Genomic DNA, 71,230 nt, shown 5'->3' with positions numbered 1-71,230 from the left:
ACAGGAGAAAGGGACAGTGCCACATAAATGGAGGATAGCACATGTGAAGGTATATAGTCAAAGATGTAAAGTTTTTTTTTAAAAAAAAGTGTCTTTCTTTTATTATGATCCAGAGTTACCTATTCCACAGCTCTCATGGTGACCTGAAAACATCAGGAATCCAGATTCTTTCCTGTCCCATGCTGTTACATTTGAGGCCCAGCCTATGTCCACTGGCATCGTCCAAAACCATGGTGTCCATGCATGCATATTCCAGCCAGTAGAAGTAAAGAAAGGCAGGTTGAAATTTAGCGGCTGCACACTTCAGTTCTTCTCATGCTTCTCAGACCAGACACAGTTGCAAGGGAGGCTGGGAAATGTAATTTTTAAATGTGGCTTTCTGTTCTAGGAGAATATGAGAAGTCAAGATTTCTGCCTTTAAGCCCAGAGGTGAGGCTCGCTTTAGAAACCAGGCGCTAGGCACAAGTTCAGAAGTTGTGGGACCAGAAAGGTAACATCCTGGAAAAGGTCTACTGCTCCACAAATGCCCAAGTGTTGGACTTTAATCTGGAAGTCAGTTGCTTCTCAAATAGACACCTCTTCAGTGTGTCCTGGAGAGCCTGTTAACTACAGATGGCATTGGGCACCATGCCACATGCACACCTGCAATCCTAGCTACTCAGAAAGTTGAGATATGAGAATCATCATTCCAAGCCATGCTGAGCAGAAAAAAATCCCCAAGACTCTTATATCCAATAAATTGACAAAAAGCTGGAAGTAGAGCTGTTTCTCAAGTGTAAAGCACCAGCCTAGCACCCTGACCCTGGTTCTGAGTTCAAGCTGTAGTGCACACGTACGCAAACACACACACACACACACACACACACACACACACTAGGGGTGCTGAGCCTACCCCCAGAGTGCCTGAATCTAACCAGTTCCCAGGTGCTGCTGGCGTCAGGTCCAGGAACCTGGAGAAAGTAGTGCTCACAACAGACAGGTCTTGACAGCACTGGAGAATGTGCCAAACTGAAGTTCTCAGAGCCCTCCCGCTTCACATCCTCTGGAGCTTCATGTTCCTGAGAATCCCCATTCAAGAAAAACAGGGATGATTTAAAAAAAAAAAGCCTGCAAATTGAAGTCATAGGATTTCAGTGCCTGTGGGTCTCTCCTCACTTCCCAGCAAGGACTGGCAGTGCCAGTCATCTCTTTGCTCCGTGTGTGAAAGCTTAAATCTGGGTTTTTCCACGAGAATGATAACATCACAGTGGCTTGTTCAAGCTGCCAGGGCTTGGGTGGGAGACACCAATCAAAAAGGATGATACTTTGAGGCTAGGGGTCTTAAGCATTCATCTATACTTTCAGTTGGAGAATAACTTGGCATAACCCCCAAAAGGGATTAAACCAGAATTTAAATGCCCACATCCTCTGATTTAATAGTTCCAGGTTCAGGAATGGAATCCATGGAGACTTTATGCTTATGTCTATACAAAATACAAGGTGAGTCTATGTCTATGTCAGGAGATAATTAAACTTATGAAGAGAAATGGGTTGTTTGGGCTCACTGTTCGAGAGATTCCAATCTAAAATTGAAGGGCCCATTGTTTGAGACCACAACCAGGCAGCATATCATGGTTGAAGGGTGTAGGAGAGCAAACTGCTCAGCTCCCTAAAGTTCCACAACCTCCCAACAGCCTGACCCTGAAGATCAAGACTGAGCCTGAGGGAGGCGTTCAAGATTGAGATTATCATAAGGTCCAGGAAACAATAGAAATGTCATCTGCATAGGCATGGTTAGATAAATCATGGTGTATCCAAAAAAATGAAGTTGCCAGTGGTCCTTAAAAATAACTTGGGACTACTCTAAGCATGGAGGTTCCTCAAAAAAAACTTAACATAGAACTTCCCTTTGATCCAGCATTTATTGAAAAGAATACAGTGCAGCTACCAGCACAACCATGTTCTTTGTAGCACTATTCACCACAGCCAAGGTCTGTAATCAACCCAGATACTCCTCAATGGATGAATTGATCAAGAAAACGTGTATTATACACACAATACAATGTTATTCCTTCATTAGAAAGAATGATGCATTATTTATAAAGAAATGAAAGGATCTGGAAAACTATTCAGTGAATTAAGTCAGGCCTAGAGATATAAAAGATAAAATGTTTTCTCTTATATGTGGAAGCTAGAATCTGCTTATAAACATAAAATACTTGAGAGTGATGCTGTGGTTTAAGTGGTAGAGCGCTAGCCTTGAACTGAAGAGCTGAGGGACAGTGCCCAGGCCCAGAGTTCAGGCCCCAGGACTGAAAAAAACAAAAAACAAAAAAAAAAACCAACATATAATACTTTAAGTCAAATGTAAGTGTATATAAATGTATTAACTGAAATAGATTCAGAAGAGAACTCAAACAGTATAATTCAACAAATTAAACACTAAGAAATGAATACTTGAAAGGGTTGGGGGTAAGGGAGGGTAGACAAATGAAGAAAAGGGGGGAAATGGAATAATGCAATGCGTATCCTACAAAATTAAGAAAAGTGAAGGAACAGGTGGGTTGGGAGGGATGGATGAGAAGGTTGAAAGGGTTAAAATTGATCAAGATGTACTGTATTCATATACTGCTTTGTTGAATGGCAACTTCTTGTTCAACTACACATATATATATATATATACACATATATATATATATATATATATGCATGTATGCATTTTAAAACTTAGGTCTATATGCACCCATTTAAAATAATTTGAGGCTGGGTACCAGTGGCTCAAGCCTGTAATCCTAGCTACTCAGGAGGCTAAGATCTGAGGATGATGATTCAAAGCCAGCCTGGGCAGGAATATCCGTGAGACTGTCATCTCCAATTAACCACTAGAAAACCAGAAGTGGCACTGTGGCTTAAGCCATAGATCACTTGCCTTGAGCTGAAGAGCTCAGGGACAGCACCCAAGCCCAGAGTTCAAGCCCCATGACTAACAAAATAAAATAAAATAATTTGAAATTACGAATCTCCATGGTGTAAATATGATAGGATTACAGGTATGAGCCATTGGTATCCAGTTTCCAGAATTTAAAAAAAAAAAAATACTAGAGTGTTTGTTTACTTGTAGTTTTTCAGTGGATTTGAAACAAAAACCAAGAAATTAAAATTAAGCGTCTGTGTCTTATATTTGCAAATTGCTTTGCCATTTTCTTTATGAAATACTGCACCCAGCTACACAGCCATAAGGCAATAAAAGAATAGTAAATTAATCAGCATTAGTATTCTGTCAACACAGCCCAGCATACTTAAGGAGATTCAGCCATTTCAATTAGGGAGAGATGACTTAGAACTTTTTCAGTGCATGAATGGGAGCTGGGGGGGAGGGGCAAGCAAGAGAAGCTGACAGCCTCTGATCCAAGTTATCCCCCAGCCCTACCACTTGCTAGGCACCCTGAGTAGCTCACTTACTTTTTGTGTTTCATCTGGTTTATGTGTTAAGTGGGTATAGTGCTCACCATATACAAGTGTCCAGGCAGGTTCGCCGTGGTTAGTACATGAAGTTAACAGGTGAATCTTAACCTGTCTCTCGCCAGACACCTTTCCTAGTCCCTACACTCTCTCAATGACCTCATTCTCAATAACAAAGTGTTTTTATTTTTTTGAGAAAACCAATGTATGGAAGTCACATGGAAAAGTGGTTAAAAAATTAAAAGTGCCAGGCACCGGTGGCTCACGCCTGTAATCCTAGCTACTCAGGAGGCTGAGATCTGAGAATCACAGTTCAAAGCCAGCCTAGGCAGGAAAGTTCTTGAAACTCTTATCTCCAATAAACCACCAGAAAACCGGAAGTGGCTCTGTAGCTCAACTGGTAGAGCGCTAGCCTTGAGCTGAAGAGCTGAGGGACAGCACTTAGGCCCAGAGTTCAAGCCCCACGACTGACACAAAAAAAAAAAAAATTTAAAAGCAACCGATGTGTGTGTGTGTGTGTGTGTGTGTGTGTGTGTGTGCACCCTAGTATTGGGGCTTGAACTCAGGATCTTGGTGCTTCCCATTAGGTTTTCCTTTCCTCAGAGCTGGTGCTCTGCCACTTGAGCCACATCCCCACTTCCAGTTTTTTGGTGGTTATTTGGAGATAAGAGTCTCAGAGAGGTTGTTTTGGTTTTTTGCTCAGGCTGGCTTTAAACCACAATCCTTAGATCTCAGCCTTCTAAGTAGCTAAAATTACAGATGAGAGCCACCAGCAACCAGCTAGTTTTAATAATATATTATTATTTTGGCTAGGGGTGTATAGCACACTGGTAGAATATATGCTTAGTATGCAAGAGGACCTAGATTCAATCCCTAGTGTACATACATAAAAATTATTAAATTGACACATAGAAATTGTACATACTTATGGGTTGCAGCATGACATTGTAGAATATGCATATAATATATGATAATAAATGATCAACATTAGCATTTATCTGTGTTGACAAAATTCAAAATCCTCTTTACTAGTGATTTTGAAATATTCAATTAACTGGCATTAACCACAGTTATCCTTCTGTGCTATGGAACAATAAAAGCAATACCAAAGGAAAGTTTGAACTATTTCTAAGCACATCTGTTCTTCCTTTATGAGCAGGGAACCTGTCTTAGTCCTTCCAGGACCCCTAAATCACACCTCGGGCCTTAGGGTCTAATCCTAGGAGTGTTGTTGGATACTTTTTCTTACGTGTGTGTGTGTGTGTGTGTGTGTGTGTGTGTGTATGGTGTGCCAGTACTGGGGCTTGAACTTAGGACCTCACACTGTTACTTTAGCTGTTTTGCTCAAGGATGGCACTCTACCATTTGCACCACACCTCCACTTCCAGCTTTTTACTGGTTAATTGAAGAAAAGAGTCTCTTGAAGGATTAGGAAATGTGTCTTAGTGGTAGAGTGCTTTAGTGGTAGAGTGCTTGACTAGCATGCATGAAACCCTGGGTTTGATTCTTCAGTACCACATGAACAGAAAAGGCCGGAAGTTGTGCTGAAGCTCAAGTGGTAGAGCACTAGCCTTGAGCATAGAGAGGCTCAGGGACAGTGCCAAGGCCCTGAGTTCAAGCCCCAGGACTGGAAAATTTTTTTTTTAATCTCATAAACTTTTCTGCCTAGGCTGGCTTTGAATCAGGACCTTCAGATCGCAGCCTCCTGAGTAGCTAGGATTACAGGGGTGAGCCACTAACCAGTTCCTGGCTACAATACCCATCTCTAGAGAAAGAAAGCTAGTATAGGACATTCAGGACCCATCAGCGCCCCCTAAGTCCATTAGTTGGAAGCAACAACACACTGAGTGTTGACACCTTGAGGCCCTACCTCATTTCTCACTGGCGAATCGAAATCTGAAGTCAAACCAGAGTAAGCATGAGTTCTTCCAAGATAGGAAAGGGTTTCCATCACTTCAATCTCCAAGATAGCAAACAATAGGAACTAAATAAGTACTTGCAGAGCGTCTGAGGGATGGAACATGCGATATAACTGTACATTATTTGTTTGTAACTGAATTTTATTGCCTTTCATATCTACGAAAAGCACTTAAAAATTCAAACATACCATAAAAAGATTAAATCATTCAACATTATGGTGAATGAAAAGAATCACCTAAAAAGCTGGATGCTGGTGGCTCATACCTATAATCCTAGCTACTCAGGTGGCTGAGATCTGAGGATGTCATTGAGAAGGCAGGAAAAGTCCATAGACTTTTATCTTCAACAAACCACCAAAGGGCCAGAAGTGGAAGTGTGGCTCAAGTGGTAGAGCACCAGCCTTCAGAGAAAAAGTTCAGGGACAGCATCTACGCCCTGAGTTTTAGTCCTAGCCCAGAACCTAGAAAGAATTCTCCATGGCTTCTAGAATATTATTTTTCCAAATAGAAAAACTAACTAAGTAAAGGCTATAAATTATGTAATAGTTCAAGATCTACATATTATATAATGTTCAAGATCATGAGCTTTGAAATTAGACATGCCTGAATTTGAATTCAGTCATATCAATTTTTTTAGGGGTATGGCCTTGAGAAAAATCACTCTACCTTTATTTCTGTGGAGAACAGAGATAATAATAAAACTTACCCTAAAACTTATTGTGGTAATAAATTAGTTGCTACACAGGAGACCTTAGGATAGCCTCGAATACAGAGACATAACTCAGAAGGTTAACAATTCCATATACATATTTAAATAAAATATGAGGTCCTATTGTACACCCTTGTTTCTATCTGCTTCTCTCTATAAAAAATTTGTGAATATCTGTTCTGTGGTAGTACACACAGAGGCAATCTCTTCTGTTTGATGGCTATGGTGCATAAATGTATAGCTATCTGTTACCAGCCCTCTACTGTTGATGCTTGAGTGTTCCTAATATTTTATTACTGTAAAGAGCCACAATAAAACAAAAATAAAAAAAACCCTTGTCACACATATACTTTTCCACACTTGGGTAAGTATTCCTATAGGATAAATTCCTAGAAATGGAATTGTTAGAGCCAAGTATATAAAAATTTTAAATATTTGAATAAATAATTTGTTGAATTGTCTCCCTAAAAAGCTTGAATTGCTTTATACTTTGATCAATGAGCATTTTTTCTTGCTTTATATTTGTGTACATTTGTTCAACCAGACTCCCCAGTAATTTATTTCCAATGTCCCAGTAGTTACAGAATTAAGTACTTTACCCTGCTGGTTCTGAACTGCAGTTATTTTTCCCCCAGATTGTAAACAATTCCCAAGAACTTAGCAACCAATTTTGTGCAGCAAATATCCAGATATATAGCTTGACCAGGAATTTTTATGACATTCCCATATGGGAGAGGAAGAAATACTGGAATTTCTCCTCCCTGCCTCCACCCTCCCCCACCTCCCACCCACCGTGGCCAATAGAGAGGAACATTTGAAATTAGAATTATTGGGGCTGGGAAGGTGGCTCAACAGTAGAGTGCTTGTCTTGCATGCACAAGGCCCTGGGTTCGATTCCTCAGTACCACATAGGCAGAAAAAGCTGGAAGTGGTGCTGTGGTTCAAGTGGTAGAGTGCTAGCTAGCCTTGAGCTGAATAGCAGAGAGATGAAAGCAAGAAAGAAATTAGAATCATCTACTAAATTTTGGAAACAGGGTGCGTGTATCTACATCCATCTCTGTCTTCTGTGACCCAGACGTTCATTTAAGGAACAAGAAGCCCTCTCTCATCCAGTGTTACCACCCTTTAGTGATACAGTAGGCCTAGCTACTCTCTAGACTCAGGTAGGAACATAGGACCAATGGTTGTTCCCCAGAAGCTGAACAGTGCCACCAAGCTGCCAGGCTGCTTCATTGATGGTTAAAGTCTGTGTACGTGTGTGTGTGTGTATGTGTGTGTGTGTGTGTGTGTGTATGTGTGTGTGTGCACTTAACTCAAGGGTAAGGACACTCTTCCTTAGTTTTTTCACACAAGGCTGGTGCTCTACTACTTGACACACAACTCTACTTTTTGGTGGTTAATTGAAGAAAGGCTCACAGACTTTTCTGCCCTGACTGACTTTGAAGTAGGGTCCTCAGATCTCAGCCTCCCAAGAGGCTAGGATTACAAACATAAGTCACCAGTGTCTGGGTTTATTTATTTATTTTTGCCATTCTTGGGCAAAGCCAGACCTAGGGCTTGAACTTAGGCCTGGGCACTGTCTCTGAGCTTCTTTTGCTCAAGGCTAGCATTTTATCACTTGAGCCACAGTGCCACTTCTGGCTTACTCTGTTTATGTGGTACTGAGGAATCAAACCTAGAACTTCATGCATGCTAGTCAAGCACTTTACCATTAAGCCAAATTCTCAGACCACCAATGTCTAATTTGTACTTTAGTTTCTGATCTCAAATTTAATCCAAATAGCAAACAAATGTTTAAGAGTTAGACAGTACTTCAAAGTTTGTAACAAAACCCCACTGGGTCCTGTCAATCCCATCTCAGAGGCAGTGACTTTAATTCTAACATAGCCTTTTTTCTTTTATTTTCTTTGAGACAAGGTCAGGCTGATCTTGAACATACAATCCTCCTACTGAGATTACGTGAGCACCTGACTGGCTAGTATCACTTCTTATTTTTCCTTTGTGTGTCCATAGGAAGACTTGTACTCAAGGCCTTGAGCTCACACTTGGCTTTTTCTGCTCCAGGCTAGCACTCTACCACTTGAGCCACACTTCTTTCAGCTCCTCCTCCCAACCCCCTCAAGTGGAGATAAGAGATTCATGGATTTTCCTGCTGAGGCTGGCTTCAAAAATTGAGATCCTCAGATTTCAGCCGAGTAACTAGAATTACAGGTGTGAGCCATAGGCACCCAGCCAGTATCACTTCTTAATCTTTAATTTTTATAAATAAACTCTCTCCAGTGTAAAAATAAAGATATAAGCTCTCTACTCAGCTTCATTTTCCCCTCTCCATTTTTCCTCCAAATAATTATAATTTTCTATTAAATTGATGTACTGTCCTATTATTTGCAATGGAATTGAAGCTGATGATGATTACAATGTTTTTCTTATAAATTGTCATTTCTTGGCTTTAATGATCACCTCATGTCTTATTTGCTTAGTTTCCTATGTAATGGCTGATTCTTCCCATAGTTCTTTGCTTGAACTCCAACCCAACATAATCCACTCAGTCTAGGAAAGGGCTAGTGTAAGGGGTGTGTGTGTGTGTGTGTGTGTGTGTGTGTGTGTGTGTGTGTGTGTGTGTGTGTGTGTGTGTGTGTGTGTGTGTGTGTGTGTGTGTGTGTGTGTGTGTGTGTGGCAGGAGGGGGGGTGGTGGACAGCAAGCTACATCAGTATTTCCCAGGCCTTGCTAGGAATACAAATTGTCAACTTCAACCCCAGATTAGGGAATGAACTGCTCTGGGGATGGGGCCCAGCAATCTGTGTTTAAGCAGCTCTCCAGGTAATGCTGATGACACTCAAACTCAAGGCCCTCAGGTGCCAGGGTCAGAAGAGCTTCCATATCAAACCTAAGGGTGGCTGGGTTCAATTCCAGGTGTCCCACTCCAGCATCAAGTAGCAATTTAGTCTTCCGGTTCATCAAATGGAGATCCTCCCCTCCCCTCCTCGCCGCTCCCCCCCCCCCCCCCCCAGTTGTTGTGGGCTGCTTGGCCTGAAGTGCTGGCCAGGCCGCTTGCCAGGCCCCGCCTTAATCCCCTCCTCATCCAACTTCAGCTACAGCCACAAGCTTGGCTCAAAGCTTGGTGCTTGACTTCGAACCCCTTCTCCCTCGACTTCTTCCTCTCTTCTAGTTTCTGAATCAGCACTTCAGTCTCCCCTGCTCTCCACAGTCTCCACTGCTTCCACATCTCCCTCCCCCCACAACCTTTCCCTCTCAGGCCAGAGCCTACCCTCTCCCCTCCCTTCCCTGGAAACCCTGCCCAGGACTGGCTGCTCCTGGGTGTTCTCAGCCCTGAGGTGAGGGGAGGAGGCTGGATTACCAACCCAAATCTCACCCTTTGGCTCTCTCTGAGCAATTCATAATATAATGGTAATTAGAGCTCTCTCATCTGTAAAGGGAGTGGCAATAGTGTCCTCCACCATTTACCTCAACACTTGGTAAGTGCTGGTAAGTGGAAACTACCGGGGCCCCCACTCTCTGTTCTCATTCCTTATTCTTCCCTTCCCCCACTAACTGAATTCTAGCCCCATTAGCTTCTTTGTATGTTAGGGCCTGTGCGTATGTTCTTCCAGTAGGTGAGCATTTGGCCACTTTTTTTTTGCTGGTCTTGGGTCTTGCACTCTGGGCTTGGGTGCTGTTCCTAAGCTCTTTTTGCTCAAGGCTAGCACTCCACCATTTGAGCTACAGGACCACTTCTAGCTTTTTCTGTGATTAATTGGAGATAAGGGTCTCACGGATTTACCTGCTGAGCTGGCTTCAGATCATGATCCTCAGATCTCAGCCTCCAGAGCAGGTAGGGATACAGGTGTAAGGCAGCATTTGGATATTGTTTTACTGAAATCCAGCCTCTAGCTGTGATCGTATAGTGGTTAGTACTCTGCGTTGTGAAATCCAGCCTCTTTCCAAGCCTTATGATCTGACATTCATGGGCTAATGTTATTGTGATCATAAATTTGATTGTTAGTTCAGACTCAAAGATGGTCATTTTATCAGCTCTAAAATTGCCTAGCACAATCAGGTGTTTGTGGCTCATACATGTAATCCCAGCTACTCAGGAGCTGAGATCCTGAAGATCACATTTTGAAGCCAACCTGGGCAGAAAAGTCCTGTATACTATCTCCGAAATAACCAACAAAAAGCAGGACTGATGGCATGGCTCACGTGGGAGAGTGCCAGTGTAACAAATGTAAGGCCCTAAGTTCAAACTCCAATACTGGAAGAAAGAAAAAAAATCAAGTGAGAAAAGGGGAGAGAGATACTCCTGGTCTCCTATACCCTAAGGAGCCAGGTAGAAAAAGTAGGGCTAAGCTGGTCAGCTTCTGAACAAAGACACATGTTTGTGGTGTTTGGGGTTGCTTTTTCACTTTTAATTGAACTGTATTATGGTATAACTTACATACAATGAAATTCCTTCACCTAGAATTTCCTTGTGGTTCAAGACAGTCAATTTCCTCCCTGAACATGATGCTGGTATGATCAGCCACCAAATGCTGTTTTCTCTAGATGTTATATTCATGGGAACATAGAGTGTGGATCTTTCCCCCATTTTGAGGTAAAGCTGTACATAAACTAAACCTATTAAAGGATACAATTTGAGGTGTTTTAACAATCCCCCTTAAAACTGTCCATTTTCCATGGCTGTCTTCCTACCCCTTAACTGATTTGCTTCTGTCACTACAAATGAGCCTGCCTGTACAACCCAAGAACTGTATCTAGAATCACGGGGAATGTGTTCTATTATGTTTGGCTTCGTTCACTCAGCATAATTCTTTTGATTCACTCATGCTGTTAAATATCAATAGTTCATTCCCTTTTTTTTTCATTGCATGCAAATATCACAATTTGTCCACTCACTTTTGATGAACACGGCAGTGTCCTACAGTCTGGAGCTCTTATAAGAAGAAGCCACTGTGGCTGGTTGCTGGTGGCTCACCCCTGTAATCCTAGCTATGCCGGAGGGGCAAAGCCAGCCAGGGCAGGAAAGTCCTGGAGACTCTTATCTCCCAGTTAACTATTACTCCCCTGCTCTCCAAAACAAAAAAGAGGAAGTGGAGCTGTGGGTCAAGTAGTAGAGTGCTAGCCTTGAGCTAAGGGATAGTGCCCAGGATCTGAGTCCAAGCACGGAGTATTGGCACAAAAAAAAAAAAAAAAAAAGGCAAGAAAAAAAGAGAGGAAGGAAGGAAGGAAGGAAGGAAGAGAGAGAGAAAGCAAGCAGCTGTTTGTAATTCATGGAAAGAGGCTTCAGGAAAAACTAAATCTTCCTATACCCAGGACTTGGATTTCTCAGCTACAGATTCATAGGAAGAACATTTTGTTTTGGTCTTAGCACTAATGTGATTTTCCAAACACCATTTCCCAATTGTCATAAAACTTTTTAAAGCAGGACTCATTAGTAAGTGCTCATCAGTAAGGACTCATCAGTAAGTGGGGAGAGAATCTAGTAAAAAACAGGGAATTAACTTCAAAATATCTTTCTGCAAGATAGTAGTTTAAAAAAAGGGGGATAGTGCAGGGGGAGCCATACCTTCAGTCTAGAGCTCTGGGAAACATCACCTTAGCCAATTAACATTACCAGTACTGGGGCAAGTCTATGTCATATGCTCCCTGATGTGAGGCACCAAGGACCTAACTTGTTCTAGTAGCATTTTGACCAGAAAGGCATGCTCTGAATATAGTCAGGAGAAAATATCAGACAAATCTAATGTTAGTGACACTTTACAGAACAACTTTCAAGTATACTCCAAAAAGGTCAAGGTCATGAAAGACAAAGGAAGGCTGAAGGACTAGCTGCCTTCCCTGATGAAAGGAAACTATAAAGACCTAGGAGGACTAAATACAAATGATCCGAATAAAATCCCAAAATAGTTATATAGGACATTATTGGGACAATTAGCAAACCTCAAATGTGTCATAATAAAATACCATTATTAAAAATTTGATTTTGATCATTGTACTGAGATTGCACAAGAAAATGTCCTTGTCAGTTGGGTGCTGGTGGCTCACACCTCTAATACTAGCTACTCAGGAGGCTGAGATTTGAGGATTTGAGGACTGTGGTTCAAAGCCAGCCCGGGGAAGAAAGTCCATGAGACTCTTGTCTCCAATAAACCAATAGAAAACTGGAAGTGGCACTGTGGCTCAGGTGGTAGAGTGCTAGCCTTGAGCTGAAGAGCTCAGGGACAGCACCCAGGCCCAGGTTAAAGCCCTATGACCAACCAAAAAAAAGAAAATATCCTTGTTCTTAGGAAATACATATCAAAATAATATAACGGGATAAATGGGTATGTCTGAAACTCTAAAATGACTTATAAAAAAGGATGTAGACATAGAAACACAATATATGTATGCACAGGACATGCACATATAGAGACTATACAAATTTAGCATAATCTATTAATTTGTTATTCTGGTTGAAAAGTATAGAGTCTATGCTAGTGGCTCAAGTCTGTAATCCTTGCTACGCAGGAGGATGAGATCTGGGGATCACCATTCGAAAACCAGTCAAGACAGGAAAGTCCATGAGATGCTGATCTGTAATTAACCACCTAAAAGAAGTAGAGTTGTGGCTCAAGTGGTAGAGTGCTAGTGTTGAGTGGAAAAGGCGAAAAGCTTCTAGGGCTTAAGTTCCAGCCCCAGTACCAGCACACACACACACACAATCAAAAGTTTGACCAAGCAGGCAAGATGAAACACAGCTGTCATCCCAGCTGTAGGCCTGTAATCCTAGCTACTCAGGAAGCTGAGATCTGAGGATCATGGTTTAAAGCCAGCCCAGGCAGACTCTTATCTTCAATAAACCACTAGAAAATCCTAAGTAGCGCTGTGGCTCAAGTGGTAGAGCATTAGCCTTGAGCTGAATAGCTGAGGGACAGAGCCCAGGCCCAGAGTTCAAGCCCCCATGACTGACAAAAAAAATTAACACAAAAAAACCACACCCAAAACTTAAAAAGGCTTCCTGACAATACTTTCAGAAATTGTTTCCTAACTCTCAAAACTGTGTTGGTGCATACACTCACACACACCAGTCCTGGGGCTTGAACCAGGGCCTGGGCCCTGTCCTGAGGTCTTTTGCTCAAAACTAGCACTCTACCACTTAAGCCATAACTCCACTTCCTACTTTTTTAGAGGTAGTTTATTGGAGTTAAGAGTGTCATGGACTTTTCTGCCTGAGTTGGCTTCAAACCATGATCCTCAGATCTCAGCCTCCAGAGTAGGTAGCTGTGAGCCTACCTGAGCCTATCCTTAAACTACGTTCTTTTTCTCGACTGTACTTAACCAAGGGCTAAAACCATTCTGAGCGTTTATTTGACAATAATCTCTAATGTTTATTGTGTGCAAAACCGACCCTGTTCCAAGTGCATTAACTGTGTAACTAACCTCTAAGGGAAGAAAGGCTTGGAGGGGGAGAGGGGGTTGATTTAATTTGCCTAAGACCACTCATTTGGTCTTGTCTCTCCCGGTGGCCAAGAACCTCAATCAAGGCAGAGACTGCCAGATCCACTGCGGCGATTTCTTCTTAAAACAGCTGAGGCGTTCAATCTGTATCTGTAGATTCAAGTCCTAAAGATTGGGCACCTACTAAACACTGTGAGGAACAGCAAAAAAAAAAAAAAAAAAAGGTCTTTTTTTTAATCCAGGCCTAAAAGGACACTGAGCACTCATCTCACACCTAATTTAGCTCATTTATTTGGTCCAATGAACCCCCTCAGTTCCGCCAGGGGAGGAAACTGAAGATTAAGGGCGGATCACTGGGTGGGATGTCAGGGAGTGAGGCTCCCAGGCACCAACAAGGAATCAATCAAACTGACCAATCCGGTCCCCCCCCTCCCGCCGGTGTTTATTAGGCGCCAGCTGGGGTGGGGGTGGGGGTGTTAGTTCACCCGCCGGTCAGGAGGAGAGGGGCCTGCGGCGGCGGACCGGGGACTCCCGGGATTTTGGCGCCTAATTTTTGTGAGTTGCGAATTCTCGCCGGTGATTGGATCCCCCGGGCGGGCGGCGGCGGCGTCCGGGCGGCGGCGCGGTGTGGCGCGGTGAGGGGCGGCGCGGCGGCGGCGGCGCGGTGCGGCCCTGCGCGGCGCCCCCCGGGTCGCGGCGGTTCCGTCGACCCCGGCCGGCCGCGGGGCTGCGCCCGTCGCCCGGTGGCGGCCTCCTGTCGGGGGATGGGCCACCAGGAGTCCCCGCTGACCCGAGCGGCGGCCCGAGGGGCCGCTTATATAAAGACGTTATGTAAAGGGCTCAGCTGGCGCGAACACGTGGAGGGCCACGGGAACCCGGACGCTCGGGCCTCCCCTGCCGGCGCCACGGCCGCAGCGGTTGCCCGCCGTACCCGGGCCGCCGCCGCCGCCGCCGCCGCCGCCGCCGCCGCCCCCGTTACCCGGTCGCTGAGAAGACCCCGACCCGCCGCGCATCAGCCCCCGGCGCGCCCTCCGGGAGGCCGACGACGCGCCGTCGCCAAGTGGAACCGCACCCGCCAGGTACGTTTGGAGGCCGGAGCCGGCGTGGCGCTCGGGGACGGCCGAGGGGGAACCGGCGGCCCCCGTCCTCCACCCGCTGCCCGCGGGGACTCGGGCTGGTCCGTTGGGCTCCGCTAGGACTCAGTGCGGTGGACTGTTTACACCCGGGAGGACGCACGGCGCGACGCGGGGTGGGGGGGCGGCCGGGCGCGCCCCGTCCGGGGCCGGCGGCCGGGCGGCCGGAACCTCTCGCGAGGGCCGCTTGGGTGTGAGCTCCGAAGGCGTCCGGTTCTCGTTGGCGTTGGTGTCGGAGCTATACCTGCCCGGAGCGCCGACGACCAAACGCCACCCGGCCTTGACTTCTCCTTCCGGTTCCCCCTCCGAGCCGCGGCCCGATGGTGCCGGCCGCCCCGCTCTCCCCGCCCCTCCGGCGTTCAACCCGCGGCGGTGGCTTCCGTCTTAAAGGGGCCGCGGCGGCGGCGGGAGGAGGAGGGGGCGGGGTGGGACGCTCCGTGGCCTGCTCTCCCGGCCTCCCCGCCTCGGCCTTGTGGTTTAACCGACTCTTTCACCCTCAGGTCACAATCCAAGGTCCCTTTCCTTCACGTTCCGAGGCCGGACGGAGGGATGAGGCAGGGGAGGCCCGGGCAGCGCCGTTGCTGCTCCCCTCGCCGTCCGAAGCCATGGAAACGGGGAAGGAGGACGGCGCCCGCAGAGGTACACAAAGCCCCGAGCGGAAAAGGCGAAGCCCAGTGCCGCGGGCGCCCAGCTCGAAGCTGAGGCCGGCGGCTGCGGCCCAGGCCATGGATCCCGTGGCGGGCGAGGCCCCGGGCGAGGCCTTCCTGGAACAACGACGGCCGGAGGGCGGCGGCGGGTCGGCGCGGCCTCGCTATAGCCTGTTGGCCGAAATCGGGCGCGGCAGCTACGGCGTGGTTTACGAGGCTGTGGCCGGACGCAGCGGGGCCCGGGTGGCGGTCAAGAAGATCCGCTGCGATGCCCCGGAGAACGTGGAACTGGCCCTGGCTGAATTCTGGGCCCTGACCAGCCTCAAGAGACGCCACCAGAACGTCGTGCAGTTTGAGGAGTGCGTCCTGCAACGCAATGGGCTAGCCCAGCGCATGAGTCACGGCAACAAGAGCTCCCAGCTGTACCTGCGTCTGGTGGAGACCTCCCTCAAAGGTAGGAGTCCCACCCGCCCGGCCCGGACCGTCCCCAGGTTCCCCTCCACCAGGGTCCCCGTCCTGTCACCGTCACCCCGGGCGGTGACACACCCTCCTCAGTCCGGCTTTTTGGCGCCCTCCGGGTCTATTCAAAAGGACTCCTGTTCAGTTCCGTCCCCAAGTGTCGGCTGGCATTTTCATAACAAGAGCTTTACTTAAATGAAGCTCGCCATTATTTTAGTGAGTCGCGGTGTCCCGGTGAGCCTTTATTAAATGCCGAAGGTGGTGAGGAAGCCGCCCAAGTGGACTCTTAAAGTTGGCTGAAATAGGTCTCTTCTCTTTCCCTCAAATAAACAAAAAGAAACTTTACCCACCCACTCTCTTCTGCGGTTTGTTTTCTGAGTTTTCCAGGCATATCCTCCATCTCCACCCGCCAAAACTGGTGCATTCTAATCTGTGATATCCTCTGAGGATATCATCTATAGGGCAGTCAAGTAAACCGGTTGGTTTTCTGGCTTAGACCTCTGGGGTGAATCCTCTACAGGTGGGTCTAAAGTTGTCCTGGAACAAAAAAACTAACTTCTTTTCCCACCTTTTCGCATTCTAATCCTTTTTTTTTTTCTTAATCCTCTGAGGCTGGCAGAGAAGTGGTTTTACTTATGAAGAATTGGTGCTCCTTGAGGCAAAGGGGTTTGAAGTCCTAAGATAACAAGTAGCTAAGAATCTCTTCAGAGAGGAGAGGGGACTAAAATAAGTCATAGGTTAGAGAATCCAAAAGGAAAATGATTCTGTGTCCCAGCTTTGGTGTGAGTGCTGGATTACTTTTTGGTAAAAAGTAAGTTTTGTGTTCTTTCTATAACTAGAGAAACTTAAGGCTTAGAGGTGAACAAATATATCTTGAAGGTTAATCAGCTTAAAGGGAAGTCAGACTCCTAATTCCTGAAGTACATCTCCTAGCTTAAGTGATGAGAACCCAGATCAGTCTTTCTTGAAGCCTGGATCCTCTCACAGTAATGCTTCTCTCCCTATCTCATGATGGACTTTTGAGAATGGATAAGAGTAGGATTGGATAGGGTTGTATGAATCTGGGACCATTTCCCAACTTTGTTGTAAGAGTCCCACACACCTATCGCAAGTTTCAATTGTTTGACAGTTGGATAGTTCATCTGTATCGCCTTGGGCCCTTTTCCAGAGTCGACATCTTCATGCCCATAGGTGAAAACTGAGCATCCTTCCTGAGTGAATGTTTTTTGTTTTGAAAACAACCCGAAGAGATCATCAAACCTTGCCTATTTTAGACATTTATTACTTATTTCCTAGTCCATTTGTTCTTGCCTATCTTCTGTTAATAAATGGTCTGATGGCCTTGGGAAGTATGAATTTGCTTAGCCAAACACTTGGAGTTTTAGTTCATCTATGCCAGTCTTGAAGTTTTGGTGCAGTTTACAGTCCTTGCTTACTACCCCAGTGTAGAAATTTACATATACATTTTACTTAGGGAAATTTCCCAGTAAATAGTGATAGCATAGTATAGTGGGTAAGACCATGGACTTGGCAATTTGCCCTCAGTCTTGGCATGTCCTGAACTGAATGATGGAGGATGGGGGGTAAGTTTAAAGCCTGTAAGGAGCATGCCTTTCTTGGAAGATAGGAGTACCTGAGTCATAGGGTTGCTGTGCACATGAGGAATGTCAATAATGCTCTAGATAAGGAGGAAATCACTGCCTCTCAATTCAGAATCTTTTTCTACCTTTTGAAATTCCACTTCAGGTTAAATTTCAGTTTCAAACTTCATTGGAAGGTGGAAAAACCATGTCCTGTTTCCTGTGTTGTCAGCAGTAACATGTTGATGACAACACTGTGTTTATTCTCAGCCTCCCTTTGAGAAGTAAAACCAGAGAAATGAACATTTTTCCTATAGACCACATTCTAAATAGTGTTCTTTCAAAATACTGAAGTCTTCCAAATATTTAAGCATCTGTATTACCTGAGATAATGCAATGGAGAAATGTGTATGCTCTGTGCTTATGAAAGTGATTGTCATCAGTCAGGCTTAATATCAATTTAGCAAGTAGCAAGAGGTAATTGTCTTTTGCTTGCTAATATTAAAGTGAAGACTAGATTTAAATTAAATTTTTCTGATTGCTGCTTCCACAGTTTAAGTCTTGATCCTGTCCATCCAGGGCCTTGATTTGGTACAAACTTTATAGCATGCAGATAGTGTCAGTTCTAAGATGGAAGAAATTTTAGGATAATCTGGCTTTGCTCTTCTAAAATAGAAAAGTTTTTGCAGCCACCCTTTTTTCTCATATCTTGAATTTAGAATGATTTTGAAATACGCCAAATCTGCCTTGAAGTGTCAGGCATACACTTTGTACTGTTTCTGTGGTAGTACTTGGAGATGAAGGAAAGAAATAAAACGATGCACTTTTTGAACTTTTCAACACTCTAGCAAACCTAAATGGTCATCAAAGTCACTGGAGGAAATGGCAGGTTAGCTCACTATCTCTGTTGTCTTTGTACAGAATTAAGAGGAATCTCAGATTGTGGCAGATAAAATGGATGTGCAAGAGGAGTGCCTGGGTGGAAATTGGCAGAGAAGATGACAAAGTGACATCTGTTTCACTGTTAGATCAACAGGGTTATTTTCTCTTTGTTAACATTTCAACTTGCTGGTGAATACACAGAATGTATTTCTATAATCTCAAGAAATGACTTTTGGGCTGGGAAGGTGGCTCAGTGGTAGAGCGCTTGCCTTGCATGCATGAGGCCCTGGGTTCGATTCCTTAGCACCACATAAGCAAAAAGAAAAAAGCACGGAAGTGGCGCTGTGGCTCAAGTGGTAGAGCGCTAGCCTTGAGCTGAAGAGCTGAGGGACAGCGCCCAGACCCAGAGTTCAGGCCCCACGACCGGACCCCCCCCCAAAAAAAAAAAAAAAAAAAGAAATCACTTGATGGGCTGGGAAGGTGGCTCAGTAGTAGAGTGCTTGCCTTGCATACATGAGGCCCTGGGTTCACTTCCTTAGCACCACATAAGCAGAGAAGCGGCACTGTGTCAAGTGGTAGAATGCTAGCCTTGAGCTGAAGAGCTAAGGGACAGCACCCAGGCCCAGAGTTCAGGCCCCATGACTGACAAGAAAAACCCCAACAACAACAAAAAAAAGAAAGAAAAGAAATCACTTGATGTATATATAAAAAAAAAAAATCTTAAGACATTGTTCTTGGTTTTAGGCTACTTTTATAAATTTCTATGCATCACATCTTGTATAAGCATAGCTCAAATAAATATTGTGTTTCTACCCAGAGCACAGTACAGACCAAAGAGATCTTAGATATCTGAGCTGGGCTGCTTTTCCAAGGAGGAAACAAGAGTCCAGAAAACAGAGAGGTCTTATCCCAAATAAGTTAGAAGAACCCAAACAATCTCCAGGGCTATGCAAAGACATGAATGATTCTGTAAATTATTTGGTTGAGTGGTTAGTGCCTGTGTCTATAACTTGGAAGTACCTTTCACATAATGCTTAACACATTTGAGGTGAATAAAGGCCATTAGCCTTTGCTTTTCTTTGCTTATTTTCCATTGTTAAAAAGACCCTGTTCTGAATATACACCTAAAACAAAGTGCTAGGTCATATAGAAGACACCAGGTAAGTTTGACTCGATTTCAGAAATTCTCTTCCTCTAAATCCTTCAGATAAAGAAGGACCCCCCTCCCATTTCTCCTCCCCTCCCTAAAAAAAAGAAAAAGAGAAATCTGGCTACTCAAGGTTCATAAAACCAGATAATGGAAAACCTTGTCCTCTACTTGGTAAGATTCTGCTTCTGCCTTTCAACTTTGTATACTGTGCTCAGAATGCCTCCAGTGGCTTGGGATGGGTTAGAACTTAGGTCCTTGCCTGTGCACCATTACTAAGTGACCACTGTGAGCCACATTACTGTAGTAGAAGGGACTTCTGCTTTGGGAGAGCTATGCATATGCCCAGGTGAACAATAATACAGGATCAGGAGTTGGGGCATCCTAGAAAATAGGTTTCAACTAAAATTTAGTTGGGGGCAAGGAGAAACAGAACAAAAGTAGTTGAAGTCTGAACTAGATGGGGGTAGATTAGAGTCCTGGCATTGGATTGGTTATCAGCTTGCAGCCCCTTCCAGGCTGCTCAGGGCTCAGTACAGGCCCGCCACCCCTTACCCAAGCTCTTAGAACACGTCTGAATTCTAGTACAGTGGGGGCCCACAGTCTATAGACCCCATCAGGTGGGTGGTTATATTTTGGCATCAGAGATAGAAGAGGGGCTGGGTTGCGGGGGGGGGGGGGGGGGTGGGGGGGGGGAGGAGGGAGCAGAGGGGGTATGTGTGGGGGAACCTCCAAGCTATTGGGATATAATACAACACAGGATTTGGAGTTGAAAGGTATTAGTATCAGTTTCACCCAGTCAAGAACTAAAACTAGCTGAGTGTTATGTGTAAGGTGCTATTTGAAAGACTTTGTACCTGTAACTTAGCCCTCGCAACCATCTTTTGAAGTCAGTCCTACAATTACAAATGAGGCTGCTGAGGTTAATGAAATTGCTTAGGTTAAAATCTGTGAGCAGATAACCAGGATTCAAGCATAGTCATTCTAACTTAAATCTTCCAGCGTAACCACTATGGGCATATTTGGGAGAGGTGGTTTTGGCTCTGGGTTGTTTTTTCTTAGTTCTTTACTCAGAAACTAATGACTACTGTTAGTGTTTAATTATGTATTAATCTGTATTGTGGCACCGATTAATTTCTGTTGGTGCTGTCTTTGAATCCCAGCTGCATGGTCTCCGTACCTGCTTTTTAGTCTACTCTCGAATGTCTTGGGGCAACTGTTCGGATTTCTCTTCTGCTGACTGCTTTCCTTCTTTGTGCATTGGGGCTTTTAAGGTACCAGCCCCAGGAGATACAAACAAACCTTACTTAATTGAGTATTGGCTAATTGGGGTTGCATTGGGTGAGGCCTTTTATAGTGTAAACTCCAAGGGAGTGCTTAGCTTTCTAGTAGAACTTAAGTTCACCTTGAATTTGGCCTTTGATAGTATCTTTATGGCTAGAACCCCTCCCCTCTCCAAAAAAAAGGACACACATTCTAGATCCTGACCTCCTTGTCTTTAATTTACATATTATGCATGCCCTTTTGTTAGTATACACAGGCTTCTTCTGCAACACAAAACAGAAGCCAATTAGTTAAGAGGCAAGGCAGCTGTAGAGAAAATTTTTATTACCAAAACTGTATTAGTGATCAGAAGGTGGAAGACCATCCTCCTAATCATCTCCCCAGGAAGCTGACTTAGGTGCCCTGTGTAGAGATGTAATAGTCACAGACTGGTGGGACCTCTCAGGTGGAAGTTTGTGGCCAGATGATGCTTATCTGGGCTTGATCTAGTTCTGAGGCAATTTTCAGTTCTGCAAAGCCCTAGAATTAAGATCATTATTTCCTCTGAGTATTCTTGTCACTAATTAATTTGCCCAAGTGCAGGTCATATTGCCTCATAGACAGGCAAAAGGGGTAGATGGCCCTGAGCCCCTATTGCAGATCACTAGACTCTAGGTAATGAAAGAAATCTTAATAATTAATTATTGTGGAACACCAGTGTCAGGTGAGGTTAACCAGGAGTCAGGCAGAGATCTGGTCTTGGTGTTTAAACTTTGATTCTTAGCTTATTTTGTCTATTACTGAATACCTGTCCTCATGTTTGTACTGTGGGGAACCCTAAGACTGGATTCTATTTTACCACAAGTGCCTAGGCTAATGGAGAGGATGGTTATGGTAAAGAGATGTGACCTTGATACAGCCGGTGAGAGATGTGGACTCATGGAAAGGAAGGATGGATTGATGAGTCAGGAATGATTGTGGCCTAAGCTGAGGCTTAGGTGTTGAATGAGGCCCATTGCACATGAACAAATGCTTGACCCAGGCTGCCATGGGTCTCTTTGCTTTCTACCTGGCTAGTAAAACCCATGTTTTAACTAGACTGTTGGGAATGTTCCAAGTAGAAGTAGTAGCAGTTAGGATCTTAGTGTTTTTTATGTTCATTCTCTCATTTAATCTTTTGTTCTGAGAAGCCAGTGGATTTGTAATTATATGTTACAAAAGAAAAATCCAGGTCAAGCATATTGACTAGTTAACACTAGTGAAGGATGGAGCTCTAGATTTAGTTAGATGCTCTTTCCAGCTTCTGTATTGTTGCACTCAGTCTTGGGACCATTGGCCGTAATGGATGGCTTCTAGTGGTGCGCAGAGACATGAGCATGACTAATACTCAGTGTTGTCTGCTCTGGTGTCCAGGCACTACACGTAAGTGTTCTAGCTGACACAGTCAAACTTAGTGATATCTATGTTTCATCCCTGTTTATGGAGAATGAAATAGGATCTTGGATCATAGCTGTGTAAGGGATGGGGGTAGAGGGACAATGTTGAGCCAAGCCCTGTCCTTTATTCTGGGCTTCTGCTTATTATTTATTGGCCTCTGGAGGACACAGTATTTTACTGGCAGCCATTGTAACAGATCTATTTGACTAATCTTAAGAATCACTTTGGACACATCTTGTAGTATGGACATGTTAACCAGACCTTTAATGTAAAGACACACCTTAAATCTTTGAGACTAGGATCATGAGTTAGTTTATATACTCCTTTTTTTTTGGAAGGCATACAGCCATGTGGGTCCTTGTCTTCCATCTATCAGGACTGATCTTCTAGACAGTTCTTTAAGTGCAAAACAAAAATAGAAGTAGTCTTATTCACACTTCATTTTTATAGGTTTTCTCTAATCCTTTCTTAAGCATAATTTAATGAGATTTTTCCATTGTTTTTCCTTTTTCACATTAAACTTTGCTTATGATGGGTTGCATGAACTTCTCTGTTGGCTTTTTTTTTTTTGGTCAGTCATGGGGCTTGAACTCTGGGCTTAGGCACTATCCCTGCACTCTTAAAGTGTAACACGGCTCTTTAAAACATTTCACCAAGTAGAAATACTACAACAGAATGTTAACATCCATAGGTAATTACATTCTTTCCAGGCTTTTCCTTTTATCTGTGCTGTATGAAGAAATATTTTGAGGTGGTTTGGGTGTTTAGTGTGTCTTTCATTAGTAGTGGTTTTTTGTTTTGTCTTTTGGGGACATTTAGAATAGGTTCCTGGAGTGGGACTAGTTTTTTTTCTTTTTTTCCTTTCTTTTCTTGGTGCCAGTCTTACAGCTTGAACTCAGGGCCTGGGCAGTTGTCCCTGAGCTTTTGCACTCAAAGTTGGTGCTCTACTAACTAAGCCGTAGGTCCATTTCTGGGCTTTTGGTGGTTAATTGGAAATATGAATCTCTCAGACTTCTGCCCCTGCTGGTTTAGAACCGAGATTCTCAGATGTCAGCCTCCTGAGTAGCTAGGATTATAGGCATGAGCCAGCTTGAACTAATTTTTTTTTTTTTTTGGTCGATCGTGGGCTTGAACTCTGGGCCTGGACACTGTCCCTGAGCTCTTCAGCTCAAGGCAAGCATTCAAGTCACAGCACCACTTTTCAGTTTTCTGGTTGTTAATTGGAGATAAGAGTCTCATGGACTTTCCTGCCGGGGCTGGCTTTGAACTGCAATCTTCACATCTCAGCCTCCTGAGTAGCTAGGATTACAGCATGAGCCACTAGCGCCCCAGTGAACTAAGCATTCTTAAGACTTGTGATATATACTGTTGAATTGCTGTCATCTTAGCAATTGAAGTCAAAATCTACTTCTGAGAAAAGTGTTGTGTAGCCGGACGGTGGACCCCAGGGACTTTGAACATTGAACTCCTTGGAGTGTACATAAATAACAGTCTGCTTGTAAGAAGCTTTTGCCAGAGAAGGAAATAGAACATCCAGGGAGAAATTGCTGCCGGTACCAAGATGATCCTGGTGAGCACCCAGGTTCTGCTCCCAGCTACTTGTGTCATTCTTTGGAGCCTCTGCCTTCTCCCCTGAAAGGATAGGAGTTTGGAGTGGAGAAGATTGGGTCAGATACTCTGAATTATTCCTTTACAGCATATTCTGGTATATAAACTGACTAAGTTCTATTGATCCTAAGCCATCAAGCCTTTCTCTTGATTGCTGTTTGCCTCCTCTTTGATCATTCCTGGTTGCAGAACTCCTATTAAGTTCTCAGCTCCTCATCTGTCTTTTGGCTCATCAACCTCCAGAGGGAACTCAACTAACCCATACTCATGGTTTTACATGGTAATATCATAGTGTCATCCATAGTCTGTCAGACTATGTAAAGGGTAAGTTTAAGATCAGTGCCTCCATAGATAATGTATAGTAAGTGGACGGGGGACTTTTGAGTGTTTCTGTTGCTCACTGCCTGCTTACAGGCATACTCCTCTGTGATTCCTCTGGGCTACCTGGTCCCAGGTTGCTTGGTTTCTGAGCCCATGAGGCTTGATTGGAATTGGAGTTAACTGGAAGCTGGATAGCTCACTTCTAAAAGAGATGTAGGAATAGCCTTCTATAAATCCAGAGTATTTTGTGTGTCTTGTCAGAAGGTACTTGCTTTTCCAGGGCTCATACTGCTCGTACAGTTTACTGTTACAGTCAGGTGGAGCTTGCTGGCTTTCTTTCTCCATAAAGTGGCTGCTTTTTTGTTTGTTTTTAAAGCATCAGGGATTAAGCCCCAGCTCTTCTACATGTTGGGCAAGTGCTTTACCACTGAGCTACATCTCCAGTCATTTTTATTTTGATGCAGGTCTCTCTGTGTTGCCTAGGGTGGAATTGAGCTTGTAATCCTCCTGTTTCAGCCTACCCAATAAAGACTTACAGGCATGCACCACCATACCTTTCAGCAGGCCACGTTTTAATGGAAGACATCACTATGTATTTCCATGAGTAATGGTAATGCTCATAGAGTCTGGTTTTGAGGTATTGTTTAGTATATCTGTCTCCCTGCAAACTGCAATATGGGAAATGCTTGGAAATGCAGAATTTATTTTAAGTTCACCTACACATCAGACTTGAGGGTAAGGGAGTAGAACTGTCCAAAAGTAAACCTGCCTCTTTAATCAGTCAGCCCTCTGTCAATTGAATAACAGCATGGTCTGCTTGAAAGATTTGGTTGTGGAAGCTCAGATACCACCTTCATGGCCTGTGGCTGTCCTTTCTTTTTTTTTTTTCTTTTTTGTCTGTTGGGGACTTGAACTCTGAGCCTGAGCTCTGTCCCTCAGCTCTTCAGCTCAAGGTAGCGCTCTACCACTTGAGCCACAGCGCCACTTCCAGTTTTCTGAGTGGTTTATTGGAGGCAAGAGTCTCACCGACTTTTCCTGCCCAGGCTGGCTTTGAACCATGATCCTCAGATCTCAGCGTCCTCAGTAGCTAGGAGTACAGGCGTGAGCCGCCATTGCCTGGCTGGCTGTCCCTTCTGAGCAGGTTACTTAACCTCCTTAACTTCTTTCACACTTGATTTTCCAATCTATAAAATAGGCTGTAATGAGCTTATACAGTTGTGCCTGAAAACTGGTGAGCTCTCACATCCTTATCACCTCTTCTAAATAACACCCTCCTTCTGTGTCTCTCTGGAAAGGAAACTAGATTTTTAACTCTGACTATAAATCTTTGATTGTATATATGTGTTGCTGGGCTAAAATCAATCACCTGACCTCCATCAGCCCCTACTCTGGTGGCTCAAAGTGACTTTTGGGTCTTAGGAGTGAGGGTGGTTGGAACCAGCATTTCAGTGATAAACTATCCCAGGTAGTTTGATCATTTTCCCCTCCCCAGTGTATACTTCCCTCTGGGAAGGCAGAAAGTCAAAAAAGAAATCTAACCCCTACCTTGAAAATTGCAAAATGTGCTAGCATTTCTCAGGGTTAAAGAGTTAAGCCAAGAGTAGCTGACCAGAATGTCTGCTATTAGTTATAAAACTTGAATACAGTTTTAAGACCATGACCTTGGCTGTTCAGAAGAGGGAAGCTACTTGGGCAGTCAGGCTAGCATAAAGTAGATTGCCCTTCAGGCTGGCCTTACAGTGTACATTCAGTTGCAGATTATGGATATGGCTGTGAAGGTTCACTTGAGGACCATAGTGATCAACGTTGGCAGAGGTGTGGAGGATCCTTTTAACGTAGACACTGTCTCAAAAGAGTGTCCTGTTGTAGCTAGAATGTAGGTTTTAGTTGTCTTAACCTAAGAAATGCGCTGTCCTCCATGCATATAGTCCACTATGATTTTTCAGATCCAAACATTTTCTTTTGTCTAATGTGTAGCATCTTTATTGTGGCCTACAGCGTTGGGACTATTGAAATGTGATTTTCACAGTCCTAGTTAGGGTTAGGGGTAATGAGGATGCTAGTGATGGGCTTTTTCTCTAGAGGATCTTATACCCTACAAAATGTATTTCATACTAGTGACTTCACAGTAATCCCGTGATTAAGATGTCATTCTCAGATTTATAAGACTGAGGCTTAGAGATTCAGGGTTTTTTTTTTTTTTTTTTTTTTGTGAAAATACCATATAGAGGGGTTACAATTACATGGGCAAGGAGGTTCAGGGTTTTGTCTATAAAGTTTTCATTGCCTTTCACCATGCTTCACTTAGCCCATGTTCTTCTCTGAATATTAGAATCAAGCCAGTAAACACTGCAGTACCTAGAACCAGGGTATGCATCCAGACCTCTTGTTTCTGGTCTATGCCCATATGGTCTTGTTTTCCAGCCTGGTTTGCTTCTCCACTTGAATAATCAAGTGCTAGGTACTGTCTCTTCCTTGAGTCTGGTAAAAAGTAGCAGAGAGGCCCAGAGAGGCCTCGCTCCCTGCACAGGCTTTTTGGTCCAGGAACCTATTTGCCCTACCCAGATGCTGACTTGGGGCACTTGAAACCTTTTATTTCTTTGTCTGGATGCTCATAATCTAGCCCTACACTACAGCCTGTTTGGCAGCCTTGTTTTCTTATTTCTACTCAGTCGCTATAGTTACCAGCTTTGTATATAAAATGATGATCATTTCCCCACCCTTTATTCCTCCACCAGAAATCTCAGTTATCTGATGTGGCCTTCAGGAAGGAATTTGACTACTTTTTAATCTTTTTCTTTCTGGCTCTGCCACCAGGGATCATTTCTTGTTCTTCTTTTCTGTCTCTCTCACGTCTAGATGGGTTTGGGCTTCAGGTCACAGCTTCATTTTGTAGTGTTTTTAGGTAGGAAGCTTCAGCCAGCTTGCCAGTGACCTAGAAAGAGGATTATGAGAGGGGGAAACAACTGTTCTGGAAAAAAAAAAGCCATCTGCTCTGAACTGGTTCTACCTGTATTACTTGGATTGTGAGTAATATAAACAAATAAATTACATAATTGCAATAGAAGGGAAGACTGTCTGATTGTGGTCAAACCTTAAGTCAGTGTCAAGTTAATCTTGGCTCAACCTGGATCTCCTAGACCTTGGGCTTTGTAAGACAGGGCCTTGGAAATATCATGGCGGGAATCTTCTGGATCACAGCCAAGGCTGTCTAAGGAAGTGCATCCTTTGTCTTTGGTTGTGTGATTACACCATACTAGAAGCAAGAGGACATATTTCAGGGTGTGGCTCAGTTAAAATTGTCCCTTGTGTCTACCTTGGGTGAGTCCCTTCTCTGTGGGCTCAACCTTTTCATTAATGAGATAAGACTTTCATATGAGAGCTGTCAATGAAAAGTATATCATGATTGGCATAGAGAAGACAGTCACCATCCTCCTACTTTCAAGCCCCATACAATTAAAAAAAACCAAAAACTGCTTATGCCTCTACTTCAGATTTCATTGTTCCCATCAGACTTTACACCTTGCTGGCTTATTTGTCCCTTTGGGTCCATTATTGTCTTGTCTGCTCCATGGTAGCCCAGAGTTGCTGTCTTGCATTCCTCTGCCAATCTGTATCCATTAAGGATATCTTGGGTCTTGCCCTTCTGCCTTGTTCATATTTGGTGAGCCTTGCCCTTCTTTGTGGTAGGAGTTAACCTTGCTGCCCCTAGTACTGCTGATGGTGATTGCTACCATAGGTGCCTGCAAATCTAAACTCTGTAGAGCCAGAGATGTGTTAGGGTAAAAAAAACTTAAAATACCATTCTTCATGTATTAACAAGAACTTTTCTACAAGTCAGGAAAGGAGAGAGGGAAGGTCATTTGGCTGACATGGAGCAACAGTGATAGTAGAAGCACACACTTAAACCCCTCTCCTCTTCCCAGCATGAAGTCCTGGGAGTTTGGATGGAATGATGCTCCTAGTTCAAGATACTAAAGAAACAAAAAAAGGCTTCACAATCAACCAAATGGCCTGTGAAACCATGGTGTTTCTACCCAGGCCCCTTCATTTTAAGTGCTAGATGCTCCACTAGTCCCTGGTGCTGTCTGTCACCTCTTGGCCTGTCCTATGTGGGTTGAAATGGGCCTGCATGTGTAGAATTGACATAATACCATTTGTGCAGGTCCTCTTGAAGCAATTATTTGTCGCCACTGTCATTGCTTAATATAGCTTATTCCTTTGGTTGAAAAGTACTGTGAATATATCCATGTCACTGAAGCTCTTTCCTATCCTCCTTTGACTTAGGAGAAAGGATCCTGGGCTATGCTGAGGAGCCCTGCTATCTCTGGTTTGTCATGGAGTTCTGTGAAGGTGGAGATCTCAATCAGTATGTCCTGTCCCGGAGGCCAGACCCAGCCACCAACAAAAGTTTCATGCTACAGCTCACGAGTGCCATTGCCTTCCTGCACAAAAACCACATCGTGCACAGGGACCTAAAGCCAGACAACATCCTCATCACTGAACGGTCTGGCACCCCCATCCTCAAGGTGGCAGACTTTGGACTGAGTAAGGTCTGTGCTGGGCTGGCACATCGAGGCAAAGAGGGCAATCAAGACAACAAAAATGTGAATGTGAACAAATACTGGCTGTCCTCAGCCTGCGGCTCAGACTTCTACATGGCTCCTGAAGTCTGGGAAGGACACTACACAGCTAAGGCGGACATCTTTGCTCTGGGCATTATCATCTGGGCAATGATAGAAAGAATCACTTTCATTGACTCTGAGACCAAGAAGGAGCTCCTGGGGACCTACATTAAACAGGGGTCTGAGATCGTCCCTGTTGGTGAGGCGCTGCTAGAAAACCCAAAGATGGAGTTGCATATTCCCCAGAAACGTAGGACTTCCATGTCTGAGGGGATCAAGCAGCTCTTGAAAGATATGTTGGCTGCTAACCCACAGGACCGGCCTGATGCCTTTGAACTTGAAACCAGAATGGACCAGGTCACATGTGCTGCTTAAATTCAGGCCTGACCATCTTGGGTGTTTTTAAAAGTAGGTGAGTGCTCTCTTCTTCTTCATGCACACTCAATAAAGTGGGTTCTGTGTCCTCCTCCCTCCAGTGTATGCTGTGGAATCGGGAGAAGTGCAGGGATGATGAGAAGGATCTTCTCGCCCCCCTCCCCCCCAACCCAAATACTACCATGACCTCTGCCAAAGTCTTGCTGAAGAGATAGGTTATGTAAGATTATTTGAATACAAGTTGGGAAATCTAGTTTTCTGAGAGGATTTTGTGTTTTGGCTCAATCTCATAAGTTCCTAGGAAATACTTTTTCTTACTGTCAGGTAAGAAGTGCGCACTATAGGAAATGTGCAGAAGAGGTACAGCTTTTCAGAGAGGAAATAGTATTGCTAATCATTGCTTTCCTGTTCAGATGTGTTACATGGTTTAGGTCTTTTTGTAACTAGGGAGACTGTTTTCTGCCCTTTTTACTCAACACAAGATTTGAGCACCTGTCATACTTGGAAAGGATGGCTTTCAGTGATGGGATGGCATCCCATTAAGCAGTCTCTATATGGTAGAGATTACAAAGAATATATTATTGATAGTCTTATATAGACTTTGCTGTTTGAGGGTTATTGTGACTTTTTTGTCAAGTAGGCTGCTAGGCTTTGGGGTAACATAATAAGCCAAATCAACCTTTTCCTTGTCTTTGTGAATTCTGTAGCCTCATTAGAGAGAAAAACATTCTCAATATTTATCAGTTGTGAAAAGGGGACAAGTATTGAAGGAAGTCATCCTCTCAGTATGGTACCCCAAGGCAAGAGTAGGGAATTAGAAGTGGGAAGGATCCCAATATCTACAGAGGAACTGGTCTTGGGGAGCTTGGAGCTTGATACATTGGTTAGACTAGACCTTTGGGTTAATGAGGAGATTGAGGACCAAGACAGAGCGGTATGGAGAGAGGTTAGGTAGAAAATTCAGAGGTGTATGCATTTAACAGGAATCTAGACAGGAATCCAAGGTATGGACCAGACAGTAGATCAGACATTGATCCCCATATTTTTACATGTACTAGAAGTGACTTATCTAAGATCCTATTGAATTAAGAACAGCTACGTCTTAACCTCCTACCTGCTTTTTTTGTTTGGTTTCTTAATGCCAATATGGCAAGGTAGAATAATCTCTTAGATTCAGATTTAATTGAAGCCTTGAGTTAAGGTGGAAGTGCTGGTCTTGCCAGTTGTAGGAAGGAACCATCTGGCATAGAGCCTCTGTCACTTGAGTTAACTGTTCCTCCCTTTTCCCTTGTCACCCTCAGATTTCTGGGTGGAATTCCAAGTAGAACAAGTTACATCTATATTGTTTTCAGCATCTGTATTTCTGGGTGTATCACTAGCCATAATTCTGACATTTCATAAACATTCATGAGTACCTTCCAGGTGCCAGGCCAATTTGTCCACTACCCATTGAGTAAGATGATGGCATTCCCCAAAGCCAGCCTTGAGGGTGACAGGTTGGATAGTATTTTAATTGTATTTTATGCTGTTATTTTCTATTTTGATCTCAGTCTTTCTGCTTTTACAAGATTTCTAGAGTTCAAGTTTGTCCCAGTGTAGGAGGGAAGTTGTCTTTGGAAGAGGGGACCTGAATTTGGGTTATGATTATGTGGTTGTCACAACTAATTAAGATCAGGGCTCCCATTTGTGCACCCACATTTAAGATTTGCTCTGCTTTACTGGTCAAAAGTTTTGGGAAATTTAGGGTGATTCCTCATCTAGAAGAAATGGGTGCCACTGAGTAAGGTTAGCCTCTTGTTCTTGGTAAGTGTCCCAGGCTGTTTGATCCTTTTGTCTTGTGGCTCTCTCAGCTAATAATACTGTGCATATGGTACTAGTTTGTTGTGGTCTATCTTACGCTGTCCTGGGTGGGCACCTACATGTATACTTGGGCCCAGGTCTATGTGACTGAAGCTGAACCTTGTACTAAAAGCTTGGATTTTATTTTCAGACTAGACAGAGTTAGTCCATTAGAGAATCAGGGTTCAGTTGGTAAGAACATTGAATCTAGGTATGTCCTCTTTCTCCTGCCAAAGTTTATGGATGGCAAGAAGTTAACTCCACATATTCATTCAGCATGTTTATTGGGAAACTACTTGCCAGGCACCATTATAGGCACAGGTCATCAGTGAACAAACAACAAATTTTTGCAGTGTGGAGCTTACATTGTATGGGAACACAGTGAAAACACAGAGCATGCCCTAGAAAGGACTAAATGCTGAGTGAGAGTGGGATCGGTAGAGCAGCAGAAGAGATGTGAATGTTGGGAGGTTGGGGGAAGATTTCTTTGGTAGAGTAGGCCTTATAAGCCATTGCAAAGATTTTGGCTTTTAATATTGGGTGAAATGGAAAGCCACTGGTGTGTTTTAAATTGTGTGATATCTGACTCTTTGAAAGTATCACTATGTGTCCACTGTGCTCATAAGCCAAAAGGGAACAAGTGAAGGGGTAAGATAATGATACTGGCTTGAAATAATGGAGCAAGGAAGTAAGTACCATACTATGGGTGCATTCTAGGATAGGAGCCCCAGGATTTCTGGTAGATTGGATATGAGATATAAGAGAAGGAATTGATGACTTGAAGGTTTTGGTCTAAGCAGTTGGAAGGATAAAGCATTGATTAAGAGAGATAGGGGAGGACATTGGGAGGAGTGGGTGTGGTTCCAGGAACCTTGGCACCCCTGTAGAGAATCTGAGTACAAGTGTGTGGAGAAGAATGAGTAGTTGGCTGAGTCTGGAGTTTCTGTATAGCCTAGACATACAAATCTAGAGATTGTCTTTTGCCAAAAGACTAGAAGACAGCCCCGGGCTGCTCTGATATTCACTGGATATACCAAATGGTAGTGTCCTTAGTACTTGAGCAATTTTTGTTGGAGTAACAGAGTGAGTTTGAGAAGGAATGAGGAAGAGAGGGTTAAAGACCTTGATTTTTTTCAGTTGGGTTTGAAAGCCCTCTTACAATGTTGAAATGGAAGATTTCAGAGTTCTTTTGTTTTGTAGTAAGTGGGAGTATTTGCAAATAATAAAAATCAAAACATGTTTTAATGTTTCCAACAACTGAAGAATATGCTAATTACATGTTATAAATACTGTATTTACCTTGGGTGCAGTGGCTGACGCCTGTAAGGATTCGCTTAGCAAGCACAAGGCCTTGATTTGAAACCCTAGTACCACTACTTGAAATATTGATAGCTGTAGATCGAGATATATAATATAATGTCTCATTTAACAGGCTTTGTTTTCTTTTTTCTTGTTAGTCGTGGGGCTTGAACTCTGGGCCTGGATGCTGTCCCTCAGCTCTTCAGCTCAAGGCGAGCACTCTACCTCTTGAGCCACAGCACCACTTCTGGTTTTCTGGTGGTTAATTGGAGATAAGAGTCTAATAGACTTTCCTGCCCAGGCTGGCTTGGAACCAGGATCCTCAGATCTCAGCCTCTTGAGTAGCTAGGACTAGGTGTGAGCCACTGGCGCCCGGCTGAACTTTGTTTTCTTTATGCACTTTTTCTTTGTTCAGTGTGTGCCTTAATAGTCAGCTGGGTACTTATCAGCTGTGCATTATTATCTAGTGGTATGTTACTCATAGAGTAACCTGGAAAACACCATTGTACACAAAGGGAGACAATCAAATGAAAAAGCCCAATCATTTGCTATTGTCATTATAAACGTATATCTTCCCAGACTGTGCATTGAGAGCCATTCACACACACAGCTCTGGCTGAGGAATTTTGCCATTAAAGTGAGGCCAAAAAGTAGGTGGTGGCTAAAATCTAGAAAAGGAGGTTATGTGTGGTCCCCAGGAAAGGGATAGAACTTGTGCACCCTGGATCCCCAGCAACTTTCAAGTTAGACATATCACGGCCCAAGCTAGCAGCACATAGTAAATGACCACACCTAACCACAGTGCTGACATGAAGAATTCCCTTTGTCATTTAATGTAGTAAATTTCATAGTATCATTTAGGTCAAGCTTTTTTCCCCCCAGAATGAAAGGAGGAAACACACTTGGGGTTGGAAGTTCAGATTCCTCTGGAAGGTTTGCTGACTGGAGATAGTACAGGGACTGAGTCACATTTCTGTGTAGCCACAGGCAGGTTATGTTCCTTTAAGCCTTGGGCTTATTACCTATAGAATGGACTCAGTCATAATTGTCTAGTGGAGGTGGGGGGGAGGATCACAGGAGGTAGTGACTGCAGTAAGTGCTACATGATACCATGTGGCCTGAAAGGGAGCCCCTCTGAAGATAGTGACTTGTAGCTTGTCTTTAGAAGATTGCCAGAAAGCTTTTCTTTTAAAATAAAGTTGTATTAAGGGCCATTTGTCCAGTTGCTTCTCCCAGAAAAAGTTACTCACTCCCTTTACCAATCAGCCCCTATCTCTCCCTTATTTGTCACTTTTGGGAGACATTTAATCCTTTCTAATGGGTTCTACCAGCCAGTCACAAGCCTTACCCCACACAGGAAGCCAGTCAAACTGACGTGCCAGGTGTCACCGCCCTCACATTACCAGGGAAGCAGGGTGTTGGGAGATGAAGAATTGCACATTCATGGCCAAGTCTGCCGCCCAATACACAAACCTTGGTTACTAGGGCCTTTTGGAGCCAAGCCCTTGAATGACGTGCATTTGGAGTGAACAGCTAAGGCCTCCAAAGGAAATCAGATGTTGATGTGACCTGAGGGGTCATAGAAAGTCTTGGTGTTCCATCGAATGATATTAGTGGCCTAATATCACAGAAAGAAACTAGTCCTGATTTCTTCTTGAAGGTTAGAGTTCGTAAGGAGCAAATTGTAGATTTGAACTCTCATGGCTTTGAGTCATCTATAAATCATTTGTGAATTTTAGATAATCTACATAATGGAACTTTCTCAACTAGGTTGAATTTCCTGTCCACCTAGCTCTGGGCAATCTTATGAGTGACAGGGACTTGAGACACATAGTAGGTTCCTCATGGGCGGTAGTTTCTTCTACTCTGGCAAAGTCAGAGTATACTTGTAGGCAAACAGGTAGCCCAAAAGAAAACATAAACAGGCTTTTAAAGAAGGCAGCCCTGCCAAGGGCAGGGAGGATTCTGTGCCCCTAAAACTGATCTCAGCTTAATCTGTGGTGGAGTCTTGAATTACTGGGCTGGAGAGGAGGAGGAGGGATTATTAAGTCCTTTAGAATAAAGGCTTATTGGGGAAAAGATTATGTATACACTGATTTCTGCTTATTTATGTTTTTGCTGCTATGGGGACTTGAACTTGAAGGCTGTTGCTCAGCTTTTTTTTAATCATCTTCCTACTACTTGAGTCATACATCCAGTCTGGCAACATGCTGGTTAATTAGAGATAGTCTTTGGACACTTCTGTCCCAACTGTCTTCTAACCTTGATCCTTAGATCTCAGCCTCCTAAGTAGCTAGAATTGACAAATGTGAAGCATGATCAGTTTTTTTAATGCAGGCATGTCTAAACAACTGAGCCTTCGCTTCTCCCACCTTTTGTGTCTCTTGTCTGGACAAGAGTTTTGGAGTCCTTCCCCAGCGAGGAGGCTCTGGCTGTTCCCTGGTGACCCGCTGCTGCCATCTCTCAATTGTCTCTGCTGCCTCAGCCAGCCAAAAGAAGCTGTCGGTTATATAATGAGCCTCTGGCCTCCAGGGATCATCTGTCCCTGAAATTTTGCAGGATACTTGAGCATCTGGGAAAGGACAGGTCTGCCCTGGGGCTGTGGAGGGCAGCAAAGCCCAGGTGCTATGCACCTGGCATCCTTGGCTGCCACAGTCAAGGCATCATCCTTTGGGGCAAATCTGAGGGGCTCTGCTGATCAACCTGTGAGCAAAGCTTCCTGAAGGCATTAGCACCTTCCAACTCCATTGTTTGCCTCTGACCCTAGAGATACATAGGCCCTCCCACTGACAATAATAGCCTGCTGTGAGAGGCCCCCCCCCCCCCCCCTGGTTACATGCAAAGGTCTTGCTGTTTTTCACCTTTGTCCTGAATAAGTACCATCCATACTGTAATTACACGTTGATGACCCAACTCTTTGCTTGTTGGCCCTCACAGCGGTGGAAGCATTTCAGTTTTCCTAAGATCTTGGGAGTCATGGCTTGACAGGTATGTATGAGAGAAGAACCCACTGTTCCTTCATCTTCCTACAACTTTTGGTAGGTTTATACTTGGAAGTAGAGACTAAGTTTCCCCTCCAAAAAGGACTACACTGATATCCCTCGTGGGTCTTAGTGTACAGGGCTGCCATGGGGCCTTCTGGAATATGGCAGCTGATCTTGATCAGGCACGTTGCAGCAGGGCCACCTGCTGCTCCTCAGGTGAGGTCAGCCTACATGCAGATTACTCTGGGGTCATCCTGACACAGCCCCAAATGTGGGCAGGCAGGCAGGCAAGGCTGGGGATGATGGCAAGTTGGTGAAGTGTTTACATAACCATGGGTCTGGCAGCAGAGGAGGCTGATGTCATATAGTGGGCCAAAAGGTTGGAAAGTGGGAAAGCCAGGGCACACCCAGGAAAGCTCGGCCGGCAGTGATGGGGAAAGGGCTCTGATAGGAGCAGACAGCATCCTATTTCTGGGCCCTGGTGCCCTAGGCAGAAGCCTATTCTCAGCAGTTTGGTCTGGATATTTCTGTTTGATGAGGACCCAAAGCAAAATGCAGGCTTTGCTGGGTTTCTCACTGACTTTCTTCCACTTCCTTCCACATTTACTTGCTCTGATTAGTGTGGTTGCTTATAGTTCTATGTTGGAAAATTCTGGGGCCACTAAGGTTTAGTGAATAAGAACCCTCCTTGCATCTGGCAGGCACTTGGCCAGGCATGGCATTGGTCATTTGGACTTCAGTGTTGTCCTATCAGAGCTTATATTTTAGTAGTGGGTTCAAGCCTCAGACACTTAGTTGTAGGCAGACTAGAAAGTCAAAGGAAGGCTAAGTGAAGGTGGTATTTGAGGCTTTTTTTTTTTATGTGGGTGTTGAGACTTGAATTCAGCCAAGAGTTGGCTTTCTTGCTCACACTGGCACTACCTGCTTGAGCCGTGGCACCAGTTTGGCCTTTTTGCTGGTTAAGATAGTCTCGCACATGCTTTTCTAGCTGGGCTGGCTTTGAACTGTGATCCTCCAGCTCTAAACCTCCTGATCCTGAGTAACTAGGATTGCAGGCATGAGCCATCAGTGCCATGGGCTGCATATTGAATTTTGGGATCCCATGTAACCACCAGGTGAGATAGGAGGTGTTCACACCTCTGGGTGTGTACTCAGGCTTTGTTAGGGAAGGGGCTATTCTAGCAGTAAAATTCCTAAGTGCCTACATGTCTCCAAGCCTCCAGAGAGTGCCTAACATTTGTCTTGATAGGGCAGAGCAGACAATTCCCAGCTCCTCTCCACTTCCACCAGTGGGTCCTCTGTGGTATTACAGAATCAGAGGAAATGCAGATTTCCTCCAACATTTCTAAAACTCTGGCATGGCAGGTCTTAAAACTGCCGACCAAGTTGAAAATAAATCAATACCTTAAAACATTGCAATGAATTTTCCAACTTAAAGGAATTTCACTTTCAGTAAGAGGTGCCAGGGGAAAGCTATAACTCAGCCTGCATCATACACAGGTCAGAAAAAAAATCTGAGTTTTGTTTCTTTGTTTAAAAAAAGTGCCCCCTTGGGCCTTGAGTGGAGTGGGCAAAGCCACCCAGGCACCCATAAGACATACAGAGGAAGATGGAAATGCTGCAGAAAGGTCCTTGGTGTGCGATGTGGAGCTGGGGAAGGAGTCTTTAGAACAGTGGCTGTTTTTCTGATGGCAAGGCCTAGCACTGCGCTGGGAAGCAGCCTGGCTTTGGTGTAACATGTTGGGTTTCAGTATGGGAAATTTATCAAGACCATGTAAGCTAGTAGATTCATTGTGCATCCACTTCCATCTGACAGGAAAGGCAACAGCCAGGTGACACCATTTGTTTTTCCCTTTCTGCTTTTTTGGACATGCCTAAGACATGCCCTTCTAGAAAGCTGAAGTCCAGGGTAAGTGGAAGGCTTGGGTTAGAAATGTAATGCTGTGGGATCTTGGCAGTACATAGTATTACCAGCATTGCCCAGCCCCTTGTACCAGACAGAGAGAACTGGAAATCACAAGTAAGACTTGGTTGTTGTTAGTAACCGGATTGCATACTTGGATCTGGTGAATGTTTGGAAGGAACCCTGGGTTTGCATGGGGCAGCAGAAATGAGTGAATGTACCACACCCTATATAGACAGCAGGGTGACCTTTACCTTTAATAAAACCTGGGGTTCAGGCCAAATGGCTTCACTGAAATCCAGATGTCATTGCTGACATAGTCCAGAAGTCCTCTTGCCTCCCCTATGTAGGACATCTGAGGGCCTCGTCACCCTGATACGGTCTTTGGTAATAGAGCTCATTCTCACTGTTGCCATTAGCCTGTTGCTGGAACTCTGGTTGCCTACCTGTCCCTGGAAGCTTGGGTTGATGCTGAGGGCAGACTAAATGAGAGGCTTTGGGGACCTTTCCTTGACCCTGATTCAAAGTAGCCATGGTGGAAGGACCACTGCTGTTAACAGTAGTTGCTAGAAGCTACCAACAACATGAGTGAAGAGTTCCCTGCTAAGTAATAGACCACAGGTCTAACCCATTACCTTAACATGGTATCAAACCAAGAAAGCTGGGTGCTAGTCGCCCACGCCAGTAATCCTAGCTATTCAGGATGCATCTGAGGATGGTTGTTTGAAGCCAGCCTAAACAGAAAAGTCGGTGAGACTTTGATCTCCAATAACTAGCAAAAAAGTGGAGGTTGAGCTGTGGCTGAAGTGGTAGATCCTTGAGCAAAAAAAGCTAAGGGATAGTGCCAAGGCCAGCTTCAAGCCCCAGTATGGCACCATTAAAAGAAACCATCAAAGCATTGTGCACTCCTCCTGGGACCTCCTAACAAGGGGCCCACTCCTCAATGTATTTGGTCATCAGAAGGATTTGTGCCAGTGGTTCTTCAGCACCAATGGGGACTTAACTAAAAGGCCTGGGTGACTGCCCTGCAAGCCCATTGTGGCAAGCTAGTGAGGGCCCCTGTGCACCTTCCAATGGTGCTAAGGTCCACAGTGGAGAAGTGCCCTCCTAGATGAGAGCACAGCCTGCCATCTTAAACATGCCACCATTTTCCTCTTTTACCCCTACCCTCAGAATTCTGGGATCCCTGCCCACAAATCAGAGGAGGGGACTGTCAAGTTCTAATCATGACTTCTGTAATTCTGCCTGTGTTTCTCTGCATACCTAGTACTGCAACTTCATCCCTTAGCATTCTTTAGAATGAGGTGAAGCCTGTGGCTTCCTGCTTCTGGGAAGAAGAGAAGGAAATAATTTAACTTTTTGGGCTTCCCTGGCCCAAGGGAAGTAGACTAGCAAGCCATGCTAATGATGAAAGTCTCAGGGTGACCCATGTGAGTGCCTGCAGGGTGGTAATAGGATCCCTGCAGACCTGTGGGTAGGGAGGGAGATCACCTCAAGGGAAAGGGGACTGGAGATGTAGAGGGGCATGAGGAATGTGAATCATGGTTGTCACCTCAACATGGCTCTGAGTTTTGACTAGGAAGCTACGTCTGTTCAGCCCATAGGCATGTATTGAGCACCTGCTGTGCCAGATGAACATAGTTCTGACCTCAGTCCTCCTCTACCTGGCATCTCTATGAGATGGAAACTTTATTTTTACCTGAACTTTCTGTGGGTTGCCAGGAGGAAGAAACAGTAAGGTTAGAGGCTTGTGTGGAAGGCCATGGGCACACTGAAGGTGTTGAAGCCTGTTTTGTGCCAGTTTTTGGCCGAGTTAGTAGTGGACTTAGCATCTGGGAAACCATGTGCAGGTTCCTGAGCTTTCCTCATTATGAGGGGGACCACGACTTTTTTTTGTGTCCTAAGCACTGTCATAGGTCTTATGGAAAAAAACAGACATGATCACCACTGCAGATGCAATTTAGTTGGGTATGTATGGAGAAAATGGCAGAAAAAGGATTTTCCCAAAAAATACCAGTTTCTCTTCAGGGATGATACTGAAACAGGCCAAATAAAACCTTTCTTCATCAGAGGCAAAGGAGCTGGCAGAAAGGAGCTGGGCTCAGAGGAGAGACGCAAGGAGGAGCCTGGGCTAGCCAGTAAAGCATTAAGTTTCTCTATTGTTTCTTGTTGGTTTGTTTGGTTGTTTTTGCTGTTTTGTTGGTGGTGGTTTTCAGACAGTTTCTCTCTGTATCCAGGTCTGGGCTTGACCTTGGTGATCATCCTTCCTGAGCCCCAGAATGCTGGGATGGATTAGGGACTTAGCCATTGGGTGCATATTGAGGATATGCTGTATGACCAGTAGAACTGTGTACAGAAACAAGTGTGGTGGAAGCTGGGAGCGCACTTAGGAAGCCATAGCTACGCAGGTTGAGGGAGATGGCAAGAGATGACATGACATGATTTGTGTCATTCTTATGTAGGGGCTTGCTCATCTGTCTCGTTCTAATTTTGAATATATTCTGCCAAAGTGAGCACCATTTGGAAGCACTTAAGAGGTGAGGAAGAGGTGGCTCAAAGGTGTAAGACATGGGTATAACTAAAGCCTTCTGCATGGCTCTCAAGTTGGCATTACTCATGTAGGGATGGGTCCCAGGGCTACACCCATGACTTGGTGGCTGCATCTTTCTGGGTTTTGTGCTTCCCTCTGTAACCAGCTTCTCATTAGGCGACTGATGTGTGTGTCTCTCTCTCTAGTCTTCATTTGCATATGTTCTTTGCTATAATTATGTCTTGAGAGCATAGCATTTTGTTTTTGTGTTTTTTTAAAAACTGAAAACCTGTGAGAAAGAGGTCCTTCATCTACATATAGACAGCCTTAAGGATTCCTAACCCCTGCATCCTACTCTTGTGACATTTGTCAGCTATAAAGTTGATGTTGAAAGTCACTTCAATTTGCAAAATGGGAAATGCTTTCTATGTGAGGTTAAGGAAGTGAAGGGAGAAAGGTAGAGAAAACTTCTGGACTCAGTTGCCTTCAGACTTCTGAGGGTAATACCAAGAGTAGAGGTATGGCCATAGTCTTAACTTGATCTTCAGCTAGTGCTCATGGAACGCCCCCTCCCCCTTTTGCTTTATTCCCTGGGTTTTTGCCCTGTATATTTGTTTTTGCATAGGAATAAGCCTGGGACAAACTGCAGTCTTTATCATGAGGCAACTTGAAATCTTTGTGGGGGGCGGGGGGAGCAGGGAGCACATCTTTTACCTCCACATGAACTTACAATATCTGTTAGTTTCTCCCTATTCTATTTATCTTGTTAAATCCTTACCTGTGTCCTGGATACTGCTCCCCAGATCCAGAAAAAGGAAGTGATTTGCCCTTAGCAGTGTGACTGGTGTGTGCCAGCTCAGGGCCAGAGCTCCAGCCCAGGCTTTTCTATACAGAACTCCCCAAGAGGCTACCTGGCAAGTCTGGACTGGGCCTGCACCATCTTTGGGCCACCAGAGTAAGTGACAGCATTGTGTGAGGCTAGGTGGGTCTTGAAAAAAGGAGAGCAGGGAAGGGCATCCTGAGAAGGGCCCCTAGCATGAGCACAGGCACAGAGCACTGGGAACTCCTGGGAAGAGCACAGCTCAGGGTGGCTCACACACAGGTGCTAGTTGGAGAACTGAAAGCCTGATTTGTCAGTAGCCTTGCATGTTGGTCTAAGGAGGAGGAACCTGCAGGCATGGTGGGGCTGGTGGCTGGGACTTAGGCCGGCTATATTTTAGGATGGTGAGTTCCTATAGTTAGGGAGAGAACTGTCAGCCCCCCAGGAGAGGGGGATGAGGTGTCACACCTGGCAGTGCTCATTTCCAGAAGGTGTGAATATGTGACAAGGGCAACACATAGATAGGACAAGTAGAAGTTTGGGACTTGCTCTTGAACCTAGGTTTAAACTGTGATCTGCTCCTTGCTGGCTGTGTGGCTTTGGTCAAGTCATTTTACCTACTCTGAGTCCCATATCCTTTTGTAGTGTATAGGAAGGCAGTAATTGTCCTGTGACAGCCACCCTCCCAGCATGTACATGCAGGAATTTATGGGGTAGTGCAGTACATTACCTCCATCCCGCTGTTTTGTTTTTGCCAAATCCTCATAAGGTGTAATCATGTGTTTCACTCCTCCTCTCTCTTCCTAACAATTTGTGGAAGCCTCTTTTCCCCTAAGAGAGCTGCAAGCCCCTTAGCAAGGGCCGGGGTGATTTCCCTAGGCCTGCTGGGCTTGGTCTGGCTGTTCCAACAGGAAAGCCGTATGGTCTTCCTTTTGCCCAGGCCACTCTGTGGACACCACCTCACTTGAGTCTTTGGCTCTGTAACCACAAATTGTCTTTTGCCATATGGAAGAGTGACCTCTTCTTTAGTAACTGGGACTAAGATGTCTTCTTCCTTTGGGGAACTCAGCAATCCCAGCCTTTCCCCTGAGCCTTTTCTCTGCTAATCGCAGAGAGCTCAGCTGAACCTGGCTCTGAGGGGACCAATTGAGGCAATTGGCAGCTTCTGTTTCACCCCCACATTTAATAAGTTGAGAAAGAGAATTCGTTAGGGTATCCACGTAGCTAACTGCCAATTACCAAAGCTGTTTCTAGCGACAAAAAGTTCACCTCGGTTGGTCTTGAATTCCACCCAGGACCTGTTTACTAGCCAAGGGGTGTAAGGGAAGCCGCTGGCTCCTGACTTTTCAAGACAAGAAAGGTTTTGATGCATCCTGGATGGTAGACACAGACAAGATAACTCTGCCAGAAGCCCAGCTTACTGCTAGCCACTTACAGAACCCTCCATATCCATATCTTGTGTCTCACCCAGTGGTTTTTCTTTTGGGGCAGTGGGCAAGCTTTTTAATACTAGGATTTGGGACCGCACACACTGTGAGGAATCAAGAGGTTTAAAATGTCACCAGTGCAGAGACAACAGGAGCACTGCTGTAACGGGAGTGGGTCTCCAGGTATGAGAACTTGGACTCACCACCCCGACTGAACCTTCTGGCTCTGCCTTGAAAGAAAGCCGACATCTGTTTGGGTGGCATCCTGTCTTTGCTTTCAGCTCCATTTGGACCCTTTTATTTTGGAATATTCTTCTGTCCTTAGGGCCTGTCAGCTGTGTCCTCAGTGTAGTAAGTGATGTGCGGATTGTTACCTGCTGAGGCACAGAGCTTACCCCTCTTGATAGTGTTGATCTCCTTTAAGGAGGCTCTGCTTAAAGCTTTCAGGGAGAGGGGCCTCTTTGCCCTTGTTAGAGTAGACTCTAGGGTGATGAGCCCTAAATGCTTACTGACCTGATTCCCCTGCCATGGCCACGTAGAGTGTACTGTTCTGGGCTTAGAGCTGTGGAAGCCCGTCTTGCCACTTCTGTGTGACTTCCTGGCCAGCAGAGGTTAGGGGCCTGCAGAAGCCTCTTCGTTTTCAAACTAAATGTTAGGACATTTGTCCAGAAAAAAATGTATGGGACTTAATGTTGTGATATTTCACAGCTCTTTGTGGGGTTGTTAAAGCTATAACCTCAGAGCCATGTTCCTGGGGTTAAGGCCTCCACTTAAGAACCCCTCTGTGGATCCGGAGTTCTTTGACCCGTGAGGAAATGAAGTATCCACAGAGGAGCAGGGAAGGAGCCCTGGGAGTGGGACTGGGATCTGGGTCTCCAGCTCTGCTCTTGCCCCCTGGGGACCTTTGCCTAAGGCTGTATTCATGCCTCTGCACCCCAGGTGCCATTCTGCCTTTCAGACTCCTAGGGCCAGCTCCCACTAGACACAAGTCAGTATACAGGATCCGGAAGGGAAGGGTGGGGGTGTTGCAGGTAAGAGGGAAACCCCTGACTGCACAGATTGATCTGAGGAGTCCACAGAATTTTAGGCCAAAGCCAAGTTTCCATCTTTTAACTCTGCTCTTCCTGTGAACCCTCCTGCTGTGGCTGACTTAGACTCAAGTGCTAAGCCAGTCCCAACTAGCCACAACTGGATTCCATGGTCCCTCTCCACATAAGCAGAATGTATTTGCACACAGTAGGATCTTTGAGAGAGGCCTCCTGAAAAGCCAGGGAGAAAACAGTGGAAAGAACTGGAGTCAAGCCAAGGAGCCTCGTGGTTCTGTAATGGACTGGCACTCTAGTGTCAGAAAATCTGTGGTCCTCTGTGCCTCATTGCTCCCACCCAGCCCTGAAGGTGTGTGTGGGGGACAGGGGGAGAGATGTGACCCAATATAGCATGGCTTCAGGATTGGACCCTGGTCCAGCTCTGTCCCTTCCAGCTGGGAGCCTGGAGAAGTAGCCTATCCCTCTGAGTGAGCCAGGCATTCTTCCACAACTGTAACTGCTGGGATGTTCAGCGGGGGGATGTGGCAGAGCACTTAGCAATGAAGATGGAACTCAACCCAAGACAGGGAGCTTTGTAATCACATATTTATATTAAAATGCTGTCATGTTGAATAAGTAATTCTGAGAATGTCAAATTGATTTTTGACATGTACTCACAAGTTTCTATCAATCCCTTGGTATTCGAGCTCCTAAACACCCAAAGCCATTTGGTAACCCAAGCTGCTCCAGAGCCGTAGCACACTGTCCATGTCCTTAAGGAGTAGTCTTAAGAGGTGGTGTGATTGGGTTGTCAGGCATGACTAATGGGGCTGCTCACTGGAGGACAGTCCCTGCAGTGTCTCTTCTGTACTTGCTCCCTGGGAGGAGACATGGGGAGGGGCCAGGAAGGCTGAGTGACAGCTCTGGGAGGAAAGCCTGGGTAGTAACCAGACCAGCAGGAGCTGAGGCTCAAAGCAGAAAGAAGACTGTTAACTCTAGAGGGTTGGAATTCATGCCTTAGCAAGTAAATGACTTAATGTAGGTGTCTGTGGGTCTAGGATGCTTTTTGAATTTGATTTAAAGCCGCCTTCACTCTTTGTCCTTCTTGCTACATGGCACCTGTTACATATGCTGCCAGTGGCCTTCATACCTGGAAGAATAGGCATTTCTTCATATAAGTTGAGAAGATGGATGCTCGAGGGATTCTTAGAAAGGTCAGAGCTAATAAGTGGGAGGTCTGTGGTGTAAATTTTGCCCAGGCCTTTGACAAATCACCCTTTTGCCACTCTTAATAACCTCCCCTTACATCCAGAACTTGCTCTTAAGGATTAGTCAGCTGTGGTCCAGCTACCTTGCTCTAGCATCCTGGTCAGGTCTTTCAGATTGTTGTAAACTGCTATTGAGTTCCTACTGTGAGCCTTTGTAGTTGCTGATTTCTCCTTCCCCTCTTTTCCTGACATTTTCTTTGTCCTAAAGACAGCATTCTCCCAGGCATTGTCTCTCTATTCTTTCACTCCGACCACAGGAGACCCACAGGTTGTGCTGTGGGCTGCTTCTAGCATGGTAATTCATGGCTTTGCCCTGCTAGAAGATCCGTGGCCACTAGCTCAGCCTCAAGGGTAGATCTTCAGAGAACTGGACTCCCTGGACTCAGTCCCGTGGCTGACAGTGCACTGAAGCCCGGTGTGCCAGTGTGGTATCTGAGTACAAGCAGCCAGATGTGTTGTGCATTGCACAACAACTTGATCCCCTACTTAGGAGGGGATCTTGACAGACCTTGCATTTTCATATGCCTTCTAAGCCTGCTTACTACTCTGCAACATGATAGGCTTTGACTTAACAACCCAGCCTTAGTTTGCTCATCTGTGAAGCAGATAATTCCTAAATGGACAAAGGAATCATTGCATACCACTGAAGACCTGGGGTGTTTAGGTAAGAGTGCCCACCTGGTAATACCACATATTGTGTTCATACAGTGCCTAGCCTGAGTGTGCCTACCAAATGACTTTTCTGATTGAAATCAGTGAGAAGCAGAGTAGATTGGAGGAAACTAGGCTTCAGGTTTGAATCCCTATCAACCATTTACTAGCTATGTACTTGGATCTTGTACTTGCCAGCCTTTTGCAAGTTGCCAACCATCCTTCATCACTGGGAATTCCTCATCTGTGAAGAGAATTTTCTTTCACAGATAACTGTGCATGTAGAGCCAGGGGTATATGCTAGGGCCTACACCTGTATCACAGGTGCTTGGTGTCTTTCTTACCATCAGGTAGGACTGCTATGCTACTCTGAAGCCTACAGACTAGGCTGTGAGCCACCTTCAGACAAGTACCAGTGGTTGCCTGGAGTGCTGGCCACCCTTTGTGGGTATCTGAGACAATTCTGTATAGCCCCACAGCAAACAACACATATCATAGCAGATTGCCAGCTTGTATTACAGACTTCTAGATCCTAGACTTCTTCATGTTAGCTTCAAAAATCTGTCTTCAGGTGTAAGTAGTCAGAAGGCTCTGAGAATACTTCTGCCACCTTCTGGCTGCCCTGGGGCCATTACAGCAATGGATAGCAGACAGTTACATCAGTGAGGACCAGAGGACTGCTCTCTACGAGCCACCCTGCCTTTATTCCCCCACTATGTAGAGGATGTAGGATGATTTTTAAATTAAACCTTGACCCAACATTAATTCAGGACAGTCCAGCCTGTAACACCCTAAGAGTCAGAGTGAGCTCTGATTGAATGCCATTCTGTGCCAGATTCTGAAACAAGCAATTTACTCAGTGTCAAAGGGACACTATCTGCATTTTCTAAAAAGAGGAGGCTCAATCATAAAAGTGGCTAGTAAGTAGTAGAACTTGGTTTTGAACCTTTGTCTGTCTGCCATTAAACCTGTGTTAAGCCTTCTCTTAGAGGACCAGAGTGAGGATGCTGTATTTCAAAGTAGTTGTGACTTTGAGACTTTATACATATTGTAAGACAGTACAATTTAAAACCAGAGGCCAGAGCTGGAGCAGTTTTTAAACAATCCCTACTTAATTTCATTTAGCCAAAGAAATGATACTTTGAGAGTAAGGATGGTCCTTTATTGACTAAGATGTTCAATGTTTGCAAGTTGAGTGGGGGCAGGAAATAGGTAGGAGCCTTTGCTATCCCTGGCACCACCCTCATGCTGCCTGCTTCTCAGCTCTTTCTACTTTGTGTGCCAAGCTGTTTATGGCTTAATGGGAACAATTTGGTTCCCCTGACTCTTAGGGGGGCAGGCCAGACAACTGCACAGCTGGCCAAGGAACTTGCTGGAAGACTGCTCACTGGCTAGTTGGCACTGCATCTGTGTCTTGGGCATCAAACCTGTTCAGAGGAACCTAAGCCCCAAGCCTTTTTCTGAGTGTTTCTATTTATAAATATATTAAATGGGGTTTAAGCTCCACTCGAGCTCTTGTCTCTCTAGGCTTGGGTTAAAAGTCCTCTGCCACTTACTTCCTGGGCAGCCTTACCCTGAGCTTCAGTTTGCTCATCTGGCCAAACCCATCCCCACATTGTCATGAAGCCCACTGCACATTAGCACCATCTTCCAGCATGTTTGGCAATTGTGCCTTTGCCTTCCAGGAAGGCTCTGTGGTCAGTGGGGTGAGGGGTGAGGGTGTACTGAGAGGGACAAGCAAGTCTTGGCTGAGGTTGGAAATCGGGGACTCAGGCTACAGTCCAGACAGTCAAGAAACCTGATAATTTCTTCTTGCTAGGATGGAGGGGTATGGGAGGGCCCTTGAAGGCTAGGACCAACACCATCCATGGTACTACAAATGTCAAAGAGAGTTAGTTGGCTGCTTTAACCTAGACACATGACCCATGTGGTTCTGGTTGTTCCTTCCTGTTCAGGCTGTATAAAGGAATTCTTTCCATGAGGTTTTGTTTTCTGCTTTGTCTTACTTTGTTTTGCTGTGCTGGGGATTGATTGAATCCAGGAGACTACTGAAATGCTGTCCCACTCATGTGTGTATGGGGTTTAATAATGGCATCCATCGTACATAGTGTGCTTTGACCATACCTATCCCTCCATTGCTCTTGCCTTTCTCACTTCCACCTCCCTTATGATCTTCCCTCTTGCCTTTGTTTCCGTTTCCCTGTAACTTCACAAATGACAGAAAACATGTAATGTTCGTCTTTTCTAGGACTGTATAACTTTATTTAACTTACTGCTCTCTGTTTCTATTTGCTAGGAAATGACAATAGTTCATTCTTACTGGCTGAGTAAAGCTCTGTTCACCATGTATCTATACCACACATCTGTTGATTGGCCCCTTAGGCTGGTTCCACAGTTTGACTATTGTGAATAATGCCTCAATTAAACATGGGTATACAGGCAAAACTGATTGGTTGTTTGGTTTCTATTTCATGTTTAAGACAGGATTTCGCTACCTTTGCCCAAGTTCCTGACTCTGCCTCCTAAGTAGCTAGAATTATAGGCATGTTCTCCCCAGCCCCTAAACTTTGCAGTGAGCCTACTGTGCAGTGGGTTCTCAGGGGGTGGCGTATACTCCCTGATAGGATGAAAGAGGAGCGGGAAGCCAAGGTTCTGTCCTGCAGTCAGCCATCAAAACTCTGCTCTGTCTCCCCAGGAAGAGCCAGGCTGACACTATCCTACTAAGACAGCACAGCCAGCTCCAGAGCTGAAGGGAAATGTCAGCTTTGCTTCCTGCAGGGGGCCTGGTGATCATTTCTGGTCCATTGTACATCTCCCTGCCTCCTCCCTCATTGTCAGTAGCTGTGGGCATCCTGCTGATGGGTATCCTTCTGAGGAGGTTCTCCTCAGTTCTTTGCAGACCATGTTGACTGTGTGATCTCCCTGGCTTCTGTTGTACTTCACAAAGTTTTACATGTTGATGGTGAGGGTACCTATTGAATACTCATTTCAGCCGCCCAGCTGTTCTCTCTCATCTACAGGAAGCAATCTACAATCCAAGGACTGGAGGTGGCTGCCAGATCATCAGGGAGTTTATATTTACAATGATTGCTTTTTCTCCCAAGTAAAAAACTGGAATCAAGACCCACAATGGGAGTTTTGTTAAGAGGAGTTAGCAGTCAGTGGAGCTGGAGCCACGTTGACCTTGTTTAATAGATTTAGAGGATTCACTGCCCGCTGCGTAGAAGTGCCTGGATGACAGCCTAGTCTGGGCTTTTCTGTTGGAGCTGTCTTGTTCATTAAAATGCACTATTTCCCATTAAAAACTCTAGCTCAACAATGTGCTATGTATTCAATACTGTCAGGTGGAGGAAGAGGAAATTTTACTGTATTTTCTTGCCAGCTTTCCCTATGGGAGGGTGTTACACAAAGTTTATTTGTCCATTTTCTGTTGCTAATAATAAATTGCCACAGACTGGGTAAATTAAAAAAAAAAGATTTATTTTGGCTCATTGTTCTGGCTCCAAGTCAGATCTGGTGATGGCTGTTCTTGCTGGTGGAGTTTTATGGTGGCACAGGGAATCACATGACAAGACTGGAGTCTCCTGATAAAGTTACCAGGATTCATTAGGGGTAGGGGGGGGCTCCGCCCTGAAGTCTGTATCTAATTCTTATCACTTCCCAGGTGACCCACCCATCCACAGACTGGTCAGATTGATTTTACTCCCTAAATTCTTCATAAGGGGGTTAAACTGCAGCCAAAACTGAGAGACAAACCATGTTCCTGCTTTCTGGCACATAGCTATATAACTTAAACTTCCAGCTTGACCCAGACATGGGCTTGGTCAGTGTTCAAATGCCACACATCTCTCATTTTCTCTGCAATATATCATTGAGTTGATGGATCATTTGCTCAGTCATCCTTTATTTTGGCCTTACAAGTTATTACCATGTAATTTAGGACAATAAACATCTTTATTCACAAAATCCTTTCCATATTTAGGGTTTTCAGAGATGCTGTGCTCCTGGCAGTGGAGTTATGAGGCTCCAAGTCTAAGTACATTGAAAATTGTGAAAGCACATTGTCAGTCCGCCTTCTAGAGGCTGTCATACTCTTTCAACACTATGGGCAGGGTCCTGATGCCCTCAGCCAGAAGATTCATCTTATTCAGTAATCTGAGTGCAGCCAGCCACTTAAAAAATTTAGGTAATTCCAAGTGCAAGGACGATGGGAATTACCGCCTAGATGGCCTGCCCCACCTAGGACAAGGCTATACTTAGCTCTGATTAGGTGGCTCAGAGTATGGGGATGGCTCACGTCTAATCTCTATAGGCTTTTTTTGTTTTGGGTTTCCACTTGCCCAAGTCCCTGCCAGGCAGCTTCAAACACTAATAGGAAGTGTTCTTACCAAGTTGTAGATACCCAGTCACATACCATATAGTGGCATTCTGGTCAGTGATGGGCCATGTGCTGACATTGTATGCATCTTGGCTTGTTTAAACCATGATGCATTTCTCACAACACCTCTCTATTATTAGATCACTGTCATTAGGTCTTATGACCTAATCTTCATAAAAATATTTAATGTAGAATAGTGCTGAGAGTAAGGAACAGAGGATTTGAATTGGCTCTTGTTCAAGGGTCAGAATCTGCCTAACTCAGTTCTGGCTCCAGAGCCCTCAGCCTTAACCCTAGCAGCATGGCAGAGTTGGACCAAGTAGTAGACTCGAAGAAACCTGACTCTGATCAACCTTTGGCGTTGGTGGGTGAGACTGCGCCTTCAGTTTAGTTTCTCACGTCTAAATTTGAGCAATGAAAACTTCAGTGGGTTATTGGAAGGCTTACACAGCGCAACCATGAGGAGATGGGGTGGAAGGGCTGAACAGGACTGGGGCTGGCAGGGTCTGTTTCCTGATGGTTTATGAGGAAGCTTGAATGGTAGCTGGAGCCAGCATCTGTATTTACTTCTAATGTCTGCCTTGGTTGTGACCTGAGAAATAAGAACATGTCTGTAATTGTCAGAGTTTATCGTGATGCTCAGGTTACTCAAAGTATTTAGAGAGGACTCAGCCCCCAGCATACATACAGTTTCAGAGCCACTCTGGGTTGGTTGCTGGTACTCCAGGTTCTGATCAAATGTCAACTCCTTGCCTGCTTTCTATCTTCCAGGTCGATCCCTCGGGACCCACAGTCTCATCATGCCTCGGACAGGACAGCAGAGCGTACAGGTGGTGGCTTGACTGGTGATCTCCTAACAGCTTCGACCTCCGGCAATGTGAAGCTTTTGTTTGGGATTCCCCTCCTTTTGGTTGCATTTTGTTTTTTGTTGTTGTTATTTTTTTCCTGTCCTTTTTCTTTCCTTTTAATTTAAGTCATCAAGACTTCAGAAGAACAGAAAGTTATGCTGTGGACAGGCATCATTTAAAGAAATTCAATGTGGACAAAGCATGTGTAAATTTTACTGTTCATTTCTGTAAAAGGTTAGGGAGCGATTTGAGTTGTGTCATTTTCCTTCTGATTTCTCTGTGCGTCTCAAGTTCTGCTTGTAGCATCTCACTCCCTGGAGAAGATCCATCTCCCCAGAGAGTGTTTGGGGATTCTCTTGGAATAGAACATGAAGACATAGGAGTTTTCTGGGCCACCTTCCTCCCAGACATAGGACAGCTGGACTCCTTGGTGGGCTGGTACTGGCCAGCCCTTGGACCTCACACAGGAGCAGAGGTGAAGAGCTGCCTGGATGAGGAAGGCCAGGGCTTGGCCAGGAGGACTCCAGAAAGGAGCATAGCCTGCAGGTTTGGTTCCCTTTAAGCTGTTGGGAGTCCAGGCCACACCAGGACTCAGTGGTAGGACTTGGTTTCTTCTTCTGCCCTTTATAACTGGGAGCCCCAGAGGGAGAAGGCCAAGGGCAACCATGCCTACTGCTGCAGTGAGCAGCTAGTTGCGCAAGCCTACTGTCTGGTTAGGACTGTTGTGCCAAACCTCTTTCTGGAGCACACTGAGTCCTCCTCGGATGCCATCAGCATTGTTAGCTCAGCAACCCTCACCTGCTGCCTCCAGGATCATCGGCTCCCCAGGTGTGCTGCAGACTCTGCTTGGGCCCTAAGGTCTTGTGACCATTGATTGCCATGATAGCGGTGTCCTGAACTGGCTGCCACCTGGGTCGTCTCTGAAGGTGTGCCCTGTTGCCAGGGTCCACCATGTTACATCCAGTGACATGTCAAGCGCCATCTTCCTGACCCCTTGGACTGTCTCAGTGGGTGCCCATCCTCATGTTAGGCCCCCTCCTTCCAGGCTGCTGCTGGGAGCCCAGCTGGCCATTCCCTTCTCTAGCTTGGACGCCTTTGTCTGCTCCATTGCTTTTCCAGGTTTTTCACCTGTATTTATGGCCAAATGGGATAGGGTTTCTGGGGAGAGGAAAGGGCTCGTTTGTGTTTGTGTTTGTTTTTCTTCCCTTCCCACCCCCCAAACTAGCATTAAACTGATGGGGAGGTGATTGGAGGGCGTTTCAGTTGGTGTGTGACCAAGAGCGACTTCCCCCATAAGCAGCAGTCCTGGGGCCTGCAGTGCCCAAGTGAGCAGCACATTCAGCCCCCTCTTGGCTGTGCATCTGTTTGAATTTTTCCAGCCTTATCTGAGCCCCTCAGCTGCACTATGAGATTTCTTCTTCCTCTTGGCAGAAGGCTCACTGCAGTGTTTGGGATCCCATGGGGCTACAGGTGGCAACAAGGCTCTTCCCTTCCCTTCATGGGCTGAAACCTGTTATGATTTCCTGGCCCTTGTTTCCTCTCCTCTGACTTCTCAGGCAGGCTCCTGAGTATATTGTGAATGGCAGCTAGGAGGGGTAGATGGAGAGGGAGGGTAGCAGGCAGAGGTGAGCCGGCAGCCTCCTCTGATTTCAGAGCATGCTGCTCCTCTGCTCCACCTTCCTGCCTTCCTTGGGGACTCATCTCTCCATATATGAGCAGATGGGAAAAACGGTCCCTAAACTTGGAGCAGACAGAGGCCTAGCAGGTGACCTGCTTGTCCTTTTGTTCTGCTCAGCCCAGGCTCTTGGCTCTAAATGTCAGTAGTCACTGGAGGTCACAGGTGGGCCGCCTGACAGGGGCAGCCTACTTTCTCGCACCTTATCTTCCAGGACTTCAGCCAGCTCTGGCTCGATGGGACCTCCTTCCCTAGCTCTAACGAGGGCCAGCTCTTGAGTCCCAAGTGCCTGTCCCTGCCTCTTCCCCTCCGTGCCCTGCACTGTCATGGTCTGTGGGCCCACCCCCGAGGGGCTCCTGCAGTCTTTACAGAACTGCGCTCCCAGTCAATCTTAGACATCAGCCACCACCTGCTGATTCCCTCTTCCTGCCTCCACCTGGGTCTCGGGCCTGCCAGCAGCCATGACAAATCATCTCAGCACCCAAGTTTGTTAGACACCTTACAACAGTAGTTCTCTTCCTGGATGTATGAAAAGGGTAGACTGTTGGGGGACTGTCCTGGCCTCAGCCTTCTGGGAGAGGAGTCAGCAGGACAGATCTTAGTGCCTTATTCCTTTGTCCTCCTTGGCCAGACTCCTGGCTCAGCCAGAAGCACATGGCCATCTTCTCCTTCTCTGTCTACCTGTCATTTGCACTCACACCTTCTCACCTGCGGATTGCCAGAGGGGAAAGAAGGTCCTTACCCCCAACCCCCTTACACCCAAGCAACACCCACCTGTCTCCAGGGCACTCCAGGTAGCTTTGGCCCTAGACAGGAGAGCTGCTGCCCACAGGTACAACACTGTCTTGTGTCCCCAGCGGTCCCTCCCTGCCTTTACCTCTAGCCAAAAGGTCACATCTGCTTCTTCCAGACTGGCTCCATCTCACCCCATTCTGGGTAAGAGGATAAGGGGACTAAGGTTCAGGCCTTAGCCTCATCTCACACCAGCCAGAGGCGTTGGACAGGTAATGGAAACTCAAATCCTCCCGCCTGCTGGGGGTTTGCTCCCATGGCTGCCTTTCAGAGGGAGTGTGTTAAATGTTTACTTAAGAAATAACCCTGTTTACAGCTGGAGGAGAAATGTGCCCACCCTAGGGTGGAGATTTCACTCTGGACTGGGCCTGGCCTCCTTTATGGCACTGCCAGTGGTAGCCATGGAGTGAATGTAGGCAGAGAAGATGGGGGCCCTTCATTCCCTCTCCCTGACCCTGTGGTGCTAGGACCTCTCCCCCCTCCATCATTCCCTCCCAGGATTCTCAGCTACTCAACATATCACTTGTCTCCTATCCTAGAAAACCAGTGTTTGGAGCAATAAGATTATTATTTTTGCTTGAATTTCTAAGAAAAGAAAAAGAGCTGGTAGTGTGGGATCTTTTAATGTTATTATTGTGTACTGTTTTAGAAGAAGACACAGGGATAGATATCTAGGTTTTAGCCTTCGGGTATCTTGGGAGTTTGGAAAGAGTCAGGCACTACCTGCTAATAAGAGAGGACCCTAACTACCTTTGCCTTGTTCCCTATCACTATTCTAGTCCTCTTCCCTCAAGAGTACCTCCAGCCTCTCCTTCCTTCCAGGGTGCTGCTGACTCTTGTTCTAGGTAAATCTCCTGGTTAGTCCTCTCTTTGACTTGTTCTTCCCCTCGCCACCCCCAAATCTGTCTGGTTAGCTGGCCCACACTTAGCTGCTGGGAGTCGGAGGTGCAGCAACCTCCAAACAGGGAAGCTTCGTTATTCATCTCTCTAGGCCAGCAGATTGGGGAGGCTGAGGCCCAGAGATAACTAACTGCCTCAGACCCTGACCCCACCCCGGCTTTGAGGTCAGGGACTCCTGTCTGGAGAATGCTCTTGGCAGGAAGTGGGGCGGGGGTGCTGGATCCACAGCCCCCACTTAGGGATGACCCCACTGCCCTCAGTTGCCTGAGGCCCTCCTCCCCCAGGGCTGCACAGGGTACCTGAAGTTACATGTTCTCTCCCCCCCCCCCCCCCACACACACACACACACTTGTTTTTCCCAGGCAAGATCATAGGAGGAAAGAAGCTGTTGGGGGGCTTTTTAAAGAAATGGTGTGCCCCAGGAGCTTCTTGCCATCTGCTGGGTAGAGCATTCCCGTGGCCTCCTGATTTATGTGGGGCAGATCTGGTTGTGAGGGAGGGTTTAAGGCAGGCACAGGTTAGTTTCAAATACTAGTTAATCTGTTTTCTCTTATTTTCTTTTTTGCACAGAAGCTGGTAATCTAGGACCTACGTGTGAACAACTTTATATGAATATTTTTTGTACTTGGTTTACTTGGGTTGATATGATACATTATATTTAAGTTCCTCGAACACTGTGGATCCCCTAATGTATGAATGACTGAGGCTTTGTAAATTAAGGGACGTTTGTGTGAATAAAGTTATTTGATGGGGTCAAAGAAGCCATATGTGATTGGAAACCTGTGTTTTGTGTTTTTGTTGGCACCTGCTTGGGAGGAGCGAAACCAGCTCATGGCATAGCATCACAATCCCATTTGGTTAGTCCCTCAAGGGAAGGGCTCTCCCTGCCTCTGTTCCCATGCTGCAGAAAACTGTCCCATGTCCTTCAACACAGGTCTTCCCATTCCAGATGGGCCAGGCGCTGTCTGAATTCATGCCACCACACTTTGCTGGGGGAGAGGGGGACTGGACAAACATTGGTGGTCCCTCCCAAACACATCAGAGGCCCCCTGAGGGTGGTCCACACTAGAAACCAGACATGCCCAGCACAGCAGGAAGGCCAGGTATATGAGAGGCTAGGGCTGTATGAGACGAGGCTGAGGGGAAAGTGCCCATGTGCAGAGAGAAGGGAAAGAGTGCTCTGCTCTGCTCAGGCCATAGTGGTTGGATTGGGAATGAGGAAGAAAGCACACAGCCCACATCTCCTGCCTGAGTCAATGAAAGCCAGGTTCTGCTGGAATTTGTTAAAAAGTTAGGTACCGGGTTATTCCACCACATTGCTTGATTGTTGTGATGTGTGTCCTGCTGATGAGAAAAGGAAAGCCTGGGTAAATCAGGATGGCTGAGAGAGTATGTGGTGGACAGGGACTTCCGCCATTGCCATCTGGAATGCAGACAGCCTCACTGGACCTCCATCTCCAGATGTGTTGTGGAGGTGATAATATTACCTTCAAAGAGGTAAAGGCTGGATCTAGTGGGCCCAGTAAGGCCAGTTCTACTGGAATCATGCTAAGCTAGTGAAGCTCATCATTCCAGGCCTTTTCCAAGGAAATTTGTGAGTCCAGGAAAAGGAATAACCTAAATCAGAGTCAGGACACTGGAATGTGTGTTAGAGGAAAAGATGCAAACAGGCCTCTTGCCCAATCTGGGAGTGAACTTGCTATGTTCCAGACCCAGGGTTTGGGATCCAATGGCTCCTGGGAACAAAGTTTCCTGTCTGTACAAGATTTTTCTGTGCTTGGCTCGTCAGTGAGCTGAGCTTGAAGACAACCAATAAGTTTAGTTTGGGTTAATAGCTTTATTGAGGTAAATGACCCTTTCCAAGTGTACAATACAGTGGATTTCTAGTATAATGGCAGAGTTTGTATCTGACTACTATCACCTGAAAAAGAACACTCACATCCATTATCAGTCACTTCCCAAGTATTCACCCTCATTTGCAGTCCCTGGCCATTGTCAATCTACTTTGTATCCCAGGATTTGCCAATTCTCACAGTATATAGATGGAATCATATAACATGCAACCTTTTGTAGCTGGCTTCTTTCACAGTATTATGTTTTCTGTTACCAAGTTTTCCTCTACATTTTAGCTCTCCACAACACTTGAACATTTGGGTGGTTTTTACTTTTTGGCTATTACGTTGCTACAAATATACAAAAATTTTATATAGAGTTCAGTGTTTAATTTCATTGGATTTGTAGTAACATTGTTGGGGTCTGTCTTAATAACTTTTTTTGTTTTGTTCTGTGCCAGTACTGGGGCTTGAACTCAGGGCCTCATGGCTCTCACCAGGCTTTTTGAGCCATGAGGCTAGTACTCTACTAATTGAGCCATGGCTCCAGTCTAGCATTTTTGCTGCTTAATTGGAGTTAGAGTCTCATGGACTTTTCTGTCCAGTATGGCTTTTAAGTGTGATCCTCGTATTTCAGCCTCCTGAATAGGATTGTAGGTATGAGTCACAGCACCTGACTATTGTTATATTTTTGTGTGTGTGCCAAATTCAGACACTACCACTGTACATTCCCACAAATGACATCTTTAGCCACATCCTCTTTTCTAATGGGTATAGAGTAGTCATGGTTACAGATGGTCTGCCCATTGGACTATTAATAGTGAACAGCAATGAAAATAGCCTCTTAGATGGTTTAGATTCTTACTCAGTTGCTGATTGGCCCAGTGAGAAGGGGCATCACCTACACCCGCTGGCTCTGCTATTTGCTCACTCCTTGACTTTAAGGCAGATGACCCTTCTGACTTCATTTTCTCATCCACCTGCTTGGTGGGGCTAGGTAGCAGAACCAAAGCTTTCTCATGGAAGATACATGGTGGATACCACTTCAGTGACTTATCTCCCCCAAACCTGCACCATGGAATTAGTGCAAGATTCAGAAGTGAAGGAGTTTGGAGGGGCTCACAGTGTGGTATGTTTGGGAGTGGCTGGTGTAGACTTCGGATTTATCTCTGTAATAGGATCTGTTAAGCATCAGGCTCCAAAGATGAGAGATAATGTCATTCAGACTCAGGAAAAAACGATCTAGAAAATACTGAACAAGGCCAATGGGAGGAGATAACCATCTGGGACTTCACTGATTACATTTCCAAATACACAACGCACTTCCCAGCTGTCCAGTCCTTGGTTTAATGCCTTGATAAGTACCTGCATCCAGACGTCTACTTGCCACCAACCAGGATGTGCTCTAGAAGAGGGACTTGAAGCAGACAGGTACAACCGCATAGTGGACCAGGTTTGAGAAGAAGCAAGCTCCTGGGGATGTGCCACCAGAGAAGGCCCCAGGACAACTAGGGGACATCAGGAAGACTTCCTGGAGGAGGTGAGGACTGAGGAGCCAGGCTGAGTCTACCCTGCTGCCTGATCTGAGTCTTGCCCTGCCTTAGGTATGCTCAACTGCAGCCCTTTAAAAGCTTCCTCAGGAAATGTTCATCATCCCTGGCTGTAAAGGAAATGCAACAAAAACAACCCTGAGAGATCACCTTACCACAGTCAGAATGGCCCACATCCTAAATTCAGCCAGTGATAAATGCTGGAGGGGATGCAGAGAAAGAGGAACCATATTGCACTGCTGGTGGGGATGTACACTAACAACCACTTTGGAAAGCAGTCTGGAGGGTCCTCAGAAGGCTAAATGTAGACCTCCCCTCTGACGCAGCCATACCACTCCTTGGCATCTATCCTGAGCAACAGGAACCAGGTTACAAGGACACATGCAGTTGCATGTTCATTGCAGCACTGTTCACAATAACCAAAATATGGAAACAACCCAGATGCCCCACTATAGATGAATGGATAAAAAAATTGCAGTACCTATATGTAATAGAATATTATGCAGCCATTAGAAAGGACAAAATAGTGGCATTCGCAGGCAAATGGAGAGAACTACAAAAAAATCATTTTAGTGAAGTAAGCAAAGAGACAAATGGTACATGGTCTCCCTGATATGTGGATGTTAAATACAAAATATAAGGAGAGGGCTGAGAAGGTGGCTCAGTGGTAGAGTGCCTGCCTCGTATACATGAGGCCCTGGGTTCGATTCCTCAGCACCACATAAGCAGAAAAGGCCAGAAGTGGCTCTGTGGCTCCAGTGGTAGAGTGCTCACCTTGAGCTGAAGAGCTCAGGGACAGCACCCAGGCCCAGAGTTCAGGCCCCATGAGTGGCAAAAAAAAAAAAAAAAAAGTAAGGAGAAAAGTAAACAGCACTCAAGAAACAAAGGACCTCCACTCATCTTGTCCTATCATTACTAAATGACCCCATGCTGTTGACCATATATATGGTATATATGTGCACAACTGAGGGAAACTGGGAGGAGGACGCAGAATCAGAGGGAAATGGGAAAAAATACAACAAAGGGGCCCATCAGCTGCACTGGACATTGATGAAAATGAACTAAGCAACTCAAGGGCAGCGATGGGAGGGAGGGAATGAGAGGGAAAGAGGAAACAGCTTACACTAAGCAAAAGGAAAGAAATGTATGTACCACCCGATAGAATTACAAACTTTATAGACCACAATAATGACAATTTGCCTCATGGAGGTTAGAATGTGTTTGTGACTTTAACTATCACTATCTCACAATACTGTGAAATTTGTGAAGTTTATGTAATCACAATCACAATAAAAATGATTAAAAAGAGAAATATTTACAAAAAAGCTTCCTCAGTGGCTGGGGTTCTGAGCTCCCTCAGCCTCTCTGGCTTTTCAACATAAATAGCATTGCGGCTGCCCAGGTGGTCTTTGCCCCCACATCTGAGGCCCCCAAAGAAGGTCCTACGGCATTGAGACTCCCTCAATCAAGTCTCTACACAGAGATTTCTATCAAAATCAGAACAGATCATGCTTTGGGCTGGGACACTACAAATTACCATGGCAACAGAAGTGCTCCAGACCCCTCTCCTTGGCCTGTGGATGTCCTCGGTCTTCTTCCTGGTAATTCCTCAGGCTCACTTACCACCCAGGACTTCTATCACACATAGATATGCCTGTGTCTCACTCTGTGTTGATCCTCCCCACCATCACCGTCTCTCTAATGCGCTATATTTTTCCTAAGGCACTTGATCACTGGCACAGTTTTATACAATATAGATACATAAATATTTATATGCATATATATATATATATATATATAAACATACATTTGTTCTTAGGCAGTGCCTGACATGGCCACCGCCCACATTCAACAGATGGATGAAATCCTGTTCTGTGAGAACATATTATCCCAGTAGAACTTGCTTGGGGGTCATGCAGGGCAGAGCGCAGCAGCAAGACAGGAGCCCAGAGCCCCCAAGGCCTGGCCCACCCCGGCCCGTCTGCTCCATTCCTAAGGCTTAGTCATAGCCTGCCTCATTCCAGCTGCCCCCTGAGCTACTTGAGAAGGAAATTGCCAGATGTGAATAATGATATTACTGAGGATTGATTTCTTTCATATAGACCAAGGATCAGCCAACTTGTTCTATCAAGTGCAAAAAAAGTAAACCAGGCTCTGATGGCCATAGGACCTGCTACAGCTATCAGCTCTACTGCTGTAATCCACAGCCAGACATAGGGAATATGTAGACAAATGGCATGGTTATATGCCAATAGGGCTTTATTTATGGACATTAAAATTTGAATGTTATATAATTTTCATCAGAATGTCACAATATAATGTGTGTGTGTGTGTGTGTGTGTGTGTGTGTGTGTGTGTGTGTGTGTGCATGCGCATGCGCACACACTGGGGCTTGCACTCAAACTCTTGGCCTCAAACGCTTACCTTTTTGTTCAAGGTTGATACTTTACCACTTAAGCCACACCTCCACTTCTAATTTTTGCTGGTTAATTGGACATGAGTCTCTTAGATTTGTCTGCCTGGGCTGGCTTTGAACTAAGATTCTCAAATCTCAGCCTCTTGAGTAGCTAGGATTACTGGCATGAGTCCCAGGTGCCTGGAAATCTTCTATTTTTCTTTTTCATAAATTGCCTGGAGCTACACACCTAGAGTGGCCCAGGACTGGCTTCCAGGAGCAGAGCCAATGATAACGGATGAGTCCAGTTCAGGTCCCTAAGCATGACTCTGACCCCTTGTGTGTGGCAGCAGTGGGCAAGAACCAGGCCCAGAGGTTCTTTCTTATCCCTGGCTGATCCCTTGGCCACAGCTCCAGGGGTATGAGAGGACAATGCAGAGGCAGAGTAGGGAGGAGGAGGATCTCACCACCAAGTTGAATGGGTCATGAACCTAGAAGAAGCAAAGGACAGAAAAGCAATGGATTCCTGACTCCAGTTCCATGGTGGGCTGTGAGCTGGGTATTGGGGCTTAGAAGTGTAGTAGATTCAGGGAGCAGAAGGATTTGGATGATCACTTTTTACTTCCTTTAGTCTCTGGGCCTTGGACATTTTAACTTTGAGCTTCCATTTCATGATCTATGACAAAAGCCAGGCACCAGTGGCTCATGCCTGTAAACCTAGCTACTCAGGAGGCTGAGATCTGAGGATTGCAGATCAAAGCAATGGACTTTCCCCATGACACTCATCTCCAATTAACCTCAAAAACGCTGCAAGTAGAGTTATAGCTCAAGTGATAGAATACTAGAAGTGTGCAAAAAGCTAAGGGACAGTGCCTAGGTCCTGAGTTCCAGGCCCAAGGGCTGGCGTGTGCACACACACACACACACACACACACACAACAATGCTAGGATGGACTTCACAGATTTTTCTGCACATTCATGAGACAGTGCATATATAATTTTCATCAAAGGATCTGGAAGGCAGTAAATTGCCCCTACATAATATCCACTTGTAATATTGTTCTAGGAGAAAGACATCCTGTGGCATGCTCCTGGGTTCCAAGTTCAGACAATCACATCATGTATTTCACATTTCTCTTCCGTGCCCCTGCGTGTGCTCAAGGCTCTGAGAAGTCCTGGGCTCAGTGCAGCTTCTCAAGGATCTTGGCTCCCAGATGCTTTTACATGGAACACTGCTAGCTCCTGATGCTGGGCTGTGGGAACAGTGCCTTCCCAGCCCAGTTCAGGTTGCTGCTGCTGCTCTCCAGGCCTAATTCCCTCCCAGGGGATGAGGCTTCCTCATCCTGTTCCACATAATACGATAAGCGCTTCCCTATTGCAAAAGCTCCAATAATTGCCTCTGCCTGGACTACCGGTTCCTTGAGGGCAGACCAGAGTCCGAGGAATTTAATAACCACATTCCGGGTCCCCAGCCAACATGCTGCAGGGCCCAGGCACAGAGTCGATGTTGATGTGGTCAGAACACAGCAAACAGTTACCCTGAGCCAGGAGGCCAAGGATGATGCCAAAACCCTCACATTCCTGTCTCCCACAGTGGCAGGGCCTTGCTGCCCTCCTACTAATGTTGACTCAGGCCCAATGCCAGAGAGACACCTGTAGCTAGTGGTTTTGTGCCAGGCTCTACCTGCATTCACATCCAGTTGGTCTGAGGCTTGAGGACTCAGTTTCCACTTATATAACATGGGGATAATCACTTTGCCAGAATCTGAAGATTAGGCACTGCTGGGAAAACAGGAAATCCCAAAGAGCAGTAGCTAAAGCAAGACAGAACTCCATTTCTCTCCCACAAACCAAGGTTAAATCTTCCATCTTCAAGGTCACCTCAAAGACCTGGGTGGCTGCTGGAGCCTCAGGCATTGCATCTTCATCCAAAAAGGCAGACAGGGATGGGGGGTGAGGGGAAGGAAGGAGTCTGCCTCCTCCTTTAGAAGAACTTGCCCTGAAGACACATACTCTACTTCCACGTACATCTTATGGGCTAGAAGGTTAATCACATGACTACGTCTGGAGGCCAGGGGGCAAAGGCACCAGTGTTTCCCATTACGGCTGAGGGGAGACTGGGTGTTGGGTTGGGCAGCTAGCTGCCGCATCACATCAGCTGTGCTTCTGGCTTATTCCAATAAAAGATGATGGCCCCGCAGACCTAGTTTCAAAAGTAGGGAGTGGGGTAAAGAATGAACAATAACTAAATTAGCTCATCATAGCCAGAGAGGATCCATTGTATCGTGTGTGTGTGTGTGTGTGTGTGTGTGTGTGTGTGTGTGTGTGTGTGTGTGTGTGTGTGTGTGTGTGTGTAGGTACTGAGGCTTCAACTCAGGGCCCCATGCTCTCATTTGGCTATTTTACTCAAGGCTGGTTCCCAATCACTCGAGCCACACCTCCTTTCTAGCTTCTTGCTGGTTAATTGGACATAAGAATCATTTGGATGCCAGGCACTGGTGGCTCACACCTGTAATCCTAGCTACTCAGGAGGCTGAGATCTGAGGATCCCAGTTAAAAGCCAGCCCAGGCAGGAAAAGTCCATGAGACTCTTATCTCCAATTTACTGCCAGAAAACCGGTAGTGACGCTGTAGCTCAAGTGGTAGAGTGCTCACCTTGAGCTGAAGAGCACAAGGACGGCGCCCAGGCCCAGAGTTCAAGCCCCACAATTGACAAAAACAAAACAAAGCAGAGAGAGAGAGAGGGAGAGAAAGAGAGGGAGGAGAGAAAGAGGGGGGAGAGGGGGAGAGAGAGAGAGAGAGAGAGAGAGAGAGAGAGAATCTTTTGGATTTGTCTGCCTAGGCTGGCTTCAAACCTCAGTCCTTAAATCTCAGCCCCCTAAGTAACTATGATTACAGTTGTTAGCCACCTGGTGCTGGGCTTTGATTAGCTCATATTGCCTAGGTTAGCATCTCAGATCTGCCAGTTCCTGTACAATCCTGGGAAGTTTACTCAATGTCTCTGGGTTTCTTTGTCTTCTCTAAGATGGAGAAGATGGTAAGAATATCATCACTGGGTCAATTATCCTGAGGTGAGCTCTTTAGGGGGCCTCGAAGTGTGTACTATGCTTTCTTTCTGCCTACCTTGAGCATTTACTAAACTTCCTCTGCTGAACACTGGGATTCAATGTCACAATGTATATAGATCCATATAGATCCATCTTCCCTATTTGTGCAGATGTTTCCTGAGCACCCAGTATACACCCCACTCTACCACAGGGGGAACCACACCAAAAGAGAGCCAATCTAGGAACTCAGGTGTGGAAACTTTGTTTCTGGGGAAGTGAATCTCCAGATGTGTGGTCTGGCCCTAGCTCTGTGGATAGAAGGTAGCTTATAGGTACCTATGGAAATTGTGAACTGGCAACAAAGCCCTAGTTCTAGCACAGAAAACCGTACTGTGTTTCCTGGGTCATCAGATGGCAGTAGTCTGAGAACAAAAAATGATTAGCCATGGATGCCTGGAAGAAGTGGAGAGCTAGTTGCCTGTACCCAGGACCTAGCCAGTTCTTTTCTCTCAGGGCCCAAACTTGCCTCCCAGGGCTGCTCTTTGAAGTTTTTATACCCTAACTCTCCCTTGAGCTTTGGAGGATGGTTGAAAAGGAAACCTACCCATCTGAGTTCATTTATTTTTATTTCATCTCAGTTCCAAGTATTTCTTCAACATGTACTTGGTAGTAAGTAACAGAATATATCTTTAAAGCTCTCACTAGAAGATACTGGAAAGACACTGCCCAGCTATGAGCTCAGAGTGGTCTGCCCACAGTTGTACAGGTCCAGTCTAGTCAGTATCCTTTATGCAGACTGCTTGAATCCAGAGTCCCTGGAAAGCTTGCAATTGTCTGTGGAATGAGAGTCCTACCGGTCGTGCTTTCTCTGCGAGGCCAGGTGTGGCCTGAGTCCTTTGAAGCCTCTGTCCCCACTGGACTTCCTGGATTTCTACAGCATGCCTGGGCCCCGGGTTGCCAAAGGAAGTTGCTGAGGGACTGCCTCATGCTTACCTGCGGCTCTAGACTGGCTCCAGACTAACGAAATCACCCACTTTCTCCATTCTCCAGTGGCTGAACTACAGCTTTTCCAATAAGGTCTCAACTCCCTCCAAAGTTGTTCTTCCTTGAGCCTGGGAGGAGGAAGAGGAAGAGGAGAAAAAAATGAAGGAGGAGGAGGAGGAGGAAGAAGGAAAGGAAGAGGAAGAAGGGGAGGAGAGGAAGGAGGAGAAGAAGCAGAAGCAGAAGAGAAGGAGAAGGAGGAGGAGGAGGAGGAGGAGGAAGGAGAGGAGGAGGAGGAGAAAATAATGAAGGAGGAAGAGGAGGAGGAAGAAGGAGAGGAGGAGGAAGAAGGGGAGGAGGGGGAGGAGGAGAAGAAGCAGAAGCAGAAGCAGAAGCAGAAGAGGAGGAGAAGGAAGAGGAGGCGGAGGAAGAATGACTATAGTTAACATCATACTCAATGAGTAAAGATTGATACTTTCCTATTAGGAATAAGACAGAATGTCTATTCTTACCATTTACCATTGTGCTGGAATCTCTAGCCAATGCAATCAGGAAAGAAATAAAGTTAAAGAAATGAAAAGCATGAGATTAGAGATAAAAACTATATATTATAATAACCTATGTAGGAAATCTTTCCTAATAAATAAACTACTAGCTGGGTACCAGTGACTCACAACCATAATCCTAGCTATTCAGGAGACTGAGATCGAGGATCATAGTTTGAAGCCAGGAAGGAAAGTCCATGAGACTCTTATCTCCAATTAATAACTGAAAAAAACTGGACATCGAGCTGTGGCTCAAGTGATGAGTGCTAGCTTTGAGCAAAGGAGCTTAGGGACAGTATCTAGGCCCAGAGTTCAAGCCCCAGGACTAGATAAAGATAAAGCTGCCAGAATCGAGTTAAGCAAGGTTGCTGGATACATAATCAATCAACAGTCAATTGTAACTCTGTATGCAAGCAATCATTGATTGGAATTTTAAATATTAGAAAAAATAGTATTAAACCGGGCTCTGGTGGCTCCTGCCTGTAACCCTAGCTACTCAGGAGGCTAAGATCTGAGGATTACAGTTTGAAGCTAGCCTGGGCAGGAAAGTCTGTGAGACTCTTACCTCCAATTAACCAGCCAGAAGCCAGAAGTAGAGCTGTGGCTCAAGTGGTAGCGTACCAGCCTTGAGCATAAGACAAGTAAGAGCTCAAGACCCTGAGTTCCAGTATTTGCACAAAAATAATTCTTTTTTCTTTTATCATCAAGGGGGGTTACAGTTACATAAGTAAGGTAGTGATTACATTTCTTGCCTAACTTGTTACCCCCCTCCCTCATTTTTCTACCTTTCTATCCCCCCAAGACCCCTCAAGTTGAGCAGATCATTTCCAACATAACCCTAAAGTCAAAACTGTTCTGAGAAAGACTAGAGTACTAACACTATGTGATTCCAAGAAATTTTATGAAACATTAATCAAAACCAGAAGAGAGGCCAGGCGTTAGTGGCTCACACCTGTAATCCTAGCTACTCAGGAGGCTGAGATCTGAGGATCTCAGTTCAAAGCCAGCCCAAGCAGGAAACTCCATGAAACTCTTATCTCCAAAAAACCACTCAGAAAACCGGAAGTGGCGCTGTGGCTCAAGAGGTAGAGCACTACTTGGGCTGAAGAGCTGAAGAACAATGCCCAGGCCCAGAGTTCAAGCCCCATAACCAACCAAAACATAAATCAAAAAACAAAACAAACAAAAAAAACACCAGAAGAGCTTCCCAAAACAGCTCTCCACGTATTTGGAGAAAGTGTGTGTGTGTGTGTGTGTGTATGTGTCTGTGTGTGTGTGTGTGTGTGTGTGTGTGTGTGTGTGTGTGTGTGTTTGTGTCTCTGTGTTTTACTGAGGATTGAAGCTGAAGTCTCCCGGATCCTCCTGCCTTAGCCTCTTGATTAGCTGAATAACTGATTTGTAGGTAGGGAGGAGGTTCTAGGAATTGAATCCAGGGCCTTACACATGATAGACAAGTGCTTTACCACTGAGTGACACAGCCCTTGGAGGACTAATTATTGACATAGTTAGCAAAGCAATGAAGTGGAGGAAAAGACAGCTTCCTTCCTTCCTTCCTTCCTTCCTTCCTTCCTTCCTTCCTTCCTTCCTTCCTTCCTTCCTTCCTTCCTTCCTTCCTTCCTCCTTCCCTCCCTCCCTCCCTTCCTTCCCCTTCTCTCCTCTTCTTTCCCTTTCCCTTTCCTTTCCCTTCCCTTTTTTGGGTCAGTCATTGGGGCTTAAACTCAGGTCCTTATGCTCTTGCTTGGCTTTTTCTCACGAGGTTGGTGCTCTACCACTTGAGTCACCCCTCTGCTTCTGACTTTTTGCTGAATAATTGGAAATAAGAGTCTCACAGACTTTTCTGCCCAGGCTGGATTTGAACTGCAATCTTCAGACCTCAGCCTTCTAAGCAGCTAGGATTAGAGACTGGTACTTGGGTTTGAACACAAGGCCTCACCAGTGAAGCTACATGTTCAACCCTGAAAATCTCTATTTTCAAGCCATTGGTGCAGTAAGTGATTTGGGCAAGAGATCAAGAACTGCTGTAAACTACTTTGTTCAAATGTATGAGGGAAGAGAACATTCACGTCTCAAACATTACGCCCAAGCAATCACACAGATGAATTATGAGTTACAAAGAAGAAGCCAAGTTTTTAGTGGAAGCACTTTAATCAAATGATTCCTTAACACCACTCCTGGTAGGACAGCTGGCATGGTGCCTACTTATATAACCCAGTGGGGAGGACAGAACCTCACCTCCTTGGGGGACTGCCCCAAATGTTTAGCCAAACCCAATCACAAGGAAACAATGTCCAAATTGAGGCCATTCTACAAGACAGCTGGGCTGGTGCTTTTAAAAACATCAGTGTCATGGAAAGAAACAAAGGTTGGGGGGTGGGGGGGAGAGTCCAGTGGAGAACCGTCCTTCTATATCAGAGCTGAAGGAATATAGCAACCACACAAAGTCTGTTCCTTCATGGAAACAGTAAAAAACCAAACCAAACCAAACCAAACCCATCTTTTATTTAAAACATTGCAAATGAAACTGCTTGTTGAATTAATTATTTAATTAATTTATTGTCTATGTTGGGGGCTTGAACTCAGAGTTTCAAGACTTGCTTAACTTTTTTGCTAAAAAAGGAGCTCTACCTCATTGAGCCACAGCTCCACTTCTGGCTTTTTACTGGTTAATTGGAGATAAGAGTCTTAATGAAGGCTGGGTGCCAGTGGCTCAGGCCTGTAATCCTAGCTACTCAGGAGGCTGAGATCTGAGGATCATGGTTCAAAGCCAGCCCGGGGAAGGAGAGTCTGGAGGCTCTTATCTCCAGTTAACCACCAGAAACCTGGAAGTGGCGCTGTGGCTTAAGTGGTAGAGAGCTCACCTTGAGCTGAAGAGCTGAGGACAGTGCCCAGGCCCAGAGTTGAAGCCCCACAACAGGCAACAAAAAAAGTCTTAATGACTTTTCCACTCAGGCTGGCACTGAACTGGGATTCTCAGATCTTAGCCTCCCAAGTAACTAGGATTACAGGTCTGAACCCACAAGTGCCCAGCTTGAAACAGCTATTCTTTTTTTTTTTGGTCAGTCATGGGGCTTGAACTCTGGGCCTGAGCGCTGTCCCTCAGCTCTTCAGCTCAAGTCTAGAGCTCCACCACTTGAGCCATAGCATCACTTCTGGCTTTTTCTGTTTATTTTGTTAAGGAATCGAACCTAGGGCCTCATGCATGCAAGGCAAGCACTCTACTACTGAGCTACTTTCCCAGCCCTAAACAGCTATTCTTGATAACACCTGTTACCAATAATTTGGTGAACTTAGAATCTGGGCTGTATGATGACCGTGTCATCACAATGGTAAACACTGCTATGATGTTGGTATGGGGTCTTTCAGGTCTATGGAAGAATGCCTTTTGTTTAGATGGATATATATATATATATATATATATATATATATATATATATTTTTTTTTTTTTTTTTTTTTTTTTTTTTTTTTGGGGTCCGGTCATGGGGCCTGAACTCTGGGTCTGGGCACTGTCCCTCAGCTCTTCAGCTCAAGGCTAGCGCTCTACCACTTGAGCCACAGCACCACTTCCGGCTTTTTTTTTTTTTTTTTTGCTTATGTGGTGCTGAGGAATCGAACCCAGGGCCTCTGGCATGCAAGGCATGCACTCTACCACTGAGCCACCTTCCCAGCTCCTAGATGGATATATTTTGAGGTATACTGTGGTGATATATCTACCTATACCTTCTTAACTATCTATCATCTATCTATCCATCTCTCTGTTGAGGGAATACAAAACACTAAAAGCTAGGGAGTCTGGGCAAAGGGTAGATGGTTCTATATTCTGTCATTTGTCAGTAGGGAACTATCAAATAAAAAAACTGGAGGAAAATAGGATGATGAGCTTGGTCCAGACAGGGTTCTGGCCCCAGGGTCCACTTAGGACTTGGACCTTTGGCCACCACACAGTACCTGGGCCCCTCTCAGCCTGTCAGCTGCTTCTTCCCCTCCTGTCTACCTAGATTGGACCTCAGGCTGCTGATAGCAGGAGGGGATCTTCCTGTCCACTCTCCTCCCAACTCTTCTGCCTGCAGCCCCCTGAAGCACAGCTCAGATCAGAGGCATGGATGAAGAGGAGTGAGAGCATCTACAGAGGCTGCAATTCCATGGGCACATTGCACCTGTTTCATGGCTTCCTGCTATGGCCTAAGAGGCCGGGGAGCCCTGGCTTTGTCTGTTGATAAGACAGCCGCCTCCATGTATGGAGGGACAGGCTACATCGCCCTCCTGTCGGATGGCCGATGCCTCTCTCTAAGGATGAATTCAAAGTCCTGACCAGAAAAACAAGGCCCTTCATCCCTGAGTGTCTGCTGTCGTTCCTCACCCCCCACTTACCCTGGCCCAGCGTGACCAGGCTTTTGTACTATTTGAGGAGCCACATATTCTGACTTGGGGGTGTTTGTATTTCTTCATGCTTCTGAAATGCTTCCTCTGCCCATCCTATGTCTCCTTTCTTGTCCTCCCTGCTAGCTTTGATTCCATTTTTTTCCTCCCAAGTATATATCACCATCTAATAATGTACCACCGATGTATCATGTGTCTGCTCTGCCTTTCCTACTAGCTCTCCAACTTCTGCCTTATTCTCTTATGCTCTCAGCACCTGCCACATAGGAGGTACTCAGTAAAGAGTTCTTGAGTGCCGACTCTGACGTTACGTTTCTGCTTTTTCCTGGACCATGGTGTGTGTGTGTGGGGGGGGGGTGTTGCCTTGCGCACTTGCGCATGTGTGAGCTATGCTGTGCATGTGTGCGTGCGTACGTGTGTGCATGCACGCATATTGGGCAGGCCATCTGGGTCACCTTCTCATCCTCCAGAGGCTCATTTCCTGCGGTATGCAGAGTTCTCAGAGAGCTGGGTAGATGCCACTTGCCGCATCAACACATTATATAACTTGGCACCAGGCAGGGGTGAGAGGGGCAGGCAGGGCCTTTATGTGCTTGCCCAAGGGAAACTTCCCCGGGCCACATCCCAGGCAGCCAGCCCTTCAGCTTTGTGCTCCCTAATTGCCCTGACAGTGCCCACCGCCCTTTCAGCCGGCCCACTGGCTCTGAAAGAAGCCTGCATGGATGGATGCTCCAGAGCTGGGAGGAGCTCGGGTCCTGGTATGTCTCTGATGCTGTTGCCTGGGGCCTCAGCCTCACCGGGCCATTGGTGATGCTGGAAGGTCCACCTGCTTGTACACGCTCCAGTCTCCAGGTGCTACCTTGGCCCTCCAGCTCTCGTACTGAACTCAGGGCTTGAACTGCCTCAGTGGGCATTGCCAGTGGCTCAGGGCCTCTCGTACCCACAGTGCCTCAGGACAGGCCGTCCATCCTCTGCCTACCAGACTCACACTGCTAATTACCTGACAAGAGCATCAGAGAAGCAATCCACACTGAGAACTCCACTCCTTCTCAAAGGTGGATGGAGCGCCATGGTGGTGGTCACTGTCCCTGAGGGTCTTCTATTAACCATGCCCAGGCCAGCTGCTGGGGACTTAGTTCTTCCTTTTTTTTCAGTTTCTACTTTGTTGACATCTAATGCTCACTCTTTTCAGGGAGACAGAAATAAACAACAGCATCCCTCAGGCAATGGGACTCGAGACAGAGTCCTCAGAGTCCAGGGGCAAATAGAGCGAGGTTGGCTTCCCTGTAGAGGTGACATTGGAGGGTGGGCCTGGCTGAATTGCCTGCTGAGCCAAGAGATGACAAATTCTGAGGCCCCGAATGGGAGACACACGGGTGGGGGGGGGCAGCAACATCATATACCCTTTGTCCTTTTCTCCTCCTGAAAAAAGGGGTGACACCAGTTCCCCATCCCCCTTCCTGCTTCAGGACCAATGACATGTTTATGCCTTTCAGCCACCAGGGCCTGCTCTTCACCTAATTATGCCCTTAACACCGCTTGTCCCTCCCCAAGTTGAAAGTGGAGCTATATTCCCTCACACCCTCACCCAGAATTCTTCCTGCTCCCCCCACATCACCTGGCAACAAGGACATGGTGCCTCCCTCAGCAACTGGCAGGTTCTACTACTACTAGCTTACTCATTCCTAGCATCCACTGTGGGCAGGAGGCATCATGGGTAACTCCATTCTACCAATGAGAAAAACAAGGCCCAGAAGTAACTTGAAGGAAGTCACTTCCTCCTCCAAACAGCCAGCTGGTGGGAGGTGGTGCTGGGATTTGAACATAGCTGCTCTTCTCCACAGTCTAAACCCTTCACTTGGCTGCCCACCAGCTAGGACTATGAGGAGGGCAAGGCCCAAAGCTCATAGGAAGTGCTAGAAAGATATTAGCTTCCCTTGGAATCCAGGTACTCATACCTATAATACTAACTACTCAGGAGGCCGGGATCTGTGGATCATGGTTCAAAGCCAGCCTGGAAAGGAAAGTCCATGAGATTCTGATCTCCAGTTGAACAGCAAAAAGCAGGAAGAAGAGGTACAGTTCAAGTGGTAGAGAACCAGACTTGATTGGGAAAAAGCCAAACAAGAGCTCAAGGCTCTGAGTTCAATCCATGCAATCCCTTCTCCCTACCCCAGACACACACAAATAGCACCCGCACCTTTCTTTGCCTTTGTACAAAGCACTGCTGCCTGGGATGGCTCATTACAATGCTGTCGCACTCAACCCTAGCGATCTGGTTTCTATGTTATTGAGGCCAAGTGCTATTGAATCAGTACCTGATTTTGCACAATAAGAAAGTGATGGAAAGAGGGGCCTTTATTCAGTGGTAAAGCACTAGCCTCACATGCACAAGGCCCTGGCATCCATCCCCAGCACTGCAAGAAAACAACCAAAAGTGGACACAACGAAGTCTGAGCTTGCGTGCGTCTAGTGCCAACGCTTGGGTGGAGCAGATACATAAACCAGTTTCCTTGCTGACTCCTGTGAGATAGGAAATGCACTTGGGTCCAGGAGAACGTACAGAAGGCTAGGTTGATAGCAGAACAGGCATGGGGAAGGGAAATGAAATCTAAAGCTTATTTACACATTGTGTTTTCTGGAGGAAAAAAAAAACAATAGTTCATTATTGAGACGGCCACCACAATCGGCCCCCTAAAACGTCGATAGCCGAGGTAATTGGGGGCCTCTGACTGGCCTCTCAGTCTCTGAAAAGAATTTTCAGGTAGATTTCAGCCGGGAGCACTGAATTCTACTTAGAATGTAAAATGCATCTGTGAAGTGTTTTCTCTGAAGTGGGAATAGGTAATTGATTTTTTAAAGAAGGTAACCTTTCTGGGCGCTGGAAAACGCTTTCAGGTGCCTCTCTTACGTTTCTGTGCATAAAGGCAATTATCTCAGGTCAGCACTCATGCTAGAAACAGGACTCACTAATTTTACACAACAAATGTTTCGCCCGTTGCATTTTCCTTATTGCTCGAGAGATTATTGAATCAGCATGGTTTACATCAGAGAGAGGAAAAGAAACCAAGCTCTGTCTTACACAATCGACAGAGGTTAGAGATCCCACAGGGATTTTGAGAAAATCCCCTCACCGAGCCAAGCACAGTGGTTGACACGTGTAATTCCAGCTACTTAAAGAG

General features: G+C 45.7%; 1 protein-coding gene across 6 annotated transcripts; it reads left to right on the top strand.

Moving 5' to 3' along the window:
• The first annotated feature begins 14,232 nt into the window (after positions 1–14,232).
• Positions 14,233–54,082, top strand: Stk35 (serine/threonine kinase 35). 6 transcript variants are annotated; one of them, XR_006149686.1, is made up of 6 exons: positions 14,233–14,583; positions 15,138–15,738; positions 28,269–29,014; positions 49,877–50,781; positions 53,200–53,265; positions 53,891–54,082. XR_006149686.1 is itself a non-coding variant. In XM_042694669.1 (4 exons), the coding sequence occupies exons 1-3, from the start codon at positions 14,269–14,271 to the stop codon at positions 28,979–28,981; spliced, it is 1,629 nt and encodes a 542-aa protein (XP_042550603.1). In that variant the 5' UTR covers positions 14,233–14,268; the 3' UTR covers positions 28,982–29,018; positions 49,877–49,956. The 6 variants fall into 6 exon arrangements, 2 of the variants coding, with proteins under 2 accessions (XP_042550603.1, XP_042550605.1); XR_006149689.1 differs by lacking the exon at positions 53,200–53,265 and having other exon boundaries at positions 49,877–50,499; XR_006149688.1 differs by lacking the exon at positions 53,200–53,265 and having other exon boundaries at positions 49,877–50,550.
• The last annotated feature ends 17,148 nt before the right edge of the window (positions 54,083–71,230 follow it).

This window comes from Dipodomys spectabilis, unplaced genomic scaffold (assembly GCF_019054845.1).
Source record: "Dipodomys spectabilis isolate Male_0828 unplaced genomic scaffold, ASM1905484v1 ptg000175l, whole genome shotgun sequence".
Classification (NCBI taxonomy): Eukaryota; Metazoa; Chordata; class Mammalia; order Rodentia; family Heteromyidae; genus Dipodomys; species Dipodomys spectabilis.
Note: the sequence above shows the minus strand (reverse complement) of the source record. Positions and strands in the feature narration are given on the sequence as shown.

Bases quoted from the DNA above. Each gene is read 5' to 3' on its own strand.
- Stk35 (XM_042694669.1), top strand. From the start codon at position 14,269: ATGGGCCACCAGGAGTCCCCGCTGACCCGAGCGGCGGCCCGAGGGGCC. The intron at 14,584-15,137 runs GTACGTTTGGAG...TTTCACCCTCAG, and splicing joins AGTGGAACCGCACCCGCCAG to GTCACAATCCAAGGTCCCTT. The intron at 15,739-28,268 runs GTAGGAGTCCCA...CCTTTGACTTAG, and splicing joins GGTGGAGACCTCCCTCAAAG to GAGAAAGGATCCTGGGCTAT.